This window comes from Talpa europaea (genome assembly GCF_964194135.1).
Source record: "Talpa europaea genome assembly, chromosome: 1".
Lineage (NCBI taxonomy): Eukaryota > Metazoa > Chordata > Mammalia > Eulipotyphla > Talpidae > Talpa > Talpa europaea.
In genome coordinates, this window is record NC_140073.1 from 152945115 (window position 1) to 153003043 (window position 57929).

General features: G+C 45.3%; 1 protein-coding gene across 1 annotated transcript; it reads left to right on the plus strand.

Moving 5' to 3' along the window:
* Positions 1-481: 481 nt before the first annotated feature.
* FBXO36 (F-box protein 36) lies at positions 482-52232 on the plus strand (the record flags this gene model as incomplete). Its single annotated transcript, XM_084227873.1, has 4 exons — positions 482-577; positions 37663-37771; positions 45477-45649; positions 52044-52232. The coding sequence occupies 4 exons, from the start codon at positions 482-484 to the stop codon at positions 52230-52232; spliced, it is 567 nt and encodes a 188-aa protein (XP_084083999.1).
* Between the last annotated feature and the right edge of the window lie 5697 nt (positions 52233-57929).

Genomic DNA, 57929 nt, shown 5'->3' on the forward strand with positions numbered 1-57929 from the left:
TATCAGCTGCGCCGCAGCACGCGCGTGCGCCTCCGCCGCCGCCGGCGCCCCGGGACTACTTTCCGCCCGGCCGCCGGCGCGCCCGCGGGACCGGCCCCGCGGCTACTCGCGGCCCATCGCGGCGCCCGCCCGCCCCCCGCGCCCGGCGCGACTCCCGCGGCGGCCGACGCGCTCCCCCCGACCCCGCCGGGGCACCAGGAAGGGGACGGGGCCGCGGCGCCGGGTATCCCTCCGCCGGGGTCACCCCCGCCCCTCCGCGGTAGCAGGAACTGATTCCCCGTCGGGTCGCGGGGGCCGGCAGGGGGGCTCCTCCGCGGGGCGGGGCGTCCTGTGGCCCTCGGGAGACGGGACGACACCCCCAGCGAGCCACCCCCGGCCGGCTCGGAAGCGGGGTTCGATTTAAACTAGGGCTCTGGCCCCCTGACCCCCAGCAAGCCCCGCCCCTTCCTGGTTGTCTTGGCGACGGCGGTGGCGTCCCAAGATGGCGTCGTGGCTGCCGGAGACGCTGTTCGAAATTGTAGGACAAGGCCGGGCGCCGAGCAAGGACTATTACCAGTTAGTGGTCACCAGGTCCCAGGCAAGTGCGAGCCGCGGGCGGCCCCCCCGACCCCTGCGCGCCCCGGGGCGTCCGGACGGCAGCGCGCGGGGCCCGGCGCGACCGGGGCCCGCCGGAAGCGCCCGCGCCCGCTGCGAGCCCCGCGGCCGCCCCGCCGCGCGCCCGCCCGCCCGCCCCGGCCGGGGGGAGCCGGGCCCGGAGGCCGAGGACGGGCCGCGGGGGGAGCGGGGCCGCCGGGGCCCGGGGCTGGCGTCGCCCCCGCAGGGCCACCCGCGCGGACGGCGGGGCGGGGCGGGGGCCGGCGGCGAGGGGCAGCGGGCGGCCGGCCCGGGACTGCCCGGGCCCCGGAGGGCGTGCGGGGGTTGGCTGTGCCCGGAGGTGACCGAGGAACTCTCGGGGCGCGGCCCTGGCGGGGGCCCCACCTGCCCCCCGGGGCCCCGGCCTGGGCGCTGGAGTCGGGGTGCTGCTGCCCGGGGTCGCGTGGCTCGTTGGGGGGTGGGGTCCTGGAGATCCCACCCGTGTTCCCATCCGCTGTTAAAATAAAGTAGGCAGAGAAAGTTTTTTAGTAGCTTCAACGGCTCTTTAAAAATAGAGATAATGTACAATTTGTTTTTTTAATCTAAGTTTAATAAACTTTACAGGCAGCGCGGTAGCCTGTCGAATGTTCATTTTTTTTAACACATTTTTGAGGAATTTTTCAGATTTAATGGCTGAAATGTACTTCTTTGTTCACTTTTTGGATTATTGACTGTTTCCCATTTAAGAGAATATGATCCTTATCACTCTTAACTTTCTAACATGAGTAATTGAAAGCAACACTATGTTTCCAGACCCTACTTCTTTTCTTCTGCCTCTCAAGTTGAGTAGAATGTTCACATTTTTTTCTTTACTGCTTTTTTCATAGTTTGTCTTTACAATATCTGCTTACGCATTTCTTTTCTTGAGGGTCAGGTCTTGCAACTCTGCTGAACTCTAAGTCTTAACAAGTTGAATACTTGTTTACCTGGCATTAGTTTTCTCCCAAAATGCTGCTTTTGTTGTGTTCTTCAGTCTTTGCTCTCATGGAACTTGGGCACAAACTTTCATCTAACTACTCTTCATGAAATCCACCTCCCCACAAGGAATTTTTAATTTTTTCCTTTTTTTTTTTTTTGTTGTCATTGTTTTTTGCAGATCTAAAACTCTTCTTTATCTTCTTTCTGTGAGTTATTTATATATAAAATCCTTTTCAAGATATGATCCATTTTCTTTTTTAAGCACACTGAATATATCCACTTACAGTTCTGCCACAGAGAATTCATCTCCAATCTGATTAATTCACTCTTTTTTTAAAGTAAAATTTGTTGTAAAAAATAGTAAGTCAAAAAATTCTTTTCAGTCAACCATCTTCAAAATATGCTATTTTCTAACCACAAGATAATTTTTCTGAGTCTCAGCACAGGAAACCAAACATCCAGTAAGAGGTGGCCTGACATCAATAAGAACTAAAAAACAAGAATTAAAATGTGTTGTATAAAATGGGCTTTTTTCTCCTAACTTTCTAAAAATTGAAATTGATTCTTGTATTTTTTCCCTTTCTCTGCCTCTGTTCCCCAAAAATGTCATATATAATCCAAAATATGAGCCAGATTTACATGCACGCTTCTTTTAGATTCCTTTTATTTCTTACTGCTTTTAATTTTATTCACTTTAAATCCAAATAACTACACCTTCGACATTCGAAGGCACATATTGCTTCCTTAATGCCACGCCACCATTGGCATAGCCCAGAATGTAAATGTTGAACATGAATATTTCCTGTGCTTTCTTGCTTATATAGACATATTAAAGATACAGTTTTATGCTTAGAGGAATTCCTATTTATCAACTGGATGCCATCATTTTTTTTTTCCTCACAAAAAGAACTTACAGAGATGCATTGGAGTCAATATAGTTTAATTCCCAAATCTGATCTTTGTCACCAAGATCTGAGGCTTAGAAAATTCAGTGCACTGCTTTCAAAATCAAAGATTTATCCAATTCTCACTCTGGTTTTAAAAGTATGTGTATTTTCTTATATTGGATTTTAATTCTTTGAAAATTAATAGATTCATAGTATTTTAGGGCTGGGAAGTCTTAAATATTATTCAGGCCAGGGATATTTCATACTTGGCTTCAAAGACTTAAGTTGTGCTCCTGAATAAATATCTTAATTTTAATCAGCAACTTGGCCACTGATTATGGGGATACAAAACATAAGAAGATTCCTGTCTTCAAGCAAGTTAGTATCACATGACAAATACATATTGGTCACCTTTTAGATGCCAGGTATTACTCTAGAAGCCAGGTAACATGAATGAACCAAAGTCCTCCCTCCCTCCCCTGGAGCATTTAATCTAGTAGGGAGAGTGTAGTGATGTGATTTATATAATCACTTATGTGGGTTAACTTTGGTATCTTTTTAAGTCCAAAGGAGGTTCATGAGTAATTACCAAGTTAATGAACAGCACAGACAATTGAAAATCCAAGTCCAGGGGAAGTAAAAATCACTTTAGACTAGGAGTCCCAGGAGGGTGCCGTTATCTGAATTTCACTCTTGGAATTCTATCTTCTTCATCCTCTCAAAATGGAAGTGCTGCTTAAGAGGGTCAGAACTGGTGACTTAGGTTTAATGTTGAGAAATACTGGGAAACTGCTAGAAAGGTAACCATACACTCAGTAGACGGATGGGCAGATGCCGCCTCCTACAGCCAATAGCTGGTGATTGTCCCAGGAGCAACAACCTGTGATAGTCACTCCAACAGATGAAAGGCAGAGGAAGACTTGGGTAATAAAAAAAAAGAGTCTTTTATCTCTTACTATATAAGTCCTACTCAAAATTCCAAAAGGGTAGCTGAAGCTAATGTCATTTGGGGAAAAAAAAAAAATCCCCACAAATGGCAAATATGACAGAAAACTGTCACTGACTTCTGAAAAAGGGATTAAAGAAAAACTAGACTATGTGGCTGTTTGAGAAACCTCACAGCAAAGAATTGTGCCAGTGTCATTTCAAACTATAGACCAATCTTAAACATTTAAAATTGAAGGACAATCTAATAAAAATGTTAGAGCAACTCCTTTTCTAGGATTTCATACCCAAAAATACCATTACATGTGTGCAAGGATACATGTGCAAGAGTTTCTGCAAAGAAAAACCATCTCAAAAACATCTTTCCATGTCTTTCCAAACTGTGAGTTATTCATACCTTGGAATATTCTGCAACCTTTTGAAAACACGGTAATTTTTGGTCATTAGACAAAATAAAATCTTGAGCAAGAAAGGCAAGTTGCTGGGTTAAACATAGTATGATCCCATTTTTTAAAAAAAAAGTCTTGTTTTAAATAAATGTTAGCTAAGTTTAAGTAAATGTCAGAGAAAACACAGGTGTGATCAGCTCTGAGGGATGGAGTTCTTTCACTCTGCATGACCTGTTTCTGAAGACCTGGATGTTTCCACATTGAGGATTTATTTATATAATCAGAGAAAAGCAATCAATATTAAAAAATACCAGTGGATGCCTCTCCCACTGAGAGATCCTGCTCCGTGCACTGGCTTCTGCTAGGCCCAGCAGCCCCACCTTCTAGCCCCTCCCATATTAAATGATGGGCAACAAATATCTGTGTCCCCAAAGATCCTGCTGTTTTTGTTGATGGGGGATTCATTCTTATTCAACAGATTTAGAGGCGGTGCAAATGGGTTAATGGTTACTTGTGAAACTTCAAGTTTTTCGCGTCTGGAAATTCCTGACCTTGTGTTTCTTCTTTTGGTTTTGCTTTAATGTAGGCAGTAATTACTTTTGAGAAACTGAAGGACTGCCCTCCCTTGCCATAGTGAGTGTGAGATAGTACTAAAGAGCTAAAGCAGGAGATGTGCTGGGGAGCTGGATGGGGTGCAGTCAACTTGCTATAGGATGGTGTTTTCCCAGGGCACCCAGAAACCTCTAAACCATGCTCTGCTCCAGCCCTGTCCCCACCTCCGACCCTCAAGACTCATGCAGAGGAGGGTGACTGGACATGCACCTTTTGTTCCTTCCTGGCCCCTAATGGAAACTTCCCCTCTGATGGAACTTCAAAGCTACCAAGCCCTTCTGCCCAGCGGCCACCAGCTACAGCCAAAATGTCTCCCACGGAACTGTGGCTGCCCGTTTTAAAGCCCCCAAGTCACCATGATACTGTGTTCATTTCTTTTCCTCTTCCCCATGTTTATGTCTTGTCTTCCCTTCCCTCATCAGCTGTCTGTGGCCCAAAGTCCCTGGCTTTGTCTGTGGCAAAGTCCCTTTGCCTCTGCCTTTCAAAGATAGGTGTTGCCCTGCTTCACTCCATCTAAGAACTGTCAGCCCAGCTTGCCAGGCCGCCTTCTCCCTGTGTTTGGGTCGCCTGTCTGTGGAGCCACAGCCGCCTGCAGTAAACAGCCCTGCCCTGCCCTGCCCTGCCCTGCAGGTTCTCCAGGCGTCTGTGCCCACTGTGTCCTGTCCTCGCGTCTGACACACTTCAGAAAAATGATTCCCGACCTTGTGACACTCAGGATATGCCCAATTAGGGTTGTGAAGTCACTTTTATTTAAATTCCTTTTAATGTTTTTGAAGTGGCCTGGGGGGCGGGGCTATTGCAGAGGGATAAAATCAGGTTAAACTCTACAATATGCAGTGCTAACCTGTCTTCTAACCCATGACTCCTAAATCCTTTTGTGAGAATTATGACATCTTGAGCGAGCTCCAGAATCGTCCTTTCCCGGATGCATCTGTCATCAGCACCTGCGAGCGCCTCCTCAGTCTCACCCTACGTTGGCACAGATTTGCCTCCTAATTATATGGGGCAGTAGAGCACTTAATCGGGAGTCACTGAGTCATGGGTTCTTGGGTTCCTCCTGCTAGTCATTTGTCTGGGGCCTCAACCTAATGAGGTTACTAGTCTACTAAGGTTTATTCCACCTTCTAAAATGCTTTTTCACGTGCAAGCTGTTTTACCCTGGAAAAAGCCCTGGATTTTATGTTTGTTTTAGAAAAGTTTAGCGTGCATGAAGATTATGTCTCAGTAGCTCTAGGTCCTGGTGTAAATCTCCCCATGAGTTTCCATTTCTTCATCGCTAGAATGAACAATTCAACCTTTGGCTAGTCCGCAGATATGATGAAAACCAAATATATGGAAAAAGCACTCTAGGCCCACATTTCTCCTAGAGAGGTTTCATGATCAAATAAGAACAGAAAAGCCTAGGTTACACACATTTCTGTTTGCTTCTCCAGAACTTCTCAAAGCCTTAAACATCCTGCTCTGCATCGAGAATTTTCCAGAGGAGACTGCTGTTGGGGGCTTTTCCTTCTGGCAGGTGACTGTGGAGCCCATTTTGCTCTGAGCATCTCTCAGGAACTGAGGTTCTGTGCACTGTCTTTTGGAAACAGCAGCGTGCCTGGTACTTAGCAGCCAATACTAAAGAAATGATTGCGAAATATTTGTGTTGCATTGTTGCCAAATCAGTCAAACTTCACCTTTCCATGCAGATGAGGGTAGTGACTAAGCTTATGACTGTTTTGTTTTATTTTACTTATTTTTACAGTCAGCTCAGGCTTCTACAAAAATATCGGTTGGTGTTTTGATTGGGATTATAGTATATGTATTGATCCATTTGTGGCGAATTGACTTCCAAATGCCATATTTCTTTTTTTTTTTTTTTTTAAAGATTTATTTTTTATTCATTTATACAAGCACTGGGTACAGTCAGAAGCGCGGGAGGATGAGAGAATTCACCAGAGCCAGAGCGGGGAGCAGAGCAGGCAGAAGGACCGAAGTACACTGCTGAGGGGAGCAGCGGGCAGCAGGAGAGGTCTGCGCGCCATGTGGGACCCTCCTCCGGTGGCCGGGGAGCAGCCCGGGATCGAACAGGCGCTGCAGAGACTGCGGGCAGCTTCGCAACCCAGCGCTCAACCGCTGCGCCACCGGGGAGGCCCCACAAATGCCGTATTTCTTAACACAGATACAGTAGGTCCTTGTAGAATTTTTTGTGACATTCTTTAATTTTGCTCAATGTTGCCTTATAGTTAAAATGTAGAAATCTTACACGTTTTGTTGTCTGTTGAACATTTTTATTCTAATGGAAGTAAGATAATGCTTCTTAAAATTATATTTTCTATTTGTAGCTATAGCTAGTAATAAAAGCACAACTGATTTTTGTTTCTACTGAAGTTCCCCTTATCTAGTGACTTTCCTACTCATTCTAATAATTTATAGTTCTTTTAGATTTTCTGGCACATTCGTATTGTCTGTGAATCTAATACTCATGCCTATTTCATTCTTGCCTTATTGCATTGGCTAAGATATCTATCATATTGCAGGGAAATGATACTAGGCATGCTTAGCTCGTTCTGGACTTACAGGGAAAGCTTTCAGCATTCACATTAAATATGATGTTTGCTTTAGGTTTTTGAAAATCATGTTACAAGTTTCCAGTTTGAATGGATAGTTTATTTTCAGGAAAAAAAAAAAAATTTGGCTGTATACTAACTTGACATTTGCTATTTTTTCTAAATCATTCTTTAGCTCTAAACTGTGTTTCCTGGCTCCAGGACCACCATGCTCGCCCACTGCTCCCCATGGCTGTAGCTGTTCACCAGGCCCCCATCACCTGGCTCACTTCCACATCCACATCCTCTCCCCTTTCAGTCTCATCAGAATGGCCCATTTAACATTTCAAATCAGTGGGGAACACCTACTCTATCATTGTGCCATGGACTATCAAAATTGTCACAAAATAGAACAAAATTAACTAAAGCTCTATCATATACATTAAAAAAATGATATGACAGGATCAGCTCAGCATTATACACACAAATGTACACTGAAAATACCATTAAAAATAGGAATATTTTAATCTGGAGGTAGACTCTACACAGGATTACACATCTAGAACCATAAAGAACAAGATAGAGCAAGTATATATAAAATAAAATTTTGGGCCTCCCTGGTGGCGCAAGGGGTTAAGTGCCGCACCCCTTTTGTGAAGCAATCCACAGCCGCTGCGGCACGAGTTTGATCCCCGGCCGGCCAGGGAACAACCCACATGGCACAGTAGACCTCTCCTAACATGTCCGCTCCTCTCCTCAGCAGTGTATTTCAGTCAGTCTGCCTGTTCTATTCCCCACTCTGTCTCTGGTGAATCCTCTCCCCCACCCCACCCCCACCCCCACATCTCTGGCCTGTATCCCAGCTCTTGTATACATAAATAAATAAATCTAATATAAAATAAAATTTTGGTTTGTGAATGATACATAAAACAAAATTAATAAATTGCCTGGGAGAAAATATTGGCCATACTTAGCAGGTGCAGGGTTAATAGACCCAGCATCCAAAGATTATTAAATCTGCAAATTATAGGTTACATAGCCCCATAGAAAAACAGACAAAGGGTATGGGCACTTACCTGCAGAAATACACATGACTAATAAACGTATGAAGAGATGCTTAACCTTACTAGTGACCAAGAAAATACAATGTAAAGCTCCAGGTAGTGAAAAAATGGTGGCTACCAGAGGGACGAGGGTGGGAGGAAAGGGTAGGGGTGTGATCGCCCCAGATCCGTGCTGGTGTGAGTGAAGCAGATATCCCAAAGGTCTGGAGCACTACATATTCCCCAAATTAAACAAGTGGCAAATCCATAAAATTTGATTAACAGAAAAAAAAAGCCAAAGGAACTAACAAAACATAAAGCCATAGATAGCAGTTTTTCCACTGGCCAAAAGTGGATGCAATCCAAATTGGCAAGACAGAGAAAGGGCTTTATTACATGTTTGCTGCATACAAAGTGCTGCCTACCATGCAGAGATGAAGGGCCTTCCCTTAGGAAGCTTCCAGTCTAGTGGGGAGCCAGGTGTGGGCCAGACATGTAGGCAGGGCTATGAGCCATCTGCAGGACAGTGGCAGAGGCACTGGTCAGGGAGGATTCACCAGGACTAGCAGAGAGCCAAGACCAGGGCAAAGAAGAGGCAGGGCCGCCTCCCGGCGGAAGAGGTGTTCCCGGGTCAGTGAGTTTGTGCTGCCGTAGGATATAAAATTGGCACGACCACCAAGAAGTGGCCAAGAAGTGCTTTGTAACACAAGAATTAAGACTGATTAGGTCTGTGGGTGGTTTTCAGATTACCCTTTGGTTTTGTAAATAAACGTCGTCCTGAGGTTCCACAAGCATTTCCCCCCCACCCCCCCTCCAATCTCTTTGGGACTGTTTTTCACTAATCAAAAACTTAAAATACAGAAGAAACCCCCTCCAATCTTTTATATGCCAAATTTTAAGGCCTTCACTTGTGCTTCCAGAACCCAACTGAACATATTTAGGTACAGGCTACAGAGGAAAGCATCTGTCATCACCATGAATACAGTAGAATTTCTTACAAAAGTGTCATTGTTTGGGAAGGCTGGGCTCCGACCAGGTTTGGATTCACGCCCACAGAGGCAGGTATAATCAAAGCAGAGTGTAAGCCTGAAAATCTGGAGAGGTTCAAGAGTAGCAACTTGGCACAAAATCTTGGACCACTGAGAGTTCTCAAAAGCACAGTGACTACCTTGTGACAATACCATCAAGCTAGAGAGAATTTTAACATCTCCAAAGCTCTCTGCATTTGGTTTTTGTGAGAAGGAGACGAGAACTGGGCAGATTGTGAAAACTTCAACTCTAAAGCAAAGGCTAACTACCCATTTATGGATCTTCTGTGTCTTTGAATGGAACAGCATCCTAAGATCATCAATGAGAATTAAACACAAAGTCTTCCAGTTTGTTCTTCCAGCAAATGTTTGTATGCTTTCTGTGTGTGTTCCCAGTGCTGTGCCACGCACTGCAGACAGAGTAGAGAGCAAACGTGCATGTCCTCTGCCCTCCTGGAGCCAGACACAATCAAACAAACCATAAGCCAAACGAGGATGTCCACCACGGTAAGTGCTGTCAAGGAGAGACACCCCAGTGCTAAGAACGTGACCCGGGCAGGGAGGTCAGGGAAAGCTCTGCAGAGGACTTGTAGCTTGCCCTGTGAAGATGGGGTGGCTGGAAAGAAGGCCAGGGCAGCTGGAGTGCACTTAACACATAACCTGGCGCTTTGTCTTGTTGCCGGGAGAACCAAAAGCCATTGGTTTTTTAAGAGGATCAAGCAGCTGGCATACAATCAATGGCCAGTGATTGTGAGACACATTTTAATATCTCCAGAATCAAAAATCTCTAGTATTTTTTTTCCCTTTCTGGGCTATCTATATAAATAATGATGCAGTCCACTGCATTTTAGCGTTGTTGACATATGATAATCAGGTTTGCGTTTTAAAAGATCACACGATGTGAAGAACAGATTTATGATTATCTGCATGAATCAGGGTTTTCTTTTTATTATTTTATATAATAAAATGCCCCAATTAATTGACTGTTGGTGCTAAGTAACACTAATATTAATTTTCATCTATATTTCATTGCCTGATTTCAAAGTTCTGTTATCAGAAGAATGTCTTTGTTCTCATTAACTTGATAACAAACATTAATCTGAATTGATTAAAAAAGATCTATCTTCATAAAGTGCAAGGATAAACATAAGTTTTTACAGCTGAAATCTGTACGGAATTTTCCTCAAATTCTGATGTGAAAAACTGAAGCCTTGACAACTACTGGTTAGGCGATGGGGCCCCACCAGGATGTCTGCAGAGAATGACTTTGATGCTGAAGGTCAGAACTACCTACGACTCTGGCCCAGCCAGGTGGAAGCCATGAAGGAGAGAGGAAAGGCAAAAATGGAGCTCTTGAAATGGTCTTTTACTTATTAAAAAAACAAAAAAGTGGAGATAATACTTTCTACCTCGTGGAGATAATACTTTCTACCTCATAAGCTTTAAGGATTGTATGTGCTATGATACACTAATTATTGCCAAAACTTCCTTCTCTACCTTACATTTTTATCCGGGTGAGTTCCCTGAATGCCAATGTGCACCTTACTCCTCTCTCGAACCATTGAAATATCTCGTTGGCTTTTTTTTTTTTTTTTAAGGGAATGTCTGGCATTCAACAGGAAAAAATTGTTTATGTATTCATACACTTCTATGCCGAGCTCTGTCTCGAGAGCCCCTCGGCCCCTGTCTGCAGCGCCGTCACTTTCTGGGGTGGCTCTGGACCCTCCTGGCCATCACAGCGTCTCTGCAGGAGGCACTAGTGGCGCCAAGGGGCAGCTGGGCATGCTTCTAGTGCTGCTGCATTTTGCCTACTGAATCAAAGTTATCTGTTCCTGTTAGCAGACCTTATTTAATTAAGCAGGGACTAAAGAATCATTTTAAATAAATGAAATAAAATTGCTCAACACTGCCTTTGAATACTGATTTTTGTTAACTTTTTTCCTTTTTTTTTGGAGGGAGGTTTTCAACACCAACAATCGTTTATTAATAGCACAGCTAAGGGCATCTGGTGAACACATAAAAACAGACACATCACAGTCTTAGTACTCACTCCATGTCATCTGTCTTTTGTATGAGGAGGTGGCTTGTGGGTATATTCTGCATCTGATATGTGGAGACGCTGACATTACAACCCATGTTGTGTGTGTTCTGAGTAAAATTGTGTCCTCTTGCCCCTCTCCACAAAAAAAAAAAAAAAAAAGAGATACACTGAAGTCCTAACCCTCATTACCTCAGATAGTAACCTGGTGTTGAAATAGGGTCCTTGTGGGTATTATTAGTGAGAAAGAGGTCATAATGAAGTAGGGTGGGCCCCAATCCTAGGTAACTGGTATCCTTGTAAGACATGTGAAGATATACACGGAAGACTGTGTGGTGAACAAGGTAGAGATGGGGGTGACCGGGCAAGGAATCAGACTGCCAGCAGGCCACAGAAGCCAAGAAGAGGCACATAGATTTCCAGGGAGTGGGCCCCGACAACACTGTGGTTTCAGACTTCTAGACTTAAGAACTGTGAAACCATAAATTTCTCTAATATTGAGCTACTCAGCTTATGGTCATTTGTTCCGACAGTCCTAGGGGGATATCTGTGCTTCACCTGAATATGTTATTGGAAAAGTACTCTTGTCTAGCCCGGTCAGTCATGTGTCCCCAGCCAGAGCCCCATCTCAGAGAAGCCACCTTCTGTATTATACAAACCTCCCTCCCCCTCACCACTGTTCCCTGAGCCAAGATGGGCATCTTTGTCTAGTTGAGTGAGTCTACTGGCTGATCAGCAACTATGTAACTTGTGTGGCCTGGTGTGAAAAGGTGAGCCTGCCTTTGAAAAGTTGGACAAAAGGACAGAGCCAGTTAGCTGCAGAAGAAAAGAGGAAGCTTGAAGTGGGCAAAAGCACTGGCCCAGAGCAGAGCAAAACCCAAAAAACTAGAGGAGAGGCAAGACCCTGGGTGATTATGTTGACACACAGCACGGAGCTTGCTTTTAGGGTGTGGCCCACATGGCAAGTGGCCCCCACAGCCATTCCCACCTCTTAGCAAACAGCCAGACTGGTTTTGGGCTTAAAGCCACCCATCCAAAAGATGGCCTGTCCCAGCACCCTGGCAGCTAGGTGTAGCCTTGAAAAGACTTCTGGGAAATTTCCTCACAAGTGGGGAGGGGACATAGGCCTCTCCAGCTGACTGCCTAGCAATAAAACCAGGGGTAAGGGATAGAAAGTTTAAGGGGAGACAACTCAGCCCTCACCCCCCTGGGTACCTGTTCTCTGACTCTCCACCTTCTATCCCTTTATTTTCCTTCTTTGTCTTTACCTTCCCTGCACTACAGTGTTGGTTAGGGCTTCAGGGGTCCTCATCCCAAGACGCTATGGGGACAATGATGCTGAGAGCCTGGGCAGCTCAGCCAGGACTAGCCAGTGGAAAGCCATGCAGCCTTAGCCTGGCCTGCCTCAGCCACCACCATGTGCTGCTCAGCTGCTGCACCACTGCCCACTCAGCTGCGCCATCTCCCTCCAGCTGCTGGGTCCCCGTGTCCTACAGGGCCACCCCTGTCAACCACTCATTTCTGGGCTCTGAGGTCCATCACCTTCTGAGAGAAGACTTTGTGTTTGTATTCAACTGCTTGTCCCTTCATGGTGCCCTGATTTCCCAGGGAGATCGTGTTCCCTCGCCCTCTGATAGTTGGACCCAGCCTTGTCACACCACAGAGATGGGGACACAGACTGACAGCACAATCCAAGCCAATCAGATGCTGAAATTGTTGAGGAAGGGGCTTCCCTTTACCCCCAGAACTTGGAGCCACAAGCAGCTAAACCATCACCACTGGGGACAGCTGCCGGCCAGGTGCAGGCAACACAGAGAGAGAAACCAAGGGGCCAGTCAAAGAAAAATCAGTTCTTTGCAGAGTCATTTGCAGCCTCCAAAGCTACTGGCTAGGTAAGCTAACTAAGGTTCTCTTTGCTCAAACCAAGTTGAGAGGATTTTCCATCACCTACAACGGAAAATGTCCTAGCCAGCTCATGTCAGGGGGCTGCCCTGGCCTGATAGGCAATGACAATTGGCAGGCCAGATGGCACCTGCAGGACAAAGTGTGCTCAAGGGAGGTCAGCCCCAGACATGGGAGCTATGGGAGAGACAGGCAGTTTGAAGCTCAGCCTCTCCAATATAAATAAGGACATGTAAGGCAAGGCTGAATGGTTTGAGTTAATAAAAAATGGTGGCTATTGTTGAAGACGACAAAAAAAAATCAGCCTTAAAAAGCACATGAGTAACTATGTGAAGACTTCATAGCTTGACCCATCAGTGGCTTTACACTCCCTCTATGGCTGTGTATTTGAAACTAGATACTTAGGGCCTACTCCCAAGATCTATCCATAAAAATTGTCCTATGTGTTGGATAAAGTGCCTCATACAGAGTAATACATGTTTGCTGAATTAAATCTTTCCCACCTTTCTCAAAGATAACCTTTCCCACCTTCTCCACACTGGCAACCAGCCATGTTTAAGAAATCAAAGCGAAATAACAAATACAGTAAAGCTAACAAAAAAGGCAATAGATGTTCTAGTGAAACACTGGCATTTATTTACCACTTATTTTATGAATATAGCGTTCCAGTTAGGAAGATAAATAGTGCTCCTTTAAACATGAGGATATCAAATGAGTTGCTCAAGGCAAGGAGAAGAATTTTAAAAACTGAAGGTAGGCCTCCCTGGTGGTGTAAGGGGTTAAGTCTCAGCACAATGAAGCTATCAGCAGCCACTGCAGCACGAATTCTATCTACGGCCAGGGAGCTACCCACACGGTGCAGCAGACCTCTCCTGTCTCAACCGCTGCTCCCCTCAGCAGTGTACTTCAGTAGATCTGCCTGTTCTGCTCCCCACTCTGTCTCTGGTGAATCCTCTCACCCCCCCTCACACACACCTCTGGCCTGTACCCCAGATCTTGTATATATAAATAAAATCTTTTTTAAAAAAAATTTAAAGGAAGTATGTCACTATTTAAATGGAAAATTAACTTTCTGATAGAAGCTAGCCAAACTGGTAATTTTTAAGCATAAGAAAATTAAGCATGTAGGTTTATTCAGAAAAGAGGCTTTAACGGTTTAGGAATTTATAAGCTGAAGCTTGAAATAGGTTTAGACAAAGATGATTTTTTAAGGAGAAAAATAATTGGAAGAAGTGATGGTGAATGTGTTTTATTGCTGTGGTATTGCAGATGAGAAGTAGTGAGCGATGTTGGCGAAGCCACAAATTGGGTGGAGGGGTCTGGCGGGAATTGAGATGGGAAGAGGGGAGGCAGGAAATAGCCAGGGGTAAGGGAAGGCTACATAGAAGCCCTGACTGTACTAGCCATATGGCGCAGTGAAGGCCGAGACTCTAGGCTCCAGCTGCTGACTCCTCCCTCCTTGGACTTTGCCCTCGTCCTCCCTCCATGACCTGTTGGAAACCACATCTTCTCTCCCTTGCTCTGGCCTCTCCCGTGTTCGGTGCCCTTATACCTCTTTTGGTGCCACTGCTTCTCCCAGTTTATTGCCACATCCAGTGCCCTCCTACTCTGTCAGCCCAAGCACCCAAGGAAACCTTTCAGAATGCTGAGGGGGAAGATGCACCCCATCCTCCTTATACATGACTCCCACATCTGTGAATTTATCTTCGAGATAACATTCCTTTGTGCCACCCCCCCCCCATCAGTTCCAGTATGGGCCATGGGGTGGAGGGTGTGGTCTCCGCTTCCTCCACTCTCCTACTGTAAACTGGTGTCCTCTAGGGGGTCTGCTAGTGCCACACGCTCCTCAACCTTGTACTTCTTGACTTCACTGTTTGCGATGGCCTCAGGCGTGGTGCTGAGGGCTGACTGGTGTCCCTAAGCTGGAGAAGGCCGTGATGTACCTCAGGGAGAAAATACCTTTGTCAGGTGGGCTTTGCTCAGGTGTGAGTTATAGTGCTGGTGGCTGTGTGTGAGTTCAGCTAATGAACTGACTATAAATTAAATAGCTTAAACAGAAACAGATGTAAAACAAGGCTGTGTATTGATCGGTTGATGAAAACGTGACCTGAGACCTACCAGAAAGTTCCCCTGCATTTCCCCCTATGTCATGGTTCTGTGTTCACTAATTCAGTGTTGGCACTTCTTTATAGAACCCAGTTCCCTACAGTGAGTAATCAGTCACACACACACACACACACACACACACACTCTCTCTCTCTCTCTCTCTCTCTCTCAGATTTTTTTGGGCTATTTGGTGCATTTCACTTATGGGATATTTGATCTCTAAAATATTCCACTAACTTATCTTCTACTACTCTTTGCTACAGAGTCTCTTATCGAAATTCAATTCAGCCACTGCCCCTCCCCACTCTTCCCACCTCCACTGCTTTGAGGGGTCCCCTGGGGTGCAATTCCAAGGAGGGGCCAGGACATAGGCCTGCCCAATGACTCGTCCCCCTGCCTCCAGGACAGGTGTGGGTAGTTGACACAGCCAGGGCTGACAATCATTCTCTGGGATTTTTCAGCCTCAAAGAAAGTGGGAAGCCTCAAGCTGGATAACATAGCGTGGAGTGTCTCGCTGCCTGGCTGCCCTCCGTGTTAGACACACCTCTACAGAAGGTAATGAGGCCCACAACAGACAAGCAGAAACAGAAGGAAGAGAAAGGACCTGTAGTCTGATCTGTCACTTGCACCCCCTTGGTCCCATCGTGTCTAAGATCTGCCACACCTCTGTCTTTCCAAGATACATTACTACAGGATAAATGAGCTGGTCAGGCTTTTACACCATTGGCCTCTGGGGCTATCACCTGCGGCCTTGACCTTGTTATGTAGAGGGTGCGTGGGTGTGGGGCAAAGGTGCCTGACTATGCACACCCGAGCATAGGTGTATGTGCATGTGTGCAAGTGTGCACACCCGAGCCTAGAGGTCAGCGATATGACAGCAAGGACAAGCAAAGGCTGCAAGAGGAAGAGACCATGAAAGAAGCCAGAGACAGCCCGGAGGAAAGAGCAAGTGGAAATTCGCAGGGGCCCAAGTTGCCATCTCCTGCTGGTGGCTTCCCCTGCCTGCCATTAAAACCTGTGAAAATGGGCCTCCCCTGTGGCGAAGCGGGTTGAGCGCAGTGCTGTGAAGCTGTCTGCAGCCTCTGCAATGCAGGTTTGATTTCTGGCCAGCTAGGGAGATACCCACATGGCACGGCAGACCTCTTCTGCCTTGTCTGCTGTTCCCCTTGGCAGTGTCTTCGGTCCATCTGCCTTGCCTGTTCTGCTCCCCACTCTGTCTCTGGTGAATCCTCTCACCCTCCCACGCCTCTGGCCTGTACCCCAGTTCTTGTATAAATAAAAATAAATCTTTAAAAAATAATAACAAATAAAACCTGTGAAAATGACTCCAAAATTCTTCAAATTGCTAGAACCTACAGTAAACCTACCCAGCCTGGTATGGTTGCAAAACAATAACCCAGCCCAATTGGTTTCTTAAACTACTTAAATATCTGTAGGATTAAACTGCTGAGTTTTTGTCGCTGGAAACCAGCAATCCCGAACAGCACACCTGGGTCTTTTTGACCTGCTGGAATGCATTCCAACACTCAGCTCTAAATCACACATTTCTCCCGAACTTGCATTCAGTGTAGCTGGATTGCCTTTGTCTATGTTCTTTCCTGAAGACTTTTCAGTTCAAGACTATTTCTGTTTGGGATAAACCATAAAGGCGAAAGCAGAAATTGGGATGTTGAAAAGGAAGCGAGAGTAGAAATCTTGCAGTGCAGCCCTGGGAGAAGGGAAGCAGAGTCAGGTAACAAGACCTGAGAACTGCACTTCCCTGGCACGTGTATGACCCAGGGGGTCACAGCAAGGGCTCAGGGCTCTGCTGAGTCTCAGGTGTCCTGTGCAGAATCCTGGGCAGCCCCGTGTGTGGGCTCTACCCTTGCAAGACTGTCATCTTTTGAAATTCTGTCCCTTCGGTCTTTACTTACACCACCCCTCCACCTGGAAAACCCTTTTCCCAGTCTTTGCTGAGTTCTTCACCTTTTCTCTGACACACCTTCATCTCTGCCAGGAATCCCCCTAACCTGGCCTTTTTTGGGGGGCTAAGTGTGAGAAAAAAAGCTTAAGAAATAACAAGTCAAATATAAGTTACCCCCAAATGTTTCCACCTTAAACACCCAAGTGACTCTGGATAGATGTAGTCAACATGGAATTACAAAGCAAAAGGGAGAAGACAACACTGAAGAAAATGTCTCTTGAGGTGATCAGCTACAAGGCCACATCAGTTTCTTAGCATCTCAAAGAGACTGAGAAAATCCCTAATGAAGTGATGAATGGAAATTAACCTTAACAATAGTGAGCTGTGAAGAGGAAAGTCTGCAAAAGTCCCCCTGTTCTGTAGCCAGCGCTGAGAATGATGTAGGAATGCAGTAAATACCTGCAGGATTAAAAAACATTAATCCTATGTGCTCTAATAGTTTATAAGTAGAGAGCACAAAAGTGGCACAAAGCCAGGATGGAGCCCACAAGGTGGGGGTTTGGGTGGGGAAGGGTTTTATTCAGGAGAGACTATGGGATCTGATTTTTAAAAGGAACAGATGCTTTCCAGGGAAGGAAGTGTGAAGTAGGAAGAATTCTAGACAGGAGGGCTCCATCGTAGCAAGGACTGAGTTGTGATATGAAGTTGTAGAACTGGAGGTGATGTGTTGAAATGTGGCGCGCAGGCAAGAGCAGCTGAGCATTCGAGCCAGAGGCCTTTGGCTGGCTGCCCCTGTGGAGAATAACCTGGATGGGTCTTGTGTAGAGGTGGAGAGTCCTCCTAGGAGATTGTATCATGATCCCCAAGAGCACAGCGCAGTGGGGGGGGGGGGGGTAGGGAAGGAATGGCAAGCATTGTTAAGGAGATGAAATTAATAGGCTGTGGTCATAGAGTCAATATTTTGTGATGATGGAGTGATAAGAGTCTAGAATGACTCAAATGCCATCAGGACGCAGGAAGAGCAATAGGCAGGTTTCTAAGAACAGATGATGAGCTCAGTTTTCAGGTAGAGTATAAGATGCCATCGGATTATCCAGGTAGACCTGCCCAGCAAGAAATTGGGTAATTTAGTAGGATTCTGGAGAAATACAGACACATTTGCCTTTAAAGCAGTGGATGGAATTAGGTAGAGGGCGGATAGAAGCCAGCTAAGGACAGAGCTTAACACGCAGCCCAGGACACAGCCAGAAACACTCGTGTCCCCAAATTAGCATGTTTTTTACGTTGTGTGGGGGGGAGAAGTATATGTCACTAATGTGACTGGCCTAAGCTACATCGGTTATTTGAGGGTGGTTTAAATATATTTCTTTGTTGATTAATGACAGGCATTTGCAGCAGGCACAGAAGTTTGGGAGAGGCTTGGGAACTGTTGACAGGAGTATAAGTTATTTGTCCCTCCCAAACCCACTTTCCCTTGTCCTTGGTAAAAGATGGTTTGAATTTTAGTAGAACACGTGAGCACCCCAGACAAAAGACTGCATTGCTCAGTGTCCCCTGTAGCTCAATGTAGGGACCCAGGACCAAATTCTGGCCAATAAGATACTGGCAGCCTCACAGAAGAATCTGTGGAAGCGGCCCTCAAGCCGTTCCTCATTCCTGCTGCCTGGGGTGCAGAGCCCATGGGTAGGACTGGAGCAGCAGCTGGAAGCCAAGGTGGAGGAGGATGAAGCCCCAGGAGGGAGGGTTCGGGTCCCCCAGCTCCCAGGCGCCTTCCCTTACATACACCTCTGTCTTAAGGAAGCCACCTGCATGGATATGCCCATCGCTGCAGCTGCCCTGGCTCTGACACTGAGCTGCCCAGCAGCAGTTCAGCCGTATTTAGCTCAAGAGTGAGTGTGGCCATCCTCGCCCTGGCTTCCCACCTCAGGGGATTTGCCCTCAAGAGGCAGTTACACAAATCTGAAATGACACAAAGGCCAGATATTCATCACAACGTTGTCTATAATAACCAAAAGGGGGTTATAACTGAAAGTCCCTCAGTCGAGAATTAAGTAATTCTGTCTACTTCAGTATGCTGTAGAGAACACTGAAGGCACTAAAAATGATGATGTTATATTTAGCCATCACATGAATAGATGTCTATGACAGAGGATGAAAGGAGATTATAAATAATCCTGTTCATCATTATTCTATTCATATACATTTAGTATGTGTGCATATACGTGTGCACACAAACCCCTCTGTAAACCTATGAACCGTCTGGAAATGTCTGAGGAAGGTCTGCAAGAATACCCTTCCTCTTGGATGCCTAGAATTGGGATTTTAGATTTGGGGATTTTTTTTTATTTTCTCCCCATTTTAAAATCATAACGTAAGATGTTTATTATCAGATTTAATATTGTTGTGAAGATTATAAAGACCTTTAATGTTTTAAAATGTTCTCTTAGAAAATATTAAGAAAATAATCTTGGGGAAGAGCAGCACGGAGGAGGATGGGTGGGGGTTAGGGCAGAGGGGAAGTGGGGAGCAGGGCAGGATTTGGGGGTGAAGGACAGCGGAGCCAGAGGGGGTGGGGGAAGGGGCCCACCTGATATCTGGGCACTGGAACTTTGGCGGTGGGTAAGGTGCTTATACACACATGGAAGTGTGAAGCTATATTCTGAAATGTAGATAATACAATAAATCAGCAATAAATCAATATAATTTCACTAAGGAAAGAAAAAGGGGCATTCTGCCAGCTAACTGTTGAGGAAGAGGTGTGGCCATTGTTGGTAAAAGTCAAATGAATAAAACACACTCCAGGAAAACTGACTCACCTTTCTGTGGTTGTCCACAGTAGGTGGAGACATCCTAATTGGCAGATTTTTACACTTCTTACTGAAAATATAATGGAAACTTAGATGAGCACCTTAGTAAATAATATATTCCTATTTTTCATGTCACTTTTCACAGATCTGGGGGGTTGGGGTGGAGTAAGGAAATTTATTTATGGTTTCAGGGTAAACCTCAGTCACCTAGGACACCTTGTTTTGATTTTTCTTTAGAAATATATCCACAGTAAGTATTAGTAAATCTAACAAGATACTTATGCACACAGTGGAAGAACTCACTAATGGCATCAAGTTTTGAGTTTTTAAAGGTGGGCACCCTCCTCAGAGTGTATCTGTGTAGTTTTTAATCCCCCACACCTATCTCGAGTCATTTATATTTTTGGGGTTTTTTTTGTTGTTGTTGTTATAAAAAATGCTTCATTTATGAGGAAATGCGATGTATTTGTTCGAGGAGATTCATGGCAATTAAATGGAAATAAAATTCTAGGGCACTTAGAAGAGGTGAGGGCCCCTCACCCAGGATTTACCGGTAGACTTGTTTACTGCAGTATTTCCCAATTTCTGCTGGAAAATTCTAAAACAATGTCAGCTTCCTTCTTTTTTTAATTTGAGGGATCGCCTGCCAATTTGAAATAGTCTGAAGCCCAACCTGAAAAGTTTTTTGCCCTTTTGTGGGGTTTAATATCTTTCATGACCATTTAAGGAATGCTGCATGATAATTCCTTCATTTTTATTTGTTGATTTCCCCTGCGCCTGCCCTCACTCAGTATTTAAAAAACCAGAAGAAAGACTACCGGCAGAGATTATTTAGCCCCTTTTAAAATTCTCTTGTCTGCTGTAAAATCAGAAGATGTGGCTGAATGACAGACTTACAGTTTTAAAATGTGTTTAATATGATTAACTGTGATTAAAATGCTGTATTTCATTTAACAGAAAATAGCTCACTCACAGAAAAGTGCTTTTGTGGTGATTTCATAGCAAGGATTTGTAAACTTTTAGATTGCTTGGTATCTTTAGTTTATTCTTTTTGACTTTTAAATGAACATGAACACATAAATGCAAGCTGGGTATATAATAAAGAGAGGTTTCCATAGAAATCAATTCATGTAAAGTAAATCTAAATGTTTATTAAAATGAATCTATAAAGATAAAGTAAAATATAAATAGTATTTACATAGTTTTGTATCTTCCAAAGTATAGATTTATGTAGTTTATATTTCACACATGAATGAGTTTCAATATCTAGAAAACAATGTCAGCTTCAACGATGTAGTCTACTAGAAAAATCTCTGACCTTACTCAATTTGAATTCTGCTACTTACTGGCTATGGGCCACTGGAAAGTCAATGTATTAATTTATTCGACAAGCACTTGTTGATTTCAACTTTGTTCTTTCTACCCTGTGGTATGCTGCAGGTAAAAAACAACAACAACAACAACAAAAAAAAACCCACAAAAAAACCCTCTAAGTCTTGGAGAGTGTTCTGGAGGAGGCCAGTCATGGCCACAGAAAAATAAACAAATACTTATAGTTCACTGGTCTATACATGACCACTGCACAGACCTCTCCAGCGGATACCATGGGGTGTGAGTAGAATCTGGGCCATTGAAGGCCCCTCTGGGATGTAAAGAAGGGATTCTAGGCCATCCTGGGAGGCAGGGAAGAGCTCCTAGGAGACCTGAACCTGGCAATCTGGGAATGTTCTGCAAAGAAGAGGAAAGCAGGAAGGTGTCTAATGCTGCAGAGCACAGTAACATAAAGATGGGGGCCTCCCCGGTGGCGCAGCGGTTGAGCGCTGGGTTGCGAAGCTGCCTGCGGCCTCTGCGGCTCCGGTTCGATCCCCGGCTGCTCCCCGGCCACCGGAGGAGGGTCCCGCATGGCGCGCAGACCTCTCCTGCCGCCCGCTGCTCCCCTCAGCAGTGTACTTCGGTCCTTCGGCCTGCTCTGCTCCCCGCTCTGGCTCTGGTGAATTCTCTCACCCTCCCGTGCTTCTGACTGTACCCAGTGCTTGTATAAACAAAACAAACAAACAAACAAACAAAGAAAACATGCCTCTATAAAAAAAAAAAAAAAAAACATAAAGATGGGTGTCCTAAGCTATGGAGGTTGGTAGGATCCTGGTAATATTTGCAAGAGGGATTCAGTAACATGATGGATATGAATGAGAAATGAGAAAGCCAAGGAAAATCGAGGATGCTTTCAGAAACTGCCTTATAAAGACAAAGGCAGAGACGCTCAAGTTGCAGCAAAAGCGCGGCCCAAGGACTGTCGTGTTTGTGAAGCATGTTTAAGGTTAAGAGGAAGGCGCCAAGGAAAGGGGAGAAGATGACAAAACAGGAGGAAGAAGACACCGTATAACTGAGGCAATGCGCGCTTTGGGGTGAGACCTAAATTAGCCCTGGCCTGCTCTGCACCCGTGGCCAATGAAACTCCCTCTGAACCTCACTTTCCTCAACTGTGAAATTTCTGGCACGTGAGTGAAGTTTCTCTACTCATTCGTGTAATTAACCTTTATGGAGGAGAAGCTACTTGTCCTTGTTTTCTAGGACCTTATGAATCCTAGATGTCATTGTAAAGAACAGAAATAAATTTGAGATATTTAGGAGGGAAAAATAAATTGGAGACTGGGTTCCTGTTTGGATTGGGGTAAGAGAGACAGTTGTACCATAGACAGTGGGATGGGCCCGTGGCCTACGTGGCTCAGTCATGAGGTGGGAATTGCTCTTATTCCCTGGTGGAGGAAGGGGGAGGCTTTCTCTCAGCCGATGCAAATCAGAGCACATGGAGCCCTCAACGCCACTGGCAGATAACTTGTGACTATGAGGGGCCGGCTTTCCTTGAAGCCTAAGCTTGGAAAGCAGAACAATGGAAAGCCCTAGGACCGGGTGGACATGGCTGACCCGCTGGCGGTTTTGTGCCTGTGCCCCCCACGACACTAGGCTCCTTTTCAGCCTGTTGGTCAGGGTGTTCTGTTAAGTGAAGCCCAAGCGGTCTTGACAGTCAAGGTTGATAAGAGAATAAGGTGCATGCGTAGCCTGACCAGTGCCCCACATTTTGCTAATTCTAACAATGAATTAATGAGTTATTCATGGATTCTCAGGTTATTTGGCAAAAGGTAATGCCCTATAGGTTGGCGAACCTTTTCTGGCCAAAGAGAATAGGCCAAATTAGAAAATATTTTAGGCTTTGTAGGCCTAAATGTACATTCTTTGTGCTTATTATTTTGGTGTCCTTTTTAAAAATGTAGAAGCCATTCTTTTTTTTTTTTTTTAAATAATAAATTTTATTTTTATATTCCCCCATACAATTGCAAACACCCCATTCTGACCCCAATCCTTCCCCTCCCGCAGTGTCTCTGGTTCATAGTTTTTTGTTGATTTTGATTTTCACTTTCTTATATTCATTTTCCATTCTTAACTCCAGTTGTGGGCATAGTTGGCTTAATGACTGGAGTTTGCTGACTGCTGACAGTGCCACCCGTGACACAAGAATCCAGGAGGAGGACAGTTGGGGGAGGTATTGAATTCTGTTTTAAATATGTTAAGGCAGCATATCCAGGCAGAGATGTTCATTAGGCCAAGAGATCTAGGCTGGAGATACAAACGGTGAATCATCCACGTGTAGAGGGTAGGAAGCCAAGGAAGAAGTTTTGGGATGAGATCACCCAGAAGATTGTGTAAAGTCTACCCAGTAACATAAGGGATGGGCCAGGAACAGACCTACAGAGAATCCTGTCTTCCAGGATTGGAGAGAGGTCATAGACCAAAGCTAGTTAACTGGAAACTCAACAAGTGAACCAGTTTCAGGGAGGTGGCTCACACACTCTGATGGATTCCTGGCCAGGTTTCTGTGAGAGCACACAGAAGAGGCATCTAATCAACCTGAACTTGCAAAGAGACCTCAAAGTAGCATGCCTTAATCATCATGTGAGATGGCTGAGAATTAGCTAGGTCTTCCATGCGGAAGGAACAGCCTAAGCAAAAACACAGAGAAGGGACAGACAAATATGAGCATGGGTATGAGGCAGACTGAAAAATAAGGTAAGGCCAGATAGACAAGACCAAGGAGTGTTTCAGATGCAATGCCAATGCCTTGAAAGGGTTGGAGAGCTCTGCAGGAGTTGCAGGCACAGGAGAGACAGGTTCACACCTATGTTTTACAAGGAGCGTTTTGGCAGCAGATATCTAAAGAAAAGTGTTTTGTAAGAGAATCAAAGAGGGTGTGGGGCCTGGAAAGCAAAAAACCTCTTACCTGTCCAAGGGGAAAGCATGTAAGATCCTTAATCGGTGATGTGCTAGTAAATGTTTTATAGCTGGCTCTCCAGGGGAACTAGCCCTGATTGGTAGAAACTGTCAATTTCATGGGTAAATATTTCCATCATGGTCGAACTAAGACTAATGGTGGGATTATAGAGAAGAGTTAGAGAGAGATTTAGGAGTTGAATTGAGACTCAGTGACTGATGAGCTGGGGGGTAGTGAAGGGATGAAGAAAAGTATACACTCTTCCAGATTTCTGTCTTGGGTGTTGGGATTGGGAAACAAATGTACTACACAATAAAGAAATCAGCAAATCTACATGGTTCTTCTCCTCCTCCTAGAGGGTAAGCACATGGAGAGAGGAACTTTCAATCATTTCATCTGTATTCCTAGCATATGGTTGACAATAAATATTTGTTGAATGGATGAATGGCTTCCCAATGAAGGCACGAATGTTATCTTTGCTGACTTAAGCAGTAGCAGTGTCCATGAGTTTATGTGGAACAGTTTGTTGAGCGTTGGCACCTGATGGGATGAAGAATCTGAGACAATGCATGAACTGTACATTGAAAAAGTTTGCTTTAAACTGGTCCAACCCCTATGGGAAGCTGTGTGGAGAATCCTCAAAATACTAAAAATGGAGCTACCATAAGACCCAGCAATCCCCCTCCTAAGAATCCATCCAAAGGACACAAAAACCCTAATTTTAAAGGAAACCTGCACACCTATGTTTATTGCAGCATTATTTACAATAGCTAAGATATGGAAACAACCCAAATGTCCCCAAACGGATGCATAATCGAGAAGATGTGGTCTATATACACAATGGAATACTACTCAGTGATCAAAAAAGATAAACTCATGTCATCTGCAGCAACATGGATGGAGCTGGAAGGAATTATGTCCAGTGACGTAAGTCAGAAGGAAAAAGAAAACTATCAAATGGTTTCATATAGGTGGAATACAGGGAAACTGAGCAAATTGTCAGGAAAAAGACAAAAACTCAATGGCAAACCATAGCTCTGAGGCATATAGCAGGGGAGGGGCAGGGGAGGGGTCAAAACAGGGGAGAGAAAAGCACAAGGGACAGTGGTGATGGATCATGGGTTCTGCGGTGGTGAGAAAACTGTGGGGACTACACCTTAGGAGAGAAATCAAGTATTGTACAAAAATGAACAATGATATAAGAAAAAATAGGGCCTCCCTGGTGGCACAGGGGGTTGAGTCTCAGCACTATGAAGCTATCGGTAGTCACTGTGACCTGAGTTTGATCCCCCAGCCAGGGAGCAACCCACATGGCACAGCAGACCTCTCCTGACTCCCCGCTGCTCCCCTCAGCAGTTTATTTCAGTGGATCCACCTGTTCTGCTCTCTACTCTGTCGCTGGTGAATCCTCTCACTGATGGCACCTCTGACCTACATCCCAGTTCTTGTATGCAAAAATAAAAATAAATCTTAAAAAAAAGAATAAAAGAATAAAATAAAATTTTGCCTACTGAACACTCTAAAAAGAAAAAGAAAAAAAAGGAGAAAAAGTTTGCTTTTTCTCAGGAGAAAAACACAGGAGACACACAGATGGCAGCCCACCCAAGGAAATTTGACGTCACTCTGTCTCAGGAAAAGTGAATCTTAGCAGGCAGCTTCCCGGAGCTTCCTTGACCTCTAGAATGGTGGCAACTGGCCCAGGAGAGCCAACCAGAGCTAGGGGATGAGAGCTTGTATTAAATCCACAGCCCAAAGGAAAAATCAAGAGCTGAGTCCACAGGAGAGTATAGGAGGGATAGAAAGTGTGGGAATAAGGCCATTCTGTCCAAAGTCAGAAGCCAGGAATTGGAAACCAGGAAAGATCTAGATTGGATAGTTTATCAAATGCTCAGTGCCAGTCTAGTTTAAGCAGACAGGGTGCTGGGTGCTTTGGCCAGCTGTTAAACTTGAGCCTGGGAATGGAACCTCATAAATATTGACATGAAAATCCTTGCCAACATTTGCACGGCAGTCATGGATGTGTTGAGCAAAGTTCAACTGAGTGCATTTTAAAGATCTTATTGGTTTTATTCAGTGACTCAGGGGACAGGCAGCCTCCAATCCAGCAGACAGAAAGGGGCTCCAAGGAGCTTCAAAATGGAAGACCTTTTAGGCCTCCCTGGTGGCGCAGACAGTTGAGTGCAGCACTGTAAAACTGTCCGCAGCCTCTGCAGCATAGGGTCAATCCCGGCCGGCCAGCGAGACTCCCACATGGCGTAGGAGACCTCTCCTGTCTTGCCCGCTGCTCCCCTCAGCAGTGTATTTTGTCAGTCTGCCTGTTCTGTTCCCCACTCGGTCTCTGGCGAATCCTCTCACTCTCCGGCACCTCTGGCCTGCACCCCAGTTCTTGTATAAATAAATAAATCTTTAAAAAAAAAAAATGGAAGGCCTTTTCCAGGCAGAAGGGAGCCAGAATGAGGGAATGGGTTGTGGCAAGGTCACGTTCCTTTAGGGGGCGATGGGCCTATCAGGCAGATGACCCCACTAGTGCTGACCAGGTGACTCTCAATAGCCTGGCTTGACATTCCCTTTTGGGGAGAAGGCAAGACTAATTAAGTCTAGTCTGGTGACATGGGAGTTAGCTAAGTAACTCCATCTTGGGACACTTTTTAGCAGATCTAATTTGGGAAAATTTTTTTTTTTTAGTAAATGTTTTTTTTTTTTTCCCCAAAAAAATGTTTTTCTTCTCCCCAAGGGAACATTTCGTACATGATTTTAATCACTACATTACTTAATGTGTTTCTAGGTATTGCTTTATTTAAAATTGTGTTTCTGAAGGCTGGGTAGAGCATGATGCTGATAAAATCGTGTATTTGGAACTTCATGCCATCACACCAGGCTGCAGGCCAGGCGAAAATTTGGGTTGGTTTGAGGACTTTCTTCATCTTTTCCCGGTCTTCGCTTTCTTTCCCTAAACTAGTTTCATTTATTGCCCTGAGGGAATTCCCAAGATGAAGTCTCACGAATCAAGGACCTAGGATCTTAAATTTCAAAAGTCCAAACCCTGGATAGAGAATGGGGGGCAGAAAGTTTTGGACACCTACTATAGATTGTGAGAATACACGGCATCATCTTCCCATCCTCTGATTTTCTGACTAGCAAACCACCAGATTGCAGTAGGGAGGAGGGATATGGGTGGAAGGAAAGAGGATTTAGGGGCAGCCAGTCCATGGGGAGACTCCCTTGTCATTTCCTTCCAAACTGGTTTGGGGGAGAAAGTCAAAAACCCAGTAGCCTCCCCAGGGAGACTGACCCTCTGGAAGCTGAGTAGACCTCCTCCTTTGGCTGCCCTCAGGTGAGGAAGACGAGAGACAGGTGGCCAAGAAAACACTGAGAGGCCTCAGGGACCTCCACCACCCGCGCATGACAAGAGGAGGCCTAAGAGCACCCCTGGCTGCCTGTGCCTCCTAGGACATTGCTGGGGACACTGCCACAGGGGGACCAGAGGAGGCTGCTGCAACCCCACTGCTCACCTGTGCGTGAAAGCCCGAGTGGATGGGATGCAGGGCCTCCCACCTTTGCTGGCACCGAGGGCATGCTGCTCCCCTGAGGCTGGGACCAGCCTCAGCAGAGCCAATGGGGAGGAGCCAAGATGACTGACGTGAGGTTTGGGGAATGCACTTGGGGGTGAGGTCACTTAGCGCCTGTTCAAAAACACTGTCATTTAGAGAAAAGTTTTGTTTCGTGGGTGTCCAGCTATTTTTTTTTACCTTCGTGTGACGCTGCAGATTCTAAGTAATTAAAGCCACCTGCTCATCTGCTCCAAGTCAACATAAGTATTCCTTCGTCTGCCTGCTCCAGCAGCTTCAGTATTTGCCCAGAACCGTGGCTGTCCCTCTGGGCAGGGGAGTGTGGAGATGCCGTGACTTCTCAGCACATCAGTCGCACCCACATCAACTGCGAGAGCAAAACCCATCCAGGACCCAAGAGCAATGATTTGTGGACAAGTGTGCCTAGGACTGTAAACACCGCTGCTCCCCTCTGTTATCACGGATGTAAAAAGTTCAGGCTGTGTCTTCCCACCAGCGCCACCAGCTCAGCAGGTGTCATCTGCTCAACAGACTTACAGGCTTTTGAATCAGACCTGGATTCAAATCCCGCCGGGCAGTGGAATGAATTAGGGCAAATTTTTCCATACTGCCTTGGGTCTCTTCTTATTTACCTGTAAGACACAGAGTGGCACTGACCTCCTGGGGCCGTGAGGACTGATGGGATAAAACCTAAAGCGCAGGGCAGGCAGCCGATAAGAGCCCTTGCTGTTTGTATCATCGCTGGGAGCTCTATCCATCTGCTAGGGTTGTCGTAACAAAATGCCATAGCCTAGGTGACTTAAGCAATAAAAATGTATTTTCTTATAATTTTGGAGACTGAAGTCCAAGATCAAGGCGGTGGCAGGTTTGTTTTCTCTTGAGGCCTCTCTCTGTGGCTGGCAGATGCCACTCTCTCTCTGTCCTCACATGGCCTTTCCTCTGTCCTCCTGCCCCTCTAGCGTCTTCCACTTCTTATGGGAACATCTGTCATATTAGGTCCTCACCCTTGGACTTATTTAACCTTAATTACCCTTGGGAGGACCCATCCCCAAACGCAGTCACATTATGGGGTTAGGGCTTCCACAGAGGAATTGGAGGAAAGGCTGTTCAGTCCACGATAGAAGTTAAGAAAGGTCCCATCAGGGCCTCCCTGGTGGCACAGGGGTTAATTCTCAGCACTATGAAGCTATCCGCAGCCACTGTGGCACGAGTTCGATCCCCGGCCAGGGAGCTACCCACATGGCGCAGCAGACCTCTCCCAACTAGCCCGCTGCTCCCCTCAGCAGTGTATTTCAGTCAGTCTGCCTGTTCTGTACCCCCCCATGCTGTCTCTGGTGAATACTCTCACCCCCTGCACCCCTGGCCTGCACCCCTGGCCTATACCCCAGTTCTTGTATGCATAAATAAATAAAAAATAAATCTTTTTTTAAAAATGTCCCATCAAAGGCCATTCAATTTTGATAAGTTTAATATTTAAGAAATATTTAAGAAAAAAAAAAGAAAATTTCAACTATTGGGAAAAAAACAAAAAAGAAATATTTAGTTCCCAGAAACACAAGTGTCTCAGCGGGTTTTTTTTTTTTTTTTGGCTGGCACTTAAGGGCTGAAATTATGTCGATGTAAGTATTCAGCAGCTGGTGTGTTTTACAAAGAAGAGCAGACACTGTCGGGGAAAGGGAAGCATTATGTGTGGACAGAACCTGGAAAAGCCACAGAAATAAAAGCATGAAGGGCCCCTTGTGAGTGGCAGCGCCCTACCTGGGGATGCCTTGGAAAGAGCAGAGTTAGGAAGTGGGCAAATGACAAGAGTAATCATAACCAGCCCCACTGTGGAGGGGGAGGGAGGCAGAGGCTGTGCTTCTGATGGCAAATGTGGCCGAATCCAGAGACAACACGTCAGCTCTGTCCCTGCCAGGGACTTACACAGGCACTTGGGGGAAATTTTTAAAGACTTTTTTTTAACCAGTTGATTACTATTTTGCACTAGAAGGGGAAGCACAGATACCCTGGAGTTGTAAACAGTGATTTCACAAAGAAACAATTGACAGGTTGAGGGTCAGTTGCCTCCTGAGACGCCCTGGGGAGTGGAGCCACAGACTCCCAGGACTTCCTACCTGCGCAGTCACTTTTCCTGCTCATACCCAGGTTTTGGAAAGTGAGTTCCAGGTTGTCTTATTTTTTATTTTTTCCAGGCATTGCTCCAGAAGATCAAATCATGTTAATAGTACAAAACAAACACACAAAAATAAATAAATAAAATCCCAAGAGCTCTACTTGCATCTATGTTTGGAGGTTTTTGGGTTTTTAGTTGTGTTTTTTGTGGGTTGGTTTTTTTTTTTTGTTCAGTCTGAGAACTTCGAATTTCCTTGAAATTTGTAGCATGCTCATCTGGCAGCCACGCTGGTGTTTTGGGGTCAGGCCTCTGCATCGTGTGGGTTAGAATTAACTGGCGTGGCCCTGACACACAGTCTTCCTGAAGTGGGCATGGTGCCACCCTCTCCAGACTTAGAAAATTGTGGGGTCAATCAAGTTCCTCCACCGGAGCTCCAAGAGTGACTCTGTGCTTCCTAGGGAAATACTTGTATATCCTGGGCCTGTTATACAAACAAATTCCTGCAATAACTGGGTGAGAAAAAGAGCAGGAAGATGTGTTTAGTACTCTGAACACCTTCACCTGCATCATTTCATTTTAATCCTCCTAGAAGATATGAACCTATGAGTAGGCAAACAGAGATTATGAAACCCCCCAACATTTGGGAGAGAAAGCCTTTCCCAATGCCCAGGGCTTCCAATCAGCTTCCTAGTGCCCCACTCCTGAAGACACACAGAGAACAAACTATTAGTAGACTTTTGAGGAAAACCAAAGCAAATCAACAATAACAACAAAAAACAGGAGTATAATTTTGGGGAAATTAAAGAATGCATAAACCAGAGAAAATACTCATCAACGCTTTGTTCAGAAGAACAAGAAGTCATCTATGAAAGAAGAACAGCACAAAATAAAAAAAAATATATTTAGAAAATTTCTAAGAACGTTTAGAAAAATATGATAATAGGAAAAGTGAAAAACTCACTTGGAGATAAAGTTGAGAAAATATCCTAGAAGAAAAGAACCAAAAGATGGACAATAGGGAGGAAAAGATAATAAAATTAAAGAATTAAACCAGGAGATACAATATTTGGGAAATAAAGGCCTTCTAGGGAAAAATGCACTAGAATATGTGCTAGACATACACTGCATGTGAACAGATTAAAAGCTCTTATCAAGCACCCTGCATAATGAGTAACAGACGATGAATACCAAGAATCTCAAACAAGGTCCACTGAAACCACACTGCTACCAGTGACAATTTACTATAAAGAATTATTAGTGTGTGTAAAATGGCTCACTACTGAAAAGGGGTAAAAGAGAACTTTAAAGGTTCTAGATGTAGCAGTGGCAAAAAGCCTCTGTTCCGTATGCTGCAGGAAGGTGGACCATAAGTAACAAGGCCATCTTTCCTTTTTCTCCTTCACTCAGCTGAGAGTCATAGCCCCTTGGAGAAGGTGTGGATACTTCAGGAACAGGAGCGTGTAGCCTGCTGATGGCAAAAACTTCCCAGATAGAAAGAACCAGCATTGTCTATAGAGGCAGCTCCCAGTGGAGAAAGCATGATCTGAGGGTACACCTGGACATCACCTGTGCTGGCCACTGGTTCTCACCCTGAGTAACAGTAACAGAGGAAAAGTACCTGAGAGGAAATATGGACATTTTCAGGCAAATATTTACTTCATATATACGTTTTCTAACAGATCTGCTTAAGGATGTACATCTGCAAAATGAAGACAATATTCTGACTGAAGCATTGAAGACTCTCATTCACAATGTGCTCCAGAAGAATCTGACTCTGAATAAGGAGAAATTCTAGGAACACCTTCATCTACTTATTCCACTTCTGTTTTCCATTTTTTAGGTATACACAAGGTTCGTCGAAATTTATATTAAAATGAATGTTACACATGTTAATAGAATCAATACAATTAATGAATAGCATTGCTAAAATAATGTAATAAAATACATGTCTGTGAAGAACGAAAGAGTTCTTTCAGTAACTTTAAATAAGTGATAAAAAATTGTGTTTCAGACTCCTTGAGTGTTGTTTCTTTCTACACGTTATATAAAATAGCTCTATGTCATACAATGGGTGGCACATTAGATCTGATGAAATACAGTGTTAGTTCCACACATGCATCAAAAGGAAAAGGGGTTCCCAATATGGTACCAGGGCTCTGGGCTCTTCTCTGCTCCAGGTGACAGTGCTCACCTCAAGCTGGCTTCCCTCATAGTCACAACATGGCTGCAATGACTCCGGTCATCACAGCAAAGCACAAAAAACAGTGTCGTCAAAAGGGTTATGTCTCTTCTTATGATAAAATCTTTCCCAGGAGCCCATGCAGACTTCTGGTGTCTCACTGGCCAAAAGTTTATCATATGCCCATACTAATCCCTGGCAGGGGTGAAAAATAACACCTACAAAATATGACTTAAACCAATCATGTCCTGCCCCCAGGAGTTAGCAATGAAGCCTATGCTTGAACACAAGCTGTGCAGCACAGAGAGGCTACCAGACAAATGAGAACTCACCTAGGAAGGGCAGGTGGGCAAATGAGCAGGGGGGAGACAAACATCTACCACTGATTCCTGATGATGTCTGTGGTGTTTGAAGTCTATTCCTTCGACTCTCCAAGGGCAGCTTCATGTCTGAATTATTGAAGAAATAGTTCAATGTAGTCGGTTCTATATTAAAATTTCTAGTTTATTTCATTGTCTTTTCAGCTTCACACTCATTTTTTTTCTGTAACTAATAATGCTGCTTTTATTCCTCATGATAAAAATAACTATCATTCCAGAGTAAAATTTATGATAGCTGAAAATCTAGGTTTTGCTGGGTTTAGGCAAATTGAACCAGATACACAGAGAAACGCATATCAATGTACATTTATACCTGAACATATAATTGTTTATAGTCTAAATTGGTGGTAAAATATATTATGAAAATAATTAATTTTTTAAAAGCCCCATCTTTTTACTTTTTGGGGTACCAGTGCTATGTGAGATTTTGAGAAGATAAAATTATAAGTAATTTACCCTTGCAGTCCTTGCTTCTCCATTTCTTTCCTTTCAGATACCAAAATCCTTCTTCACCTAATAAATAATCGTTTCATAAACTCTCCATGACACAGTATCTCAACCCTGCTATGCAAAATCCCCTAATTATATATGATTTCCAAACCAGGGAGAAATTTGACCTGATAGAATAACAACAGTCTGTAGAAGAAAGCAGAGTTACAATGTGTTTCTTTGACAGGTGCTGAGAAAGATCCAGAATGCCCCCATGGAGTGTGGTGTCTGGCATGTTCCTCTTCTCAGTAAACTGTTTACTGAGTAGAGTGATGATTCTTCTTTATGATGTGACTGGAGAATGTCTATGGCAAGAAGTATGTAATTCTTAATGATTACCGATGATTTAAAATATCAAACGCCAGGGCCTTCCTGGTGGACCAAAGGTTAAGTTGCAGCACTGTGAAGCTATGGGCAGCCACTGCAGCACGAGTTTGATCCCTGGCCAGGGAGCTACCCACATGGCACAGCAGACTTCTCCTGTCTCGCCCGCTACTCCCCTCAGCAGTGTATTTCAGTAGATCCACTTGTCCTGTTCCCCACTCTGTCTCTGTGAATCCTCTGTCTCTGTGAAACCCCCCGCACCTCTGGCCTGTATGCACCAATAAATAAATCTTTAAAAAAAAAAATTGAATGCCTGTGTTTACAGTTAGGCATGAGGGGGGCTGAATTCTGGTTTCAGCCGGTCACCTTCCCTTAGGCTGGTGGTGTATTCTCAGTGATTTACTTTTTATAGCTCAGAGGAGTCAGTGGCCTTCTTATCTATGTGTGCAAGTTGACTTGTGTCTGTGCCTGGAGGATGTGCCTCCCGGAGGACCTTGAACAAACTCTTCAAATATTACCTTGTGAATCTGTACCAAAGGGTCCTTTAATTAGGATAAAGAATGTCAGAAATAGTCTTTTGCTAATGATATGAATTATGTGCAGGCAATAAGGCTGACATGTAGAACTGTACAAATGTCTCTACCTTTTTTGAACAAAATAAGAAGTAAGCCGTGGAAAGCATAACATGTCCAGTATAGTGCCTTGTACTCCAATTGTTCTGGAAGCTTCCACTTAGTCAAGGATTTAGTTGCTTGATCTGGCCTGACTGAAATACCACCGTGAAGATAATTCAAAGTTTAATAAAAGAGGAATTTATTAAAAAGGTTATTTCAAGCCAAACTGAGGCCCTTACTGAGGGGCCAAGATCAGATTTCTCTGAGTGAAGGCCCTCAGGGGGAGGCTCAGCTCCTATCAGTAAGTTCCACACACAGAAAGAATACATAAATGTTCTGCAACAAAGAGAAGAAGGCATCTAGTTAACTTCTGACATTTCCAGAATTAGTTGTTAAAGGAGAATCACTGTTGGTGACTTCGAAGTTACTTAGGTCTGAGCCACCCATGTTTGGGAGGAAAGACAGCCCCAAGGTGATCTGAGCCTCTGTCCCTCAAATACTTATTCCATCTTCCTTCTTCCTGCAACTCAGAGCCACACCGGGGTGCACTTGGACTGTGGACTTTCCAGCCATTTTTCTTGCTTCTTGCCACAGGGGTCTTCCCAGCAAGCAAGGTCATTGTCTGCTGACTTCAGCCTCTGCGACATTGGCAGCAACGCGAAATGTGGCATTCTTATTTTTTTTTTAAGTCCCCATCTGGCAGTGTGGTTGGAAGGAAGGAGACTTTGGAACTTAGCCTCTTTGAAATGTTTTCTCATCTGTCTGAGTGGTGGGAGGTGGACTAAATGATTTCTGACTTGAATGCATTCTTAAAGTTCTAGATTATGTGGTATAAAAAAGGTAGCATTAGATCTGGCATCTTCATTCAATAGAAAGGAACTATTATTTATAACATTTAAATGAATCTTAATGATATTTAATAAAAAGAAAAGGCAAAGAGTGTGCAGAGAGATTAAGTTGACGAGGCCCATCTTGGACTAAAATTCATGCTCTTCCCACTGTAACACTAGGTACCCCCTGTTAGGAACTGAACCATGTCCCTCAGATTCTTACACTGAAGCCCTACTCCAGTGTAACTATTTGGAAATAGGGCCTTCATGAGGTCATTGGCATTAATAAGTTCATAAAGGTAGGGCTTTAATCTAAGATGATGGATGTCCTTAAAGGAAGAGGCGGACACGCCAGGGGTGCATGAGGATGGAGGAAGGTCTTGAGAAGACTCAGTGAGAAGGGAGCACCTGTAACAGGGAGAGGCTGAGGAGAACCCAGACCTCCCAACTCCTTCCTCTCAGACTCACAGCCTCCAGAACTATGAGGAAATCAATTTCCAAGTTGCTCAAGCCAGCCAGTGTGTGGTGCTTTTGTAATGACAGCCCTGCCACATGGATGCATCCTCCCCTTCATGGTGGCTGGTCAGAAAGAGGCTCAAAAGGACAAACACTTTGGGTAAGCCTCATGTGCAAGAAAATAAAACAATAGGAGGGGAAGTGATTTTCTGAAAGTGATCAGCAGCCACATTTTTGTGAGGTTGTGGACTTTTCTGACACACACATTTTTATCTCAGCTCCTTTAGTGAGTAGCAACAAAAGCTGAATGAAAACCACCTTTTAACTCATTCAAGGGTATTTGTGAAGGGCCTACTTTCCACTGCACAGGGCAGTAGGTAGGATGGAGGGATGAGTCTCTGTCTTTCTAAGAGTTCAGTCTTCTTTCAGGCAGGTATGGGAGTCCCTGGAGAGAAGCAGGGGGAGGGCCTCAGGAGGTGACAGGGCCAGAGAGGCAGCTGGGAGAGGAAAGCTGGTGAACACACAGCCTGCAGCAAAGGAGTGCCAGGCAGTGCAGAGGTTGCAGGGCTGAAAAGTGTCTGGGGAAACGGCAGGACCAGGGGTACCCCAAGAAGACACATCCAGATCTGTAAAGACCCTGTGGGGGAGTGTGTGGAGATGGGATATGGGGAAACAAATTAAAGGGAGACCCCAGTCACTTTCACCCTCTTAAGCATCTTGCCTTGGACAGAGCCTGCCCGAGCACCATTGTTAGGGGAAGTGCCCAGAACTGGTAAGCCCACCAGTTTCTCTGCACTGTCTCTCTCTCTCTTTTTTTTATTACAGATTTATTTTTTTATGCATACAAGAATTCGGGTACAGGCCAGAGGTGTGGGGGGTGAGAGGACCCACCAGAGACAGAGTGGGGAACAGAACAGGCAGACTAACTGAACTACACTGCTGAGGAGAGCAGCGGGGAGACAGGAGAGGTCTGCTGCGCCATGTGGATCAGCTCAACCAGGGATTGAACTTGTGCTGCAGTGGCTGGCAATAGCTTCATAGTGCTGTGCTTAACTCCAGCGCCACCAGGGAGGCCCCATATGCTGTCTGTCTCTTTACCCATCTTTTCCCTCATAATTCTAGTTTGGAAAGACTTTAGTTTGGATGGAAAAAGACAAATACTGTATGATTTCACTCACATGTGGAAGACACGGAAACAAAATTAACAAAACACAAGAGCAAACTCCTAAACTACAAGAATAAAATGGCAGTTACCAAAAGGAAAGGAGCAAGGTGAATGGATGAATCAGGTTAGAAGTCTAATTTTATACAAATTAGACTTTTGGTGGCAATCATGTGATGGTGTATATAGATGTTGAACTCTGTAAAGCTATAAAACAATGCTCCTTCAATACAAATTTTAAAAAAGAAAAAGAGTTTAATTTGTTTCTCAAATTGGTGGAAGTTCTATCATCCCATGATAAGTTGTGAAGCATAAGATGATAAGCTTCCAGGAGCTTCTCCTTGGGCCCTGTGGCTGACTCGCCACTGAAGTCAACATAGGACTGCAGGGCTAATGTATCGCCATGTAAATGAGGTTTGGTCCAGACAATCCCAGATGCTCACAGCAGTCAAATGCACTGTCAGCAGCCCTCCTGCTGATGTTAAAAAACAAACTCAATTGAGTAAAGTTTGAAGATCTTAATGGTTTTACCCAATGATTCATGGATTGGGCATCACCCAATCCAGCAGATAGAAAGGAGCTGCAAGGAGCTGAGCAAAAGGAAAGAATTTCATAGGCAGAATCGGGCTGGGCAGGGAAGTGATTAGAAGGGAGGATTGTTCTCTGGCAAAGTTACCTTCTTTAGGGGGCGGTGGTGTTGTAAGAGGTGGAGAACCTCACTAGCACAGACCAGGAGATTCCAGATGGACTGAATTATGACTCTTCTCTTGGGGGAGGTTGAAATTATAAATCAATTAGGTATTAAGTCTCAATTTGGTGACATGGACTTAGCATATGTGACTCCATGTTGGGCCTGTTGGCTCTTCTTTAACACTAAAACAAGGTCTCCTGTGTAATGACACTTTCAAGTGTCAAACATGGCATACAACGGTGCTAGCTCTGGCCCGGTGCATGTCACGCGATGAGACAACAATCGCTTATCTTGTCTGCCCACAGGGGAGATGGCGAGTGGAACTGGTTCCCCAAGTTATGACATCTCTGTTCTCCTTCAAGATGCAGCCTTTGGATCTGAGTGATTTTAACATCAACTGACTTGATATATTTTTAAAGATTTATTTATTTATGCATAGAAGAACTGGGGTGTAGATCAGAGGTGCAGGGGGGTGGTAAGAGGATTCACCAGAGAGAGTTGGAAGCAGAACAGGCAGATCCACCGAAATACACTGCTAAAGGGAGCAGCGGGCAAGACAGGAGAGGTCTGCTGCACCATGTGGGTTGCTCCCTGGCCAGCCGGGGATCAAACTCATGCTGGTGATAGCTTGATAACACTGTGTCTTTAACCTCTGCGCCACCAGGAAGGCCCTTGACTTGACAGATTTCTTTTAAAATTCCTTTCTGCACTTGGATTCTGTGACTCTAACCTCTAAAAGCAATGTTAAGCTGCTATTGAACACGAAGCCTGGCCTGACACTGTGATCGTCTCCAACCCCAGACCGAGAGGTAGCTGCTGCCACTGAAATCAGTTTTAATTCAATCACAGGTAATCTTTAGATGGTGGAAGATCTCTTTGAGGAGTGAGTATCGATCAACAAAACCTGGAGAAGTAAAAGAAAACCATGAAGACTTCCTCGAGAACGCAAATCTTCAAGGTAAGAAAGGGGCCATCTGATGTACTGCTTCCTGCTAAGTTCTTTTAGGGAGGGATAGATTTTCTCTGAGAAATAGCAAATATGCCATCACTTGAATATTAATATGTAATTATGTGCTTAATTAGATATAACAGATATTATAGAACATTGGGTTCTTAAAAGACAGAAAATTGTTAACATAGTCTCAAATTTCTTTTGGGAAAAATCTTAAAAGTGTTTAAAAATCCAAGTTAGCATGTAAATTTCATTAATAATCTTAAACTATCTAAATATATATTTGTGTATATATAGATACACACACAATATTTAATTACAATGGGCTCCCTTTAGTTAAAACTCAATTAAAAGGTTAATCAAAAACATAATCAAATTGTCAAATTCTTGAACCTGTGCATTTTGGCGTTTATTGAAATTGCTAGCATTTCTTTTAATAGCAAGATTTGCTTGAGAAGTAGTCTTAATCAAGGAGCAGAAATTACCCTCCATTTTCCTCTTTGCTTTTTCTGCTTGGTAATACGAAAATTGCAAACCTCAAAAGTAGACATCACAGCTTTTAAGAAACACCCATGTACCAGTAACTGGCCATTGAGGATACCCCAAATGTGGCCAAACCTATAGGCCAGCCCACAGGTCCCACTGGATCATTCTGAAGCCAGTTTCAGTTGTTATCTCATATCACTCTAGGCATATGCTTCTAAGAGGATTCTCATCGATGAAACTCTTTAATAACCATTCCTCATTAATAATGGGCCTTCATATCCTAATATCACACACATCCTATTATGTTGACTCCTTTATAGCAAGTATTTCTAAAATTCACTATTGATTTAAAATGAGTCATGCTGGGGAGGCACTGTCCACTTTTCATGGAACAAAATCCACCCAGGCTCTCCTTATTTAGTTGAACAGAGATGTTTCTGCACAGATAGCTATAAACTGCAGTCCAGCATATTTCATTTGCAAATGAGGATCCATTTTATTTTCTAAGCACCATGGTACCTGCCTCAAAGTTTCATATCTAGCGAGCACTCAGTGTCTGTTGACAGACCAGAGGTTTTCTGACTTCCACAAAAACATGGCCAGAGATATGGGAGGCTTCAGGGCTACACTCCAACACGCCTGCCCCCTGATAAGATACTTGGGGGAGGGGCAGAATCAGAACCTTCGGGATAGTCTTCTGTGGGGTTCTTGATCCTGGAAGCAGAGGTAAGAAATCAGGAACTTAGGTGTCTGGCAGGGGCCCCTCCTGCCTGGACAGTGGAAAAGTGAGGGGGTCAGCAGAAGAGCAAACCAGGGGGTTTAATTTCAGGGCCGCCTGGTGGCCTCCCTCCAGAGCCTCACTTAGGCACCAAATTCAATCAGTTTGGAAAGTTCAAAGGCTCCTGTGTCTTCTGTTAGATTTTCCTACAGCATCAGAGTCCAGACAGAGATGAAAACATCCAATAAGGGCTGCTGTTCATGACCTCCAGCCTTTAGGGGATCCCTCAGGATGGCCTCTGCAGCAGAGGAGGTGCCCCATGGCACAGAGCGGGGCTTAGGGCTCAGCTACCAGGGGTGAATGTGATGTGTGACTGGTGGGACCACAGGCTGGTGGCCGGCACGCACATGCTCTGGGAGCCCAGTTCCTGCTCCGGATCTGGGGGTGCAGGGCCAACTCGCAGTGGGCGCACAGGGACCTGATGCTGGATACTGTGCACTGCGTGTGGTCAGCTCCTGATGTGGCTTGCCGTTGTAAAGGATATGATGTCTGGCTGGGTTTATTCTTTCCCTGCCCTCTTTGTCACAGTCCTATGATCCCTCCTGCCCCAAGTTTTTTCATAAAAAGGACCCTCCTGCTTATATCCTCCAGAGTCACATGGCTCTGGGCATCTGGGTTGCCCTTTGAGGCCATCCGCACAGAGGACAGACCTGTGTTACTCTTGCTCCCCTGGCCTTTCAGCAGTATTGAGCTCAGGGGGGACATTTTCTTTCCCCTGGCTCTGGTTCTTGGTCCATCTTGAGCTCCTCCTCACCTCTCTAAATCTCAGTGTTGGGATCAGGATTCACCTCTTGCACCTCTTCCCATCTGTCTATCCTTCCTCCCTGGAGGATTGCACGGAGGCTCTGTATTAAGGGGGCGCGCGCCCACTGATGGACATGTTCCCCGAAGACATTCCCAGCCTCGCCTCTCTCCAAAAACACCAAATATGGAAACTTTTCCAGCTGCCCCCTGGAATATTTAATAGTCTCTCAAACTTGAAACTTCCAAAAGTAGCTCTGGATCTCCCCCTGGGGAGGGAGGGAGGCAAAACAGAACAAACAAACCCCCAGGTCCAAAATTCTAAGTTGTCCTTGGTCCTGCTCTTTCTCTCGCAAGCTAAATCTGCTGCTTCAACAAGCCAGAATCCGAGCTATGTGGCAGGCAGTTTCAAGACAACTCCCAGGGGTGCTATGGTCCTAAGCATCTCCCACTCTTGTGGGATCCCCTCCAAAGCGTACCTGGGCCAACCTGTGTGACCAGAGAATTGGGCAGAAGTGATTTCAATCACTTTCAAGATTAGGTTACAATTGATACTGCAACTTGTCCTTTCTCTCCCCACTGCCAAATGTTCACTGTCCCCCCACACCTCATCACTTGTTTTGGGGGGAGCCAACCACCAGTCCTGATGCAGCCATGGAGGACCCAAGACCTCCAGTCAACAGCCACGTGTGTGTTTTCTGGACCAAGTGGAGACCTATTTGGCAGCACTGGGGTCTCAAATTGGGGGAGGTCAGGAGAGCACAATTCAGCGCATAACAAAATTCAAACTTTCCATGCAGAGAACCCCCTGTCACCTTGTACAGAAAGTGTATCTTTCCTAAAATAGTAATTAATGATTGCATTGGTATCATATTGACACTAACAAATTAACACAGATTTGGAGGGCTTAAGGATTAAATATTTATTATCTTATATTTCTGGGGTTCAGGAGTCTTACTGGGCCACCATCAAGGATTTGAGAGAACAAATTCATTCTGGAGGCTCTAGGGGAGAACCTGTCTCCTGGCCTCTCCCACGTCTTGGAGTCTGTGGTGCTCGTGGCCTGTGCTCGTGGCCTCTTTCTTGTGCTTAGAGCCTCCACTGGTGGGTCCAGTCTCTCACTCTGATCCTGCCTGGTGGCCTGTCACCCCCTGCTTCTGACCCTCCTTCCCCTCACATTCCCGTCTAAGGAGCCCTGTGAGGTGGAGCTCATCTCATTAATTGGGAACATTGCTATTTCAAGATCTTTGATCACACCTGCAGTGTCCCTTTAGCCACACAGGTGATGTTGTTCTAGGTCCTGGAGATTAGGTTACAGGACATCTTGGCCTGGGGGCACTGTTCTGCTGATCACAATGGGATAGGTCACAGCAGCCTGACATGCAAAATCGAAAGCACTGCTGAATTTTCCACACCTTCATTTTCAAAAGAAAAACACAGGTGCCTATTATTACTTTAAAAGTCATTCACATACTACAAAGTACAGAGGGCTTGAGCATGGTGTCCAAGCCATGCTTGGACAATACAGATTACCCAAACCCACTAGTATGTGACTTTAGGCAAATGGTTTAATTTCTTTGGATCTCAGCTCCCTCAATTGTTGATTATAGAAATAATAATAATGGCGGCCTCCCTGGTGGTGCAGACAGTTGAGCGCAGAACTATGAAGCTGTCCACAGCCTCTGCAGCGCGGGTTTGATCTCGGCCGGCCAGGGAGATACCCACATGGTGCGGTAGACCTCTCCTGTTGTGCCCGCCGCTCCCCTTAGCAGTGTATTTCATCAGTCTGCCTGTTCTGTTCCCCGCTCTGTCTCTGGTGAATCCTCTCATCCTCCTGCACAGCTGGCCTGTACCCTGGTTCTTGTATGCATGAATAAATAAACCTTTTAAAAAAAAGAAATAATAATGGCATCTGCTTCAGAGGGTCCTTATGAGGATTAATTGAACAAAGTGCTTAGAATTAACCTAGTATATGGTAAGTACTCATTAAATTCTTGCTATTACATTTTTAAAATGGAAAAGGTAAATATTCCTTCTTTCTCCAAGCTCCATTCCTCAGAGGTAACCACTATAAAAACTGTCAGTCCTGGGCCTCCCCGGTGGCGCAGCGGTTGAGCGCTGGGTTGCGAAGCTGCCCGCAGCCTCTGCAGCACCGGTTCGATCCCCTGCTGCTCCCCGGCCACCGGAGGAGGGTCCCACATGGCGCGCAGACCTCTCCTGCCGCCCGCTGCTCCCCTCAGCAGTGTGCTTTGGTCCTTCTGCCTGCTCTGCTCCCCGCTCTGGCTCTGGTGAATTCTCTCACCCTCCCGCGCTTCTGACTGTACCCAGTGCTTGTATAAATACAAACAAATAAATTAAAAAAAAAAAAACTTCAGTCCTAAAAAAAAAAAAAAAAAACTCTCAGTCCTTCTGTTTTGGATTGTGTGTGTTTGTTTATAAAAACAGGATATTTAATTCTTTATTTTTGCACTTAGTATATTGTGAGCATTTTCTGTTAGTATACAAGACTGTAAGGTATTCCTGTACAAATACACAATCCTCAACTGTTGGACATTTACACATGCCTTTAGGTACATTCTGGGACACATCTGTCTGCACACTTTTATGCTAATGTCTCTAGACATGAAATTGCCAAAATGTACAAAGAGGTACATTCAAAATTTTCATAGAAATGGAACATTCTGAGGGGGGGATTCTTAAGAACCTTGCCTAATTCAAGGTCAACTTGACAAAGGATGTATATCTGTGAACCAGCTTAAGTAGCTCTGCTGGTGTAGCACAAATGCTGTGTGCAACTCATTTGACCTTTAAAATTATGCCAACTTCATAATTGTGCTATTTTTGAAAGCATTTAAAATTGGGTGGTTTTCATGATTTCAATGTTTGTTCACAAAATGAGACTTCATTAATATTTTGATGTCACAATATTTTGAGTAATTCAAACCATATATAAAATGCCAATCACTTCACTGCACTCACAAGTTGCCCTCCCCAAACTGCTGTATCTCATACTCCATCCAACAGGATACAGTTTTCTCACACCTTTGCTGTCCCTAATTAGCTACTGCTACTACTTCTTCATCTTTCCTGGTCAGATGGTGAAAATATTATCATGTTTAATTAGCCTTTTCCTGATGACTAGTAAGCTGAGCATCTGTCATGTTTAATTATATTCTTTCTGTAACTTGCCTATTTGTACTCTTTGTCCCTTTGTCTATGAGTCTGGATTTTTTCCCCGAGACCTTTAAAAAAATCTGAGGACGTATCTATGGATATTTCCCTATATTAAGAAAGTCGGAATAACCAGTCAATGACCTGTTGGAAGTATTTTTAAAATTTAGTTCAAGGGAAACACATGCCTATTGAAGTTCAGTTGACAGTGTTGATTCATGGGTAGAGGAATCCAGCCTAAAAATAAGTTGCTTTCCAAATTAGGTCCATTTTAAAGTTAGTTGCTTAGATCTCTGAATGAATCACAAGTGGTGAAGTGCCTAGCCAATCCACAGAAATCTCGGTGATAAAACCCAATGCTTCCAACAGCCATATCTTCTGAGGAGAATGACAAAGTTTTAAAAAAAATTTTGGCTGTGGCGTGTGAAAAGACAGGTGGGAGAGGCAGTGTAGCTCTCCAACTATTGTGATTCCCCTGACTCTGTAGATGACTTACGGGGAAAACGTGACTGTAAGGGAAACGTGATCACACTAACAAGTATGCATAATCCTGCCTTATGGACCTGAGTATTAGATACTACGTAATATTGGTTCCTGCACTAGCATCACAAGGTAGGGAAGAACAGTTCTTATCTTCCCCGCAAAGCCGGACCACCCCATGCCCAGGATCTATAATCCATTTTCTCTAGGTCATTTCTTCAGGCCATACCCCAACCTTTAACCGGGGACTTCACTTTCTCACACGTAGTCACCGCCTCTTGACTCTCCTTCTCTCTGCCCTCTGCCCAGCTATTCCTTGTCATCACCCTGCAGTTCTGCAGATCTGGGGGTGGGCTATGGGTGGAGGGAGAGGTGGGAGGGCAAGAGGCAGAAGCACTACTGGGGGGGCAGCTCAGAAACCCCGCTCTGGAATATGAAGCAGGAAAGTAAGTACAAACAGTAAAACAAGAGTTAAATCAGTTTTAAAATGTTTTAGGATAAAAACCACTCTCTGAGCCCCTGTTCCTAGTCTCTTTGACAACCAGATTGTGCTGGGCATTTTGTTGTTGCTTTTTGGTTTTTTCTTTGAAAGAAAAAAATGTAGGAGAAGATAACATACAGTGCTCTTATAACCAAGGTCTTAGCTGATCCTGCATGAAATTCAAATTGCCCCCAGTGTAGGTAAGAAGGCAGAATCTCACCTCCCTGGAGCAGACAGCTGGGGCCCATGACTCATCCCCTGGCAGGGGAAATAATCTTGCACAAGCCCATTTCCTGGAGCCAACATTAATCTCTACTGTCTACTTCTTGCACCTGGACGGTGATTCCTTTTGCTGCCCTCAAGGCATGAGGAGCCCAATGGGACCAAACGCACAGCCCAATTTAGAGCTCAGAGAAGCTCTCACTGTGTACCTCATTGGAAGTGTATCCCTCTGGGGAGCCAAGCTTCTAGATCAGCAGAGCCGACCAGCCAGACCATTTAACATTCCTCACGAGTGGAAGTAGATTCTAAACTCAGGACACTTCCCTCTCTACAAGCTGTGACTGAACACTCCACTCAGAACTCTACCAGAGGGGAGTATTTCTTCTCATAACACTCTCAAGTTCATTTCTGGTGGACTGCAGTACAGCAACGGCCAATTGGTGTCATCTAAATACTGGGTATATTAGTTTACTGGTAGTATTTTTTTTTAATCGAAAGATTAGAAAATAGATTAGCAGAAGGAAGAAAATAAAAGTCACCACCCAGATTTAACCACTATTCAGCTCTGAATATATATCCTTCCGAACATGCTTTCCTAGTTATTAGCCATTTCCCAGTTATTTGGGGGACTGAGATAAAAAAAAGACACCCTATTTTTTCCTTACAGCACACATGTTTAGCTAGGTCGTAATATTGGTTGATTCTTCGTGAACTGTTTCCTAATTTGGCAGTAGCTGAAAGAGTATGGAAATCATTAGGCCAAAGTTAACACAGATTTCCTGAAACATTCATCTATTTTTCTCTTTGCTTTCTTTTGTTTCTATTAACTGTAAAGATAGGGATGAAAGATGATAAAGAGTAAAGAAGAAAACTTGGTAGAGAAACGTGTAACAGAACAAAAAAAAAATCAATCAAAAGAAGACATATTATTGTGTTTCTAGCCAATCTGGGGAGACAGAAAGCAGGTGACAGAAACCTCACGTGGCCCAGAATCTTTGCCCGCGCAGGGAGATTGCAAGGCTGAGGTTGATGATACTGAGACCAGTTCATCAGTTGCCTGGACTGGAATCTGGTGCTGATGAGGTCCACGGGGGGTGGGTTGGGGGGGTGTCTATCACTGTGTTAAACAGTCAGTGTCCCTAAAGGGTTGTGATCTCAAGACAATCAGAAACAGATGCCTCACAAAACACGCCCATTGATCCCGAAGGCAGCTTGGTGACAGCGAGTGACTCAGCACAATCTAATGTCACTCGCAGGGAATGGCACCGCTGGCGTCTCGCTGACAACCATCATGGCTTCTAAGTGATTGCACCTGATAACCATGTCTGTCTGTTGGTTTCTTTGAATTACAGTTCAAGTTGCCTTAATATTTGGTGGAAGAATATTAGACTATATCTCTAATTTATGCAGAGGTAAATTTGACTACCTAGAGCGGCTCTCAGACACTTTGCTCCTGCATATCATCTCTTATCTGGATCTTGAAGACATCGCCAGTCTTTCTCAAACATCACGGAGATTTGCAAAGGTAACAGTCAATTGTTTTGCATCTCTAATTTCCCATGTGCTGCCTCAAAAGTTTTTTTTTTTTTTTTAATGCAGCAGTAGTTTTCATTTGCATTTATTTCAGCAAGTATTTGCTGAATACTTACATGATGATGGGTACTGACCTAGTACAGAAGCAGCAGAGATGAGAAGATATTATTCCTACCCTCTAAGAACTTACAGTCTAATAGGAGAGATTGAAATAGATATAAATCAAATATTATAATGTGAGTAACTCAATGCTATCTAGTATAGTTATATTAATTATGTTATAATATAGTGAGCAATTCAAACAGGGACGTGTGTTTCAGATACAAAGTACAGAATGATTTCCTCTGCCTGGCCTGACAAACATAGATTTCTATATCTAGGGTTTTTTTTTTTTTTGATTTATTTATTTATACAAACAAGAACTGGGGTACAGGCCAGAGTTGTGGGGGGTGAGAGAATTCACAAAAGACAGAGTGGGGAACAGAACAGGCAGACTGACTGAAATACACTTGCTAAGGGGAGACAGGAGAGGTCTGCTGCGCCATGTGGGTCAGCTCCCTGCCCGGGGATTGAACTCGTGCTGCAGTGGCTGCGGATAGCTTCATAGGTTGCGTCTTAACTAACCCTTGCACCACCAGGGAGACCTCTTTATCTAGGTTTTGTGGGGAAATAGGAGTTTGCCAGGTGGTCTGGAAGACCAGGGCATTCAAGGTCAGGGAGCATCCCAGGTCAAGGCAACAACTCAGGTAGAGGAAAGGAAGCATAAGAGAAACAAGGCAAGAAGCAAGTGCCCTCTCCTCATCTGCTTCGTCCACCTGTAGTCCTTTGTCAAATTTCCTATCTCCCAATATGGGTGCCTTGGGGGACTGTTCATCACAGTTCCCTATTGTAGCGGCAGCCAACTCAGGCTGGGCAGGTGCACCGTGGACTCCGGGGGATGGAAAAGAATCTTGGAGCCTTAGGTGTACCTGACACACCTTTAACGCTGAAGCAGGGGGCGGACAACCCAGGCAGACCAGCAGGCGGGAGGCTGGGAGGCAGCCCACCCCCACGATCTCCCCTTGCCTCTCTCCTGCATCTCAGTCCCGCACCTGCAGGTATGCGTGCCCCGTGCTCTGCGCTTCTCGGCTCGGGTGGCCGTAACCATGGGGGCACTGTGCCCTGTGCTCACGCTCCCAAGCGCTTTTTACAATAACGCATTATCACGTGTGGGTAATGCGAGCTGGGAGGACAGCGAGGCCACAGGTGGCAGCCGTAGAGGCTGGAGTCAGGGGCCCAAGGAGACCCTGAGCGCCTCCATTTCCTACACCGATCCTCTCCCCACCCCCCAACTGACCAAATAAATTCTCGCTATGCTGAATCTTCAACAGGGTGGCACAAGGAACACAACTAGCACCCACGTCACCCACTGTCAGGGCCTCGATGCAGCTGGTGTGAGTTCCTCCCCCTGGGCCTGGAAGGCGGTTTTGTTCCTGCCCATGGCTTATTCCTTCAACTGAAGAGTCCTCTTACCTCCCCCAAAATGTCCATGCGCTGCTTCCGCGGAATCCCTTTGCGGCTGAAGCTAGTCAGAGTTGGCTCCGTTGCTTACCACCAAAGAACCCTGATGACCTTGTCAGGAACTGGGGAGATGCCCATCTGCAGGGGGGCAGGCAGCCTCTCCCAGGCTAACACATCAGCCTCACACTTATTATCTAAAAGGTCAACATTTCCCATAATCGTGCAATACGATGTCTTAGTTTTTTTTATATATAAAATTTAAGTAATGTCATCTATATTACCTACTCTACCCACTGGAGTACAGAACATTATTTTACCTGACGTTCTGGAGGGCCGGCGGTTGTATTTGTCCAGGGAAACGAAGGAAGAGGCAGCTCCGGGGGGGTGACGGACCCTGCACTGTCCTGGAAGGTGAACTCGAGCCACGGGAGGCTGGAAAATGAGACACGGGCCGGCCTGGCTGGCGGCAGGCTCCCCTGGGTGACATGCCTGGTGGGGACCCCCTGGGCCTGCTGGCTCCCCGGGGCGGCACCAGGTCCGCGGTGTCCTGGCTCGGCAAATGGCAGCCGAGGAGGAAGGAAGGGTAAATGAGCTGATCAGGCTTTTACGCCCCCGGCCTCTGTGGCCATCACCTGCGGCCTTGGTCTTGTTAAGTAGAGGGCGCGTGGGCGTGGGGCACGCGTGCCTGACTGTGGACCTCTGAGCGTGGGGGTGTGTGCGTGTGCAAGTGTGCACACCTGCGCCTAGGGGTCAGGGATGGACGGGTGGCATTAGGCAGAGACGGCCACAGCGGATGGGCTGTGAGAGGCCGCACCAGGGCTGGAGAGGAAGAGACAGCGAGAGAAGGCAGAGACAGCTGTAAAGGTCAGGACTGGACACAGTGCAGGTTTTCTGATCCCATACAGACCGGGTGAAGGAGGAGTCAGAGTCCTCAGTGGTTTTTTGCAGGTCTTTTATTGGGGTTGACCAGACATATGGCAGGCAGGGGTGCTGGGGGGCCAGGAGGCTGGCAGGCCTCCCAGCCCCCAGCAAGTCTTCACTCTATCTGGGCTCTCTGGCGTTCTCGGCTTCTGCTGGCGTCCCCGTGACGCCACCCTTAAAAGCCCAGTCTCAGCCCAGGTGAATCCCATCTACCTATGCCCACACCCCACTCCAGGTGCCCGCCATCAGGCATGTATTCAGGACCGCAAAGATCCATCATCTATCCTGATGGCGGGAGGGCAGAAAAGCCTGACATTTTTCCTTACCCTACACAGCCCAGAGGCAACAGCGTGTAGAGAGTCACAGGGGCCCAGGTTGCTGTCGCCCTGCTGGCTCCTTCCCCTGAGGACTATTAAAACACCTGTGGGCACGATGCCAAGGGCTCCAGGTTCTCTTTCAAGCTGCCCCAACCAACGATGACCCTATCCAGCCTGGACTGCAAAACACTGCCCTCCGGCACACTCTGGCTGCGGGGAAGCACATTTTCCCCAGGCCTGTAACTCCCTGGAACTTTGCTTCTCAATCTGGCCAAGCGGGTGAGGCGGGTGGAAATCGAGGCCAGGCGTGTCTGAGTGTGTGGTTTGCTGGGTGTGAGGGGACCCGGCCCGGGGACTGTCAGCATGTCCTCTGGGGTTTCCAGCAGCCCAGCTGTGAGAGCCGGTCCAGGACTGACGAGTGGATGCTCAGTGTCCAGAGGAGCCAGCTCCAGAGTGCCCGGGACAGCTGGGGTGGCAGTGGCTGCCCCTGTCTTCATCGTGAAGTGTGGGGGTTCAAATCAGAGAGCTGGTCTGCGCTCCCCTCAGCCGCTCCCCAGAGTAGCACCTTCATCCTCCCTGAGCCCTAAAGCCCTGTCGGTGAAGGCAGCGGCTGTGCCTCGAGAAGCCCCAGGTTGGCACAGGACGTCGCGCGCTGGCACCAGAGGGCGCTGCGCGGGGGCTGGAACCCGGGGGCCCGGCGTGTGCGCCCCGCAGAGCCCCGGCCCGGGCGTTCTCCAGGCGGGTATTTGTGGGAGCAACAAACTACAAAACACGACTGCACAGCTTCAGGCTAAGCAGGACACGAGGGGAAATTTCAGCTCCAGCTTGAAAATTCTTCCCGTTCCGAGCCCAGAACCTTCCCTCACCTCCACGGGGTCCCCAGGGCGTGGGGGCTGCTGTCCAATACCTGGGGCCCCCAGTTCAGATGCTTGGGGGGGCTGCAGCCTGGCTGAGGGGGGAGGGTCTGCGCTGGCGTCGGGGTTCGAGGCTTCCCACGAGGTCCGCGGAAGATTGTCCTGGCGCTGCCCGTCCCCTTGTTGTCCACGGGCTCTGCGGAGATCTGAGCAGCGCCTGGGGCTGGCGGGACTGCGGAGCTTGGGGGAGACCACGGGTGACCCGACGGGGTGGGGGTGTCTGGGGCTGTCACTGCCGGAGGAGTCCCCAGGACGGGGGGAGCAGCGCCCGCCGTGATGCTCGCAGTGAGATGGGGCGGGTAGGCTGGGATGTTGCCTTCCGAGCATGAGAGTAAAGAACACTGGTTCTTTCTGCTCAAGAGTGAGTGTCAGGGTGGCAGGACATGGAGCTAATGCTCACACGTTTTTCCCTGCCCCAGAGGAAGTTAGGGTGCATGGGAACAAGGCAGGACAGAGCCAGTGGGGTGCTTGGCTGCCTGGGGTTGAGGGGAGGGTGGGGGGTGGGTCACTGTGGGCTGCGTGGGCTGCAGTGAGGTCCATGGGGGGGAGCAGACAGCAGGGGCACACGCAGCTCACCTTAGGGTGGCTGTCCAATACATTGGGGCCCCCCAGTTCCGATGCTGAGTGGGGGCTGCAGCCTGGGAGGGAAGGGTGGAGAAGCTGGTGGCAACAGGCAGGTCAGGGCCAGGCCCAGAGCCCAGCTCCAGCATGGCTGTGTGGGGTGGGCGGAGGGGATGTTGATAGCTGGGACCACCCTCTCCAAGGACAGGGGGCGGCTGGGCTCCCTGACAGCTTGGTTTCGGAAATGTTGATGACTCCAGCGCCCGCATGTGCTGGCACCATCTGAAGGTGGTGACACAACTCTATTTTCTTGACAGTATTTATCTGTCGCAACGTCTGCAATATCAGGCCTTTATCTTTCATGGGCCTCTTTTCCCACAGGGCCATATTCTTTGAACATGTAGCTGACACTTTAAAAAAAAATTTGACTCATAACCGGAAACTACATGATGTTCATAAAGTATCTTCCAAAGCACCGAGTTTCTTACTCTCTTTCACCCCCTGAAATGTCCATGTTGCACCTTCTTCTCCTAAATTCCCTGACCTCCCTCCTTTCTTGCCCCTCCTACGGGGTAAGTGGCTTCTGCTTTCACTGAGAAATCCGGAGCAGCCACGGGAGAACTGCCTCCCGGCCCTTCCAGCTCTTCCCTCCGCCCATTCACTCTGTTCTGTCCCTGCCACAGGGGACGAGTTCTTCTCACCATCCGTGGTCACGCTTCCTTGCGGGTTTCAACCCCTCTCACTGTTCAACAACTTCGCCCGTGCACTCACCCCTTTTTCATTCTGCATCATTAATGTTACCCCTTCTCCTGGATCACTTTCATCAACACATAAATTTTTGAAAAAATGCAAGTACTGCCCACTCTGCTTTTTCTTTTTCTTTCTTTTTTTTTTGGGGGGGGGGGTACAGGCTAGAGGTGTGGGGGTTGAGAGGATTCACCAGAGACAGAGTAGGGAGCAGAACAGGCAGATCTGCTGAAACACACTGCTGAGCAGAGCAGTGGGGAGACAGGAGAGGTCTGCTGTGCCCTGTGGGTAGCTCCCTGGCTGGGGATCGAACTCATGCTGCAGTGGCTGTGGACAGCTTCATAGTGCTAAGACTTAACCCTTTGTGCCACCAGGGAACCTCTGGATATGCCAATTTTTAATGCCCATTTTATTGTGACTTATCAACACATTTCATGCCTCTGTTGGTTTTTTTTTTTTTTTGTCTTTGCTTTCTCCCTTGCTGAAAACTCTTCTTACTTTTCTTTTTCCTAAATCACTTAATGTTGCACTGTCCTAGAGCTCTGTCCTCAGCCATTTTCTCTCTACAGTCACCCTTATGCAACAGCAGCTACTCTTGGGGTCTTAACTTTTATTTCCATACTGAAATCTTCCAAACAAATGTTTCGAGCCCCGCCTGCCATCTCAAACTCCTGAGTTCTAGTTGCATGTTCAGACTTCCACCCAGATACAATCTAGACACCACAAAGTTAACATGTCCAAACCAGATCTCTTTTCTAATACTTTTTTTGTTAGTGAAGAACCACTGGAAACCAGGTCTCCTGATCCCACCCACACATACATATATAGCTTAAAGATTTATTTTATTTATGTATAGAAGAGCCAGATTGTAGGCCAGAGGTGGTGGTGGAGGGAGGTTGAGAGGATTCACCAGAGACAGAGTGGGGAGCAGAACAGGTGGATCTACTGAAATACACTGCTGAGGGGAGCAGCGGGGAGACAGGAGAGGTCTGCTGTGCCATGTGAGTAGTTCCCTGGCTGGGGATCAAACTCGTGCTGCAGTGGCTGCAGATAGCTTCATAGGTTGCATCTTAACCCCTTGCGCCACCAGGGAGGCCCGGATCTGTAAATTAAGTGCAACGTGGTATGTATAAATTTACTTTATAATGTTGAGTCTATAAACCACACAGGCCCTGCGGACTAGTCACAGCAAGCTTGCATCTCCCATCTTTACTGCAGTCAGGTCTTGATTTGCTCCGTTGATCAAATGTTGCTTTGCCTGTGGATATTCACGCTCTTGCCTCTTTCTCAAAGGAGAAGCTTCTGGAGGCAGGAAACACGGGCTGACCTGGCTTCTGTTTTTCCTTCAGAGTCTCAGGGGCAGGACGAGAGCCTGTTCTGGGAGTGGGTGAGTGACTATCCCTTAACCTCTGACCTTCCCCCGCAGCTGTGCATGTCAGACACACTGTGGGAGCAGATAGTCCGGCTGGCCTGCGACAATATCACCTCCGACATGAGGGCGCTGGCCTCGGACATCGGCTGGCGACAGATATTCTTCACCAACAAGCTGCAGCTCCAGCGGCAGCTCCGCCGGAGGAAACAGAACAGGAAGCCGACAGGAGCGCCAGTCATCTGAGGGAAAAACTTCCCTCCCTGCAGCAGACGTGAGGCAAATGTGTCCAAATCCCTGTTTCCTTTGACTCAGAACTCAGGGGAAAAGTAAAATACTGATATTTTGTGATGATTTCTAGTTCAATGGTAGCAAATAAGAACATTTCATTTACAAACTAAAAATAAATTATTTTACTTAAATATTCGATTCCACTTCTATTACTGCTCCCCTCCTGGATGGCTTGGCATAGCACATGTATTAAAATTTGGTAATGAGGAACCCAAAATGTTTTATTTTACTGAGTAGGCTCAAGAATTTAGGGTGACTATGATTGGGGGGAGGTGCGGGAAGCAGGGGTTGGGACACTCACTAGTCACTACTTTGCTTTGCTTATCCCTATTTCCTGCTTATCACAGTCCCTCAAACACAGATCTGTATTCAGAAAAGTTACCTTCTACTGGGAAATCTGTTCTACACATCCAGAAAAGCGTTGAGACATAGCTCCATGGCCACAGATGAGTTCGAATAAACTTAGAAATAATAATAATGATAATAATCATCATCATCATCATCATCGAAATAGCCGCCATTTATTGAGTGCCTACTGTTTGCCAAGAAATAAGCAGGTAGTAACCCAATTTAATTCTTGAAGGTAAGCCACCCCTGGAAGTCATATTATTGCTGTCTTATAGATCACGGCTCTATAAGCTGTGGCGTAGACCTAATCTGACCTATTTTGTGGCCACATTTATAGCAAATACCACTTTGCCCAATGGAACTTGAAAAGGTGATGGGGTTTGTCTGACATCACATTTGAAATTATAAGGCTGAGGGCGGGTAGGGTGAGGTGGGAGGGGTAGGGTGAGGTGGGGTGGGGGACCTTGAGCACGATATGTGACACTATCATTCCCCTCTAGGTTGGTAAATAATCAAGCAAGCATCAGACAGATTGATAAGAGAAAAAGGCAAACAGAAGCTGAATAATAACATGCCTACACCTGTCTATAGGGAAGAGACCAGGGTGGCTGAGTCATTTGCCCCAGGGCTTTGGCCGCCATTTTAAACAGCTCAGCTAAGGAAGGGGAGGTTGGGGAAGAAAGGAGACATTCAGTTAGGGAGGTTACCAAGGAAGTTACAGAGGACAAAGGTATGCTCATCTAAGGTCTGCCTTCCTTGAAAAGTGAGAAAGAGACAAGGCATGCCTTTTCCATTACAATGAGTTTACATGCAAATGTCTTTTTCAAAAGCAACCTCCAGAACCCCACCATGTGAAATCAACGTTTTTCCACCCAGGAGACAATTCTGACAGAGATTTACTCCTTCTTAGCAGATATCAAATTTTTTGGTGCCAACTTCACAGCTTCTTTTCTTAGCTCCTCTCTCAAGGTTTTGTACAAACTTCACCTACCACTTCAGCTGGGTGACTCCCCTAATCCTACTTCTATAAGACTATTCATTAATCTGAACATTAATTTGTTGTCACACACCTATTTTCTCCCCTTGCACGGGCCACAGTGCCAGCCCTTAACCAAGCCACATCCATCCGTTAAGACCCCTTAAACTTCCAGTAACTTCTCCTTCACGGCACTGCAGAGCTGAGGCTTTTTAAAAAAAGTTAATTTATTTATTTATGCATGAACGACTGGAGTAGGTGGTGGGTGAGAGGATTCACCAGAGACAGAGTGGGGAGCAAAACAGGAGGATCGACTGAAATGCACTGCTGAGGGGAGCAGCGGGTGAGACAGGAGAGGTCTGCTGTGCCATGTGGGTCAACTCCCTGGCTGGGGTTGAACTCAGGCCGCAGCAATGATGGCACTGAGACTTAACCCATATGCCATGACTACAAAAGCATTATGTCACAAAATCATAATGGGCAAAAGATTCAAAGTACAAGACAGATAATGGCTTTTACTGTAACATTGTGCAAAAGCTCACTGATGTGATGTTGGATTACGTACTGCAACTAACTTTAAGAAATACCACTTACTGTGTTTTGGTGGGGTTTTTTTTTTTTGAGATAAAAAAATTCACAATTATCTGAAAAGGCTATAAAGATACACTCTTTTTTCCAACTATATTATAGGTATGAATCTAAATTTTCTCTCCATATGTCAATCAAAACCACATACCACAACACAGAGAATGCAGATGCAAATAAGAGATACAACCATTTTCTAATAGACCAGATATCAAAGTTGCAAAGCTGTAAAACAATGCCTCTGTCCTTACTAATTTTGGGGAGGGGGAAATATAGTTATTTTTCATAAAAAACATTAACACAGTAGGCTCATTTTTGTTATTTTAAAATGAAGTGACATAATTAAAAATTTCCCAGTTTTGTTTTTATAATATGATAGGGTCTATAAAAACAAAAGATCTTTCGGGTTTTCATTGGTTTTTAGGAGGGTAGAGGGGACTGGAGGCCCAAGAGTTTGAAAACTTAGAGCATTTGCAATCTGTATCTTTCATTTGCAGAGCAGTCATATCTAATATAGTTCTTTCATTGTCTTATTGATCCTCTCTGTCATATTTATTGGTTACATTTTCATTTAATCAGGTTATGAATCACATTTCCCTTAGCTTTATTATTAGGGCCCTGCTACAGCAGTTCATTTCTCACTTGAGGACAGGATCTTTGAATCAGAAAAAATATATACATACCGAGTATACAGATATATAGTCTATAAGATAATAATTTTCCATTAATTATTATCCATGGATATTAATTGTCTAGAACATTGTAGAAGAGAAAATAATGTGAGAGGGCCAGGACCAGTTTTTGAAATTGATTGAAAGGTTTTGCTCTTAAATACATGGAGGGGCTCTCTAATTATGGGGGGGAGGCATCAACTGGTAGCTGAGCATATCTCACAAGCAGGCTTGTTGATGCTGTCCTTGAAGATTCCAACTCATTAGGCCCAGGACTATGCATTTAAAATCTTTGGGGACTCCCTGGTGGTGCAAGGGGTTAAGTCTCAGCACTACCAAGCTATCTGTAGCCGCTGCAGCACAAATTCGATCCCCAGCCAGGGAGCTACCCACATGTCTCAGCAGACCTCTCCTATCTTGCCTGCTGCTCCCCTCAGCAGTGTATTTCAGTAGATCTGTCTGTTCTGTCCCCACTCTGTCTCTGGTGAATCACCACCCCCCCGGCTCCCGGACCTCCTGCCTATACCCCAGTTCTTGCATGCATAAATAAATAAATATTTAAAAATAAAATAATTTTGGATGTGAGCTCTAAATTGAAAAAGAATTATAGGGGGGCCTCCCTGGTGGCGTGGAGGGCTGAGTGCCGCACCGTGAAGCTGTTGGCGCCTCTGCAGTGCGGATTCGATCCCTGCGGACCAGCGAGAATCCCACATGGGGCAGCAGACCTCTCCTGTCGTGTCCGCTGCTCCCTCAGCAGTGTATTTCTGTCATCTGCCTGTTCTGCTCCCTGCTCTGTCTCTGGTGAATCCTCTCACGCTCCTACGCCTCTGGCCTGTACCCCAGCTCTTGTATAAAAATAAATAAATCTAAAAAAAAAAAAGAAAAAGAATTATAAGCCTAAAAAACAAAGTCGACCAAGACCCCAAGCTTCCATCCTCAAAGCCAACCACTGTTTTCTAATGTTTCCTTCCAGAAATGTCTTGTACACAGACAAGCCACGTGAATAAACTTTTTTTTTGGTTGGTAACAACCACATAATTGGGAGCACACTAAACACAATATCTTGTGTTTTTTCCTTTGGCAATTTATCTCAAGGACTGTTTCCTAATTTTATGTATGGATCTATCTTTTATCTTTCAATTGTTGCATAAATTCCACTCTATGGTTATACCATGCTTTATTTAACAATTACCCATCAGTAGACATTTAAATTTTTCCCAGTCCTTTATATACATAATACATTTAAAAAATCCTTGTAATGCCCTTGTTTTTATGTAGGAAGAAAATTAGAAATGCAATCTCTGGAGTAAAGGAATTGTGCATTTTAAGTTTAACTGCTGGCCTTAGCACTTCAAATAACCACCCCAGGTGACTTTCTCCAGGTGGTTCTATGACCACACCTGAGCAAATCTATTTCAAGGGAAAGAAACAGACAAATCATCATCCACTGCACTTCAGGGGCTTTCCTTGAAAGGCCAAGAAGGCAGAGATTTTATACAAAAAGTCACTGGCCATCTCTGAAGAGGAAACAATTTATTTAGTTGTCTGTAAATAAAAAATTACTTGGATATATCAGGGGAGACATTATAAAACAGATGATAGAAATATACAATTAACCCTTTAGAATAGCTTCAAAAATTATAGATAACATTTTAAACAGGAAAATTAACATATTCGTTGTATTCTTCATAGTTTTTTGTTTATTATTTTGTCAACACAAACACGTTTACTCTATTTTTGTAAAATGGGAATTTCTGGTTTGGTAGAATTCACCACTTCCATAAATACAGTAAATCAACAACAACTATACAAACTGACTGTGGCATGTCTAATGGGTATAACTGGATACAAAAATCAAACTCGGTGGCTACAGCACCAGTTAGCATATTCAACACCACCGCTTGTTCCTTTGGTGTTGTCAGACAGTGAAAGTAACAAAGCAATGTAGTCCATTTTAAAACACACATTTTTCAATCTAGGCCTCATTTTATGCTAAGTGTATATAAGAGAAATACTCTCTCAAATACTAAGATTGCCTTCATCAAAGTAGCTGGATTCTTTAACAACAGGCAAAGCTTTAATGACAACAGTTTACCATATTGAACCAGATGAAGTATGATAGGCAATTTATTATCTATAATAATGACAGGCAATTCTCAAATCATTGGAGGTAATACTGAATGTGTATAGCAGCCATGCTCTGCATCTCCTTTCCATTAGCTGCCTCTTATTATTATTATTCTATGGGTGGTCTCTTTCATTACATACCCCCACCCACTAGACACCAGAGCAGGACATAATGGAGATGAGGCAAAGAGGAAATGCGTCCATGGAATCACTTGCTAAAAGCTCTGAAGGGTCTGGTGGGATAAGAGACTGCAAGTGTAGGCTAAAATTAGACCTGGGATAAGAGTCCATGATTCCCATCGCCAGAACCTTCCTGTTTCTAATTGTCAGGGGGTACTGAGAGTGGTCTGTAACTCACTTAAGAGAAATTCGACCCAAGACACTGGCAACAATTTTAAAGAATTTTCTTTGTGATGAGCAAATTGTGAGCATACATTTAAATAGTTCTAAAATACATGTAAATAAATAAGGCAGTCAGAAATTTCAAAATGATTCTGGGAAGAACAGTCTGCAGTCTGAGAAATGTTTGGCTTAGAAAAATAGAGATCTCAGATCGAGGAAGAGTATTATTTGCTGTCATGAATCACAGTTAGCTTCTCTATGAAATCAATCAAGAGAATCTTATCTCTAAAAGTGTGCCGAGTTCAGGCACATGAATAGTCTGCACTGATTTGTGACTATATACTGATTTGTGGAGTTATATACTCCAGAAGCTTCAGAGAAGGGCTGTTTGTTATCACTGCTCTAAGGTCGGGTGCACAGACAGTGAGGCCAAGGGAATTCCATTTACTACCTCACAACTTGATAGTCTTATATTCTGGATTAGTAGCATGCTTGACAAATGCTTTCGCCACTAACTTCATATGCCAACCAGTGGCTAGTTCTCTATTTATGGGCAGGAGAAACTAAAAAACATATTGTAGGCCTCAATCATGGCCTCAATCA